This window comes from Schistocerca gregaria, chromosome 5 (genome assembly GCF_023897955.1).
Source record: "Schistocerca gregaria isolate iqSchGreg1 chromosome 5, iqSchGreg1.2, whole genome shotgun sequence".
NCBI lineage: Eukaryota > Metazoa > Arthropoda > Insecta > Orthoptera > Acrididae > Schistocerca > Schistocerca gregaria.
In genome coordinates, this window is record NC_064924.1 from 257,525,183 (window position 1) to 257,597,271 (window position 72,089).

At 40.9% G+C, this 72,089-nt stretch overlaps 1 protein-coding gene across 1 annotated transcript; it reads right to left on the reverse strand.

The window, feature by feature from the left end:
- Nucleotides 1–17,261: 17,261 nt before the first annotated feature.
- LOC126273066 (ejaculatory bulb-specific protein 3-like) lies at nucleotides 17,262–46,158 on the reverse strand. The gene is made up of 2 exons (XM_049976472.1): nucleotides 45,896–46,158; nucleotides 17,262–17,654 (listed from the first exon to the last, which is right to left on the reverse strand). Exons 1-2 carry the CDS (start codon nucleotides 46,086–46,088, stop codon nucleotides 17,458–17,460), a joined length of 390 nt encoding a protein of 129 aa, XP_049832429.1. The 5' UTR covers nucleotides 46,089–46,158; the 3' UTR covers nucleotides 17,262–17,457.
- Nucleotides 46,159–72,089: the final 25,931 nt, after the last annotated feature.

The following is a 72,089-nucleotide window of genomic DNA, read 5'->3' on the forward strand; positions in this document are numbered from 1 at the left end:
ATTGTTTGTTCTCTATTAAAATCTTTCATTTGCTAACTATGCCTATCAGTAGTTAGTGCCTTCAGTAGTTTGAATCTTTTACTTAGCTGGCACTAGTGGCGCTCGATGTATTGCAGTAGCTTGAGTAACGAAGATTTTTGTGAGGTAAATGATTTGTGAAACGTATAGGTTAATGTTAGTCAGGGCCATTCTTTCGTAGGGATTTTTGGAAGTCAGATTGCGTTGCGCTAAAAAATATTGTGTGTCAGTTTAAGCACAGTCGTGTATATAATTGTTCTTAGGGGACGTTTCATATGTCGACCCTTAGCCACGGATACCTCACTGGAATCTTCTGATTTTTTCTTGTAGTTTGTGTAGTTAGTGTAGCCTTTGTTTATTGCTAACGGGTAATCATAAAGAGAATTTCCTTTGTAGTTGCAGTCTTTCATTGTTGTACAGTAAAACAGTTGTGGCATGCATGTATATTTGCATCAAGTATTTCGCAGCTTCGCTTGCAATTAACTAGATATTAATTTCAGTGCTATGTTAATGTGTTCTCTTATTTTTGTTCTTCAAATTGTGTTTTTCTGTGTTGTCGTGTGAAAAATTGTGACAATAATTGCGTGTGAAAAACGTAACACTAGGCTCCAAAGTAAACTGAGAAATGACAGTGAAGACGAAAGCAGTGTGTTAGCGTCACCATGTAATGAATTCACTAACGTTCAAAGTAGTAATTTGGTAATAGCGAATAGGGAAATGGAGCGGGCTGCAAATAATGGTGTAGGCAGTGAAACAATTAGTGAACAGGGAAGAATTATCGATCGATCGGTCGGCAACAGCTCGCCTCAGGATTCCGAAATGACAGGACACAATCTTGCAAATACTGTAGGTTCAGATTTTGCGTCCTCACCGTTTTCTCAAATAAATCAAGACACATTTTCTGCTTTTCAAAATGCGAATATTGCCGGTTCAAATGCACTGCCGAAAAGCACTGAGGAACATGTTTCAGACACCAGTGCACTGTTATTACAGTTAATGCAACAAATGGGACAAAGGCTACAAAAGTTAGACACTACGCTTGAACAAAATCAGAAACAAATGGGAAAAAATCTTCAAAAGTTAGACACAATGGAACAAAATCAGAGACAAACACAGCAACAGTTGGACACAATGGAACATAATCTTCAAAAGTTAGAGACAATGGAACGAAATCAGAGACAAACACAGCAAAAGCTTCAAAAGTTAGACACAATGGAACATAATCTTCAAAAGTTAGACACAATGGAACAAAATCTTCGGAAGTTAGACACCACACTTGAACAAACACGTGAAGATTTAACTACTGAGTTACATAACATTGAATCGAAATGTCAAAAAAATCTGTAATGACGTAAAAACACAAATTTGTGAGCATTTTCAACCTATTTTTTCGCGGCATGAAAACGCATTACAGAATCACGAAGCAGCCATAAAAGAATTGCAGACTGTTGTTCGTGAAAATCACGACACCTTGGTAGCTAAAATGGACTCAGTTGCATCCACCGATTCGGTTACGCAACTTGCAAGAACTCAGGAATACTTAAAGGTCACAGTAGATTCGATTTCAACACAAATGGACACTCTGAAACTTGGTTCAGAAAAACACACTGAGGAAATGTGTTCACTATCGGAGAAAGTAGCCGAACTTTCAGATCAGTTCACTAACTTATCTACAAAGGTAGATGATGATCTGAATGATACAGAAGAGTGCGAACAAATTAGGAAATTCAAACAAAATCAGAATCAAATTAATACACAACACCAAAGAGAAATCCGGGAAGTGCAAGATCAGCTGACACAGGTAATACAAGAATTACGTATTTCAGAGGACAGTCGCGCTCCAACACGGGAAGAGGGACTTATAAATACGGAAAAGCCACAAAATAATAACACAGGGCATTTCGGAAATTGTGAAAGAAATTGGCAAGGTGCACCGAATTTTGAGATGGAACTGCCGACACGACGTAACAATGAACGATATGCTACCCGCCGACACGATGATTTTGACTATAAGCTGTTCATTACTGCACGTAAATTCAAAACATTTAAGAATTCTGGCAACGACATTCATCCACAAGCGTGGCTCCATCAATTCTCTCATTGTTTTCCTCCCAACTGGTCATTAGAGCACAGATTAGAATTTATGTGTGGCTGCTTGGAGAATGAATCAGCTGTAAGAATGCGATCGGTCATTCACGGTTGTCATAGTGAAGGAGAATTTTATCATGCCTTCCTCTCAGCATATTGGTCTCAAGCTACACAATACCGAGTAAAACATAGCATCATAATGATGAAACATTTCGAACAATCTGAATTTTGCAGTCTTGTCAAATATTTGGAAGACATGTTACATAAGAATCAGTATCTTTCAAACCCATACAGCCCCTCAGAACTCATCCGCATTTGCTTAATCAAATTACCTGAACATTTACGACAGATTATTTTAGCAGGACGATGCAAAGACGACATTGAAGCTTTTCAGGGACTGTTACAAGAACTGGAAATTTACACTGACAATCGCGGAACGCGAAAACAGGAGCACAACAATTACAGGTCACACCTGTCACAATTCCGCGATGACAGAAATAATACACGACAAGGCTATTCGTACAACGTAAATCGTGACCAAAACGGACACCACCCGTATGACAACCGTTGGCAGAGTAGTAATTATTACAGGGAAAGATCACCTCTCCGCGGTAATGACTATCACAGAGACAATCAGAGAAACAGACAATATGGAAACCGAAATAATTATTATCAAGGGAGACGGAATAACGTAAGACGCAACGGTCCAGCGCGCAGTTACGATTCAGGGAGAAATTCTCCACCACGTGACCGACAAGAAAGAAACTATGGAATCTACCGACATGCCGACACACGATATGATCGTAACGACAGACCTGAATTGCAGCAAAACTGGCGGGATTCAAACAGAGCAGGGCCCTCTCGACAAGGTGAATTTGTAGAAGTTAGGTCTCCAAATCCCATTAACGACTCGCGCCAACAAAGACACAATAGGCAATGACTCACACCGCTGGCAGCCACAAAACGTACGCATGAAACTGACGACGCAGCTCCCGTAGCTAGTAATTACGTAAAAATGGAAGACATTAGGGACATTTTACTCCAGGAACAGGACGTAAAACATAACAACATTGCATATCCTGTGATTCACATTACAGTAAATGACGTAAAATTTACGGCAGTACTTGACTCAGGCAGTCCCATTTCAGTAATTAGTGAAACAGCTTTTAGTAAATGCAGCAAATCGAAAGATTGCCCCACACTTCCGTTACGCAAGATTAAATTACAAGGTGCAGTCATTGGAAAAAGTGTAGATGTACGCCAACAAACCAACTTAGAATTCTTTTGCAAAGCCACAGCTTCTCTATGAATTTTCTTATTGTTCCATTATTGTGGACGGAAATTAAACTGGGAGTAGACTTTTTGAATGAAAACAAAGCAATCTTAAACTTTCACGATGCTGAAATAAGTTTAGAGAAAGAAGGTAAGTCAATAGCTTTGAAATTTGAAGATTGGCTCTCAAACCATGACGAGGAAATTAATCGGCTTTACTTTCTGTTAGACAACAGTTCGGAATTTGCTACGGAATTAGACACTAACAATCACTCTGCAAGTATTGACAGGGATGATATCGACAGCATATTTGAGTTAATTCAGAATAACATTCAAAAAATTGAGAATTGTAATGACACTGATAGGCAGGACCTTTTTGAGATTTTACAAGCACATTCCACAGTTTTTACTCACAAAACAGGAACAACCAACGGATTTCAATACCAATTTCGTGTTCGTGAGCATACTAAATTTTGTGTTAGACCATACGTAATTCCAGCACATTATAGGGACCGTGTTAGAACAGAAATACAATCTATCCTTGACGAGGGCATTATTGAGCCTGCAGTAAGCTCATACAACAATCCATTCCATGTTGTTGAGAAGAAAAATGGGTCGATCAGGCTTGTCTTAGATTCGAGACAAATCAATACTATCATTATTCCTGAAACAGACAGGCCGCAAACGTTGGAAGAACTTCTTCAAAATTTTAATGGTGTAAAAGTGTTGTCTTCCATTGATCTCAGATCCAGCTTTTATCAGATCGAACTTCATCCAGAATGTAGAAAATACACAGCTTTCCTTTGTTTCGGCGTTTGTTATCAGTTTCGGAAACTTCCTTTTGGCTTGAACATCTCTTCGGCGGCATTCATTCGCGGGCTAAATTCCATCTTACCTGAGTTCTTAAAACGTCACATCACCTTATATGTGGACGATATTCTGATAGCAGAAGCCTCATGGGAACAACATAATCACATCCACCACAGCGTGTTACGTATTTTTGCAGAATCTGGAATTACAGTTAACGTGGAAAAGTCTGAATTCGGTAGGACAAAGGTGAAGTTTTTGGGACATATTATTTCTTCTGAAGGCATTCAGCCGGATCCTGAAAAGTTAGAAGCAATCAGAGCCATTCCAGTTCCATCCACAAAAAAACAAGTCCGCAGTTTCCTAGGTCTCGTAAACTTTTACCGTCGTTTTCTGAATATTCAAATTCCAGTCACACCAAAACTTTGTTCTCTCACTGGAAAAAATACTATTTGGAACTGGGACGAACAAGCACAGTTGGAATTCAATTCTTTCAAAGAATCGCGCCAATACTAGCTCATCCACATCTGTCACAAGACTTCTGCCTTAGCACAGATTCTTCTAAAGTCGGTCTTGGTGCCCATTTATTTCAAGAAGCCATAGATAATGACACTACCATTCAGAAAAGCGTTGCTTTTGCTAGCCGAGTGCTGACAAAATCTGAAAAAAATTATTCCGTTACTGAATTAGAAGCTTTAGCTATCGTTTGGGCATTTAACAAATTCCATTTCTTTCTTTACGGTAAGCACGTAAAAGTATACAGTGATCATCGTGCATTACAATTTCTTATGTCTTCAAAATTAAATCATGACAGGTTAAAACGTTGGGCATTGTTTCTGCAAGAATTCCACTTCACAATAGTCTACATTTCCGGCAAGGAGAACATTGTTGCGGACGCACTGTCCCGTGCACCGGCTGGGCTTGAGAAAAGTAACACAGAAAGCAACCTCGAGAAAAATTTCAGTATTCTTTACATTCAGAAAGTCGCCTTTGAAAACTTCATCACCACATCTTTAAAGGACATTGCTCATGAACAAGATAAAGATCCGATTTGGAAAGACATCAAAAGTAAATGGCATGAAAAGACACACACAGATTCGGCATTATTATCTGGTTAGAAACAACATACTGTTCAAACGCTGCACTGTTGATGACAAGCTATGGGTACTGTGCATTCCAGACGATTTCGTTAATAAGCTCATTTGGTACATTCATTTCAGCTATGCACATTTTTGTCCACGAAAATGTTATCATATTCTTCGAACGACTTGTTATTTTAACAATATGGAAAAGAGAATTCGAAGAGTCTTGTCTATTTGTAAAGTTTGTCAAAAGGCGAAACCATCTACTGTCTCGCATCGTGCTCCATTGTTTCCTATCATTCCTTCTAAATTAAAAGAATTTGCTGCTGTTGATCTCTTGGGACCGCTTGTCAGAACATCTAATGGATTTTCGTACGTTCTAGTCGCTGTTGAACTTACTTCAAAATTTGTTTCTTTCACTCCGTTACGTAAAGCCACTGGACGGTCTGTATCCAACGCCTTTGTTAGAAATTTCTTACGTGAAGTTAGACACGTTAGTAAAGTAATTTCAGATAACGGACCGCAATTCAGATCTGCTGTTTGGTCACGCATGCTTCGTAACCATAAAATCAAATCTGTTTTTATTTCATTGTACTCACCACATTGTAACCCGTCTGAACGGATTATGAAAGAAATCAATAAGCCTTGCAGACTTTATTGTCACAGAAAGCATCAGCATTAGGACAGATATTTACACTTATTTCAAAACGTGCTGAATGAAATGCCTCATGACTCCACTGCTTTACCACCTGTTCTTGTACTGAAGAATAAAGAACCACCAAACAGAATCAGAGAGCTTGTACCTTTTCCGAATACACGTAAACTTCGACACAAAGACATAATTGATTTGGCTATTAAAAATATAAATTCTGCTGCAGACAAAAGGAAAAAAATTACACGGTAAAGCAAATGCAAAAAAATTATATATTGGTCAGAAAGTTCTCATTAAAGCTCATCCATTGTCACATAAGAAGAAACACTTGAGTCACAAATTCTTTCTAGTTTACAATGGACCTTACAGAATCCGACGTATACCACATGATAATTGCGTTGAACCTGAAACTCTGCATACTAGGAAGAGTAAAGGTTTACACCACATTTCACATGTAAAACCGTTTATTGAAAGATAATCTGCTTTTTAACTTTGTCTTTGCCATAAAACATTTCACTTCACATTTCTAGTATGCTTTGTCACACTGAGAAACTGTTAACATGCAACAATGTTTGAAGTTTACTATCCAGTCTAGAACCTACGGAACATATTTAGACAGTATTTACGAGTGCTTTGTTATAGCGAACAGACATCACTGTGTTATTGCGTGTGTACATTCTTGCTTGTTAGTTGCACGATTACGTAACGATTATAAGGCTCATATACTTAGAACATTTACCAGTATTGCTAATGAGATTTTAATGCAACATTTTGGTTTACTTGAAAATACATTCTGGATTTAAAGTACTTTCTGTGAGACACCAGATGACAGAGTGGTTAGTTTATGTGACAGCTACAAGATTTTATCACGACGCTACTAATGAGTGACAATTTACAATGTTGCTTTTGCGGTGTTTCTGTTTTATATCTGCACAGTTTTTCTAAATTTTTCTGGAAAGTAAAACATGTCTTAGTAGTAACGTTTGTGGTATAGCTACAATGAGACAGCCTTTTCTGTAGCACAACAATACGTACAGTACAGTACTTACTTCATCACGGGAATAAGCGTAATAATTAAGATATCTATACGCAAAGCATTTCAATTTCGTTTATCATGAGGTAAGTACATTGACTTCTGCAGAACTTAGCTTTCGGAGGACAATAACTACGACACTTCCACAGAGATTGTCTTACAGCAAGACGCACATTTAGCGCTACAGGACACACATTAAACTATTTATTTTTCAACATATTTGAATTACAAAGAAAGTTTTCCATGATACATTTCATTCCATTGCTGTAATCTGTAACACCTAAGGATATAATTACATTATTCCTCAGAGGGGTACACGCTTACTTTGTGTACCATGTGTTTGGCAAGCACAAGGAGCCCTAGCCAATATGGTATTTGTTTATACAACTTTACACATCGGTACCATATTTCTCTAACACATAAATTACACAGCTATCTGATCATTTAACTGAGAGAGACAAACATTTACTTTACTACATCAGTGACAGGATGTTTACGTAATTACACCATTGGATAACTTCACACTTACGAAGTTGTATTTTGTCTGTACTTTGTGAACTGTTCATATTTTTTCAGAACCATTGTGATACTATGAGAGCTTTGAATGATGTATTTGGTATGGGGTCATAATTTTTAAAGTACGTTTGAGGTAGATGACACTTTTGACATGAGCACAGATTTTTTTTTAGGTTTTGAAATAGGAAGCCACGACGATTTTGAGATTTGGCTGAGGATTTATGATGTTATGATGACGATGTGTATTACGCTGTTGTGGTATGTTTATGATCAATAGGCTGATGCTATGTGAGGAATTTGATTATGCTATGTATTTCTTATGATTAAATATTGAAGAAGTGTCGACAAATATGTATATGTGTAATAAAGCAAGGAATAATGAGTAGTGGTTAGGGACTCTGGTTTGTGCAAAAGGTTGTTGGAAACCAAGAATCGTACTTTAAGAGTTATGAAATGTATGTAAATGCGTGAATGTATTACAATGCTGATGAAAATTTTTTGGACACTATTATATTTAAAGGATTTTGTTTCTACAGATTTGTAACGCAAATTCTCTACCTGTGAAAATATTTTTATATGTGACTGTCACTGTAGCGGAAACTGATGTAAATTTTTCAGTAAGAAAGGTAAGTGACCACCTGCACGTAATGCGTCGTGGACACCCAGCTGCGCGACAATCGCCTCGAAAAAAAGCCATTAGGTTGGGCCTTTCAGAGGCACAGGTGGAGAAAGAAAAAGGCCATTATCCTCGCTATTGACATTCCTTTGTAGAAAGCATCGTAAATACGACACCCTCAAACTTGAAAACATGATTACACTGTAGAGTTCTTAATTTATGATATTTACTGAAATGAAATGATGAGAAACGTTTCATGTCTATTGTCTTGCTAGCTGGAAGATTGTTTCCTGCATTATAAAGTGCCTTATGGCTTATGAATGACGTTTCACGTCTTGCTTTGCCTATTTTGTTTAATATCTAGTTTCTTGTTGCAATGCAGCATTGTTTAAATTAAAATTTAATACATGTACTAATATAACTACTTTCTGTCTACAGACCCAGTAAAGAATCATTTTATGAAGTACTTCCTTAGAAAAGAGAGCACAAATAGACATTTCCCTTCACAGGACTTACAAAAATATATATATATATATTTTTTTTACGATTTGGTAACTTATCTGCTAGTGTATGTTCTAGTGATGCATCACTCTAGTGTTAAGATGTGAGATAGGTATTACACATTTTTACTGTAACATTTTTTCTGTTTCAGCTTTGTCATGTTTAGATATAAATTATTACATTTATTGCTGCTCGCTATGCTTACTTGCATTTTTTTGTCGTTGCTGTTTCTATTAATTGTTTTGTGCTGCTGCTGCTGCTGCTGCCTTGTCCCTTAGTTAAGCATCTGAGCTCAGTAGATTTAAGTTAGCTTAAGAGGGGGTAGACTATATAAGAAACTAACTATGATGAATTGGAAGAAAAGCATTGAGAAGCTTTAAGAAAATGGTTTGGCCAAAAAAGTAGTGTACAGTGGAGAAAAACTATTTTTGAAAGAGGATGTGAACAGAATACAGAAAGCAGGTTTAGATAGGACTTTTTGGGAATAATGATAAACTAAGGGACATCTCTATGCAAAATACTGCAGTAAAACAAACACTGCCCTTTCCTGTCGTATTATCCCTCTATGTGTTTATGTACCCTTGTGTATTTGTCTTTTTCCTGTCTTTATGTGTTTTGCTAATAAGATTTATGTTGTAGAATTTTTCAAATACTATGTTATTTTCTTTGTAAATATGTTCAGACATTATTTATTGTGTTTTGTTTTAATGCTCATGTGTGAAGTTGATGTTTCAAAAGTTATTCTGAACTTTATGTATGTACTTATGACGTAATTTTTGTAACACTGATGTATTTGCTATTTCGATTCTTTTGTAAAGCCTGTACTACTGCTAATGTTATTTGTATTGTTATGTTCTTTAATGATGTATTTTGTATCTTTGTTATTGTATTCTTATAAAATTGTAATTGACACCAGTTCATCAAATTAAGTAACTTGTAAATTACATTTCACTGCACACGTTTCTGTTGGTCATAGTATATGGACAATATGTGAGAAGTAGGGACTGATAGTGTTTGCACGTGTGTTAATAATTCAGTAAGGGACTGGATAACAGCATTGCTGGTTGTAAGGACATTTCAAAAACAATTTTTGTGAGTGCACATGTGGTGGTTATAGACTTGCTATATTATCCGCAAGACTCTTCAATGGTGATTGTGCACCTGCACAGTGAAACAGATGGCTGCTGGCCGTCTCTACAAGGACTACAGTGGGTCTACACCTTTGACAACCCACCAATACCATTATTTCTACAAGGACTGCAATGGGTCTGCACCTCTGGTGGCCCACCAATACCGTAATCTCCACCAGGACTACAATGGGCCTATTCTGTGACGACCTACCTACCAATATTCTTCAAAACTTGGACTGACTCTGCTGTGGGTTTGCTCTGTTGTGGCCCATTACCTGTCAGCATGTCAAGAGTCAGCACTGTCTTTCTGTCGGAAGGACAACACTACTTCTTCAAGACTACATGGAAATCCTCTACTTCCGTGTGCATTTTCTTTTACTACTCAGACTTTGAGAAAAACACTGCAATTTTACTTTGATGAATGATCAGAACTGTCTTTAAGGACTGTGAGAAAATTTTAACTTTTGACCAACATTGAATCGATAAGTGTGTGCATTTCATTTCTTTGTCATAGTAATTATGAAAAATTTTATCAAATCATTATTGGCCACTGCCCAAAACAATTTGTAAAAATTTTTTGTGGGGAGCGTGGGGGCTATGTAAGTAGGCTATTTAGGTTTTCTTATTGGTAACGCCGCTTAGCGCTCGGTATGAAAAATCACTGGCTGTACTGTCCGCAGTCTGTGTTTAGTTTGCATTGTTGTCTGCCATTGTAGTGTCGGGCAATGGCAGCTGGATGCTAACAGCGCGTAGCGTTGGCAGTTGGAGGTGAGCCGCCAGCAGTGGTGGATGTGGGGAGAGAGATGGCGGAGTTTTGAAATTTGTAGGAATTGGTGTTATGAACCGCTATATATATTATGACTAGTGAGGTAAATACATTGTTTGTTCTCTATTAAAATCTTTCATTTGCTAACTATGCCTATCAGTAGTTAGTGCCTTTAGTAGTTTGAATCTTTTATTTAGCTGGCAGTAGTGGCGCTCGATGTATTGCAGTAGCTTGAGTAACGAAGATTTTTGTGAGGTAAGTGATTTGTGAAACGTATAGGTTAATGTTAGTCAGGGCCATTCTTTCGTAGGGATTTTTGGAAGTCAGATTGCGTTGCGCTAAAAAATATTGTGTGTCAGTTTAAGCACAGTGTATAATTGTTCTTAGGGGACGTTTCAAAACGACTCAAAGAGATCTTCAGTTGCACGTAGCAGGCGTGTGTTCACCTTGTAGGCGTAATTTCAAAAGGAGTGATGGATTATTTAATCTCGCAACGTTTAATTTATTTTATCTTCCTCGTATAGTCTAATACCGTTGCCTTCGAAATTCTAACTTTTTCAAGCTATTCCACGGTGACGTTAAGAGTGAGGTATCTAGCTCCCTGCCTGTTTGAGGATCAGGTTTTGCTCTATGTGTGTGAGTCACTATTTATTTTAGTTAAGCCAGAGCCGATGACCCGTAATATCAGCAGATACGTCGTCCATTGAGTCAGATTCGGTGACAAATACCACAGTATTATTAATATCAAAACAGAAATACTGTAGTATTATGAATATCTAACCAGTTCCACAACAGTTATACTAATTTTCATATGAATATTGTGACAGCCTAGAGGCGACGTTTGTGTGAAACAACCAGGAAATATATTGCGGATAAAATGCACTCACTGCAAGAAGCTACATAGAAATCCTGTCCCAAGCTTATTTAGGCGAATTTCTTCCTGTTACTTTGGCTTCTGTCATTAGCTGCCTGAAAATCGAAAACCTCATTCGTTGTATGACCGGCGATTAACTTCCTGGAGTGTGATTCTTGAGTTTCTCCCAGCGTATTTGATAATCAAAATATCCACGGGTGTACTGCCGGTCTATAGTGTCCAACGGGCCAGTTGGACACTCTAGGCCGGCAGTACACCCGTGGATATTTTGATTAACTTCCTGGAGTGATTCAGAATTACCTGCGAATTTCATGTGATATTTCCTACTTATTTACAATGAATAGTTTGAAGGATTTCCACTTAAGGTCATACGTTGGGTTATGGAAGCTGTTTTGTTTCCAGAGTGGTAGTTCTCTGCAGAATATACAACTAATCTCATATTTTACAGTGCGAATTATCTGTATCATGAATCACTATGGCAATGATATAATACACGACGTAATATTTGCTCGCTGTCTCACCTCTTAGCGCATGACGAGCTTCCATATCGAAAATCGGGAAGGACATCTTAATAAATATTTAAGAAATTGCGATATTGCACCCTCTGTACAACATTTTTTGTGCCAATACAGACGTGATGTTTAGTGTTTTATGATATACTATTTGATTAACGAGTGCCATTGAATACTTTAAATGGATTTGGGCCTTTTCTCACTGACGGGTGTAAGCATTTTCGTCAGTGTCACGAAATGCTTCTTAGCCCTGTTACCTACATCTACAAGACAACACTGCAAATCACACTAAGCGCCCAGAAGTGGGTTATTCGAACGACATTCAGACTGTCTCACTATCCACTCTCTCATAACGTGTGAGAACAATGAACACTTGAATCGTTCCGTACGAGCTCCGTTTTCTCTTATTTTATTACGATGATCCTTTCTCTCTGTAACGATTGGCGACACTAAAATGTATTCGCATTCAGAGGAGAAAATAGGCGATTCAAATTTCATGAAAAGATTCGCCCCAACGAAATACGTAATTTTTTTAATGATTGCTACCCTAGCTCACTTGTTGTATCCATGACAGTCTCGCCCCTACTTCACGATAAACAAAACGAACTGCCCTTCCTTGAACTTTTTCGGTGTTCTCCGTCAATTATATCTGGGCAGGATCCCGTGCCGCACGGCAACACACTAGGAGATGGCGAGCAAGCGTAGTGTAGGCAGTCTCTTGAGTAGACTGTTGCTGCGTTTTGCCAATAAAACACCATCTTTGGTTTGCCTTCCCCACAACATTACCCCTGAGCTCGTTCCAGTTTGAAGTGTATGTAACTGCATTTCCTAGGTGTTTATTTGTAGTAACAGGCCTTAGATTTGTGTGATTTTCCGTATAAACTATATTTAACAGATTAGTTTCAATACTAGCGTGGATGATCTCACCCTTATCTTTATTCAGAGTCATTTGCCACTTTTCGCACAATGTAAGTTATTTTACAGTTGGTTTTGATATTCTGATGACTTTACTAGACGTCAAATGACGGTCACTTGCAAACAAACTAACAGAGCTTGTGTCCTAAATCATTTATACAGGGTGTTACAAAAAGGTACGGCCAAACTTTCAGGAAACATTCCTCACACACAAATAAAGAAAAGATGATATGTGGACATGTGTCCGGAAACGCTTAATTTCCATGTTAGAGCTCATTTTAGTTTCGTCCACCTACGCTCAATAGAGCACGTTATCATAATTTCATACGGGATAGTCTACGTGTGCTGCTAGAACATGTGCCTTTACGACGCAACATGTGGTTCATGCGCGATGGAGCTCCTGCACATTTCAGTCGAAGTGTTCGTACGGTTCTCAACAGCAGATTCACTGACCGATAGATCGGTTGAGGCGGACCAATTCCATGGCCTCCACGCTCTCCTGACCTCAACCCTCTTGACTTTCATTTATGGGGGCATTTGAAAGCTCTTGTCTACACAACCCCGGTACCAAATGTAGAGACTCTTCCTGATCGTACTGTGGACGGCTGAGATACAATACGCCTTTCTCCAGGGCTGCATCAGCGAATCAGGGACTCCATGCGACGGAGGGTGGATGCATGTATCCTCGCTAACGGAGGACATTTTGAACATTTCCTGCAACAAAGTGTTTGAAGTCACGCTGGTACGTTCTGTTGCTAAGTGTTTCCATTCCATGATTAATGTGATTTGAAGAGAAGTAATAAAATGAGCTCTAACATGGAAAGTAAGAGTTTCCGGACACATGCCTACATAACATATTTTCTTTCTTTGTGTGTGAGGAATGTTTCCTGAAAGTTTGGCCGTACCTTTTTGAAACACCCTGTATAGAGTAGGAATAACAGGATGCCTGTAACACTTCCTTGCCGTACGCTAGATATCACTTCTGCTTTATTCGCTGACTTTCCGTCGATTACTACATACTGAGACAGTTCTGAGAGGAAATTATGAATCCGGTCGCACAACTGGGCTAATACTTCATAGACACCGAATTTTATTTTAAGTCTCTTCAGAGGAACGGTGTCAGAAACATCCTGGAAATCTGGAAACTTGGAAACAATTTGAGATCCCCTGTCGATAACACTCATTACTTCCTTCGAATAAAGAGCTAAAAGTTTTTGGCAAGAACGGTATCTTCTGAATCCATCCTGACTTTTTCTATATAGATGGTTACCTTCAAGGTAATTCACAAGGTTCGAATTCATTATGTGTTCCGAAATACTACTGGAAATCCACGTCAGTGGTGTGGCTGTATAATTCATCCGATTACATCCATCACATTTCTTGTGTATTGGTGTGACCTATATAACTTTCCAATCTTTGAATTCGAGTCTTTCCTCGAGCGATCGGTTCTATATGGTTCGCCTGTTGTACCAGCTTACTCTCAAAGGAACCTAGTGGGTATAATATCTGGACCGGAATAATTGCCTCTATTAAGTTTTTCAGAATAAATTAGTGTTGACTGCGAAATTACTTTATGTTAATGACGTGTTTCACGATTTTGGTGCATCAGCAGATTGTGTAAAAGCAACTGGATATTTAACCCACTAGCGGTAAACCATATAAAATGGAAAATGGACGTAACAGTAAATGCACATGTCTTATACTTTATGACGAATGGGTTACGTATCGAGCTTCTTTCACCCAATCTGATAGTGTTCCTAAAGGGTGAAAGGTGTCATTGATATGAAATAATTTTGCAACCAAGACTGATATTATTCTGATATAATTTGAGACTGGTTGCTCAAGTACCTTGCCACAATAAAATGGAATAATCTTTATTAAGTGATTTAAGCCCTTTCGCTACACCGATGATGTCTACATCTAAGTTACTCATGTTGACAGCTGTTCTTCATTCGAATTATGAAATATTTACTTCGTTTTCTTTTGTAAAGCAATTTCAGGAAACTGTGTAAAGCAACTCTACAGTTGTGGCTCTGTCATTTGTAATATTGCCACTGGTATCATGAAGTTACTGATTGTGTCTTGCCGGTGGTGTACTTTATATATGACCAGACTCTATGACTTCAGTTGAAGAAAGACCTCATCGAAGTCAAAAGGGTGCAAAATGTTGCCAATGTTTGAAATTTTGCGAGGTTGGTATTATGGATACTCATTATTCGTGAAGGTCCTCCGTCACAAGGTTATCACAGTAAAAAGTAATTAATTTTTACAGACCAGTGCCATATTTTATAGCGTCTTCGCTGACATATTGAATATGAGTGATAAACACAAGAGAGAAATTAATAATCAACAGCATATTGTCACACATTACCTGAAACAATCTGTGATGATCAAGCAGTTTTTTGACTTCACGCCGGTAGAAAACTACTATTTCGGAGATAACTATGTCATGAATCCATGTTTAATGTGTACAGTAAGCCGTATTGCCCACTTGAAAACGACCAAAAGGGGGAAATTGCAATAACTTATATTTCATAAACAACAATCAGTGGTGAGCATTGAAGAATTTCACGAGTCTTTGAACCCACGGCAAATACAATAATGATTAAACACCTTCTTTGTGGCACCAGATGCATATCGATACGTGATGAAAACTCATTCCGATTTTTGATTCAAATATGATTGTTAAGTCTAATTTTTGGATAACACACAATGGCTCACATACCCACCTGAGCATTCTGGTTTTTCTTATTTTCTTTAATCGTTTGAGGCAATTAGAATTATTGCTTTGAAAGCACTCACGATTCCCTCCACATCTTTCCCATGCCTTGCTTCTGCTTTATCTCTAACGGCGTCGATGTTTAATACTAATCATGGTCCTACTTGAAAAGCTAAAACCATTTTCTGACGTTATTTCTTAGCTGTACTTTCTCTCATACTAAAAACACAGATGATTCCAGATGACTCTGTTACCTGCAACTCTCTATAAAATCGAACAAAATGCCACAATTGTTTGTGTTTTTTCTGTTTCACACTCTATTCTCTAACGCTTAAACAACGATCGTTACAATACTTACCATCGTCCAACGACTGTTCTTCCCTGTAGACATCATCATCATCACTGAACAATCAGGTGGTGGTGCTGCAGTCCCCAAGAGAGCAAATTTGTACGTCGTGAATATACAGCTTCATTCAAGAATTCATACAGAATAAACGACATACTATTTATCCTCCACCTATGTTAAGCCCGCAGAGATATACTGAGGAATCTGAAATTTCTTTATTTCTTTGAAAAATTCCAACTTACAAGGTATTTATTGTTTTAATGTGTGTTTCCTTGTTGGCGCTTTCCCTTCCCGTAAACTGTTTCTAGTTCTAACTCTATAAATGGCGTTGTTTTCGGTTCACTTGTAGCAGTCTGCCACACGCCACACGCCAACGATTAAAAATGTGGGATCCACATCGCGTTAAACAGTCTCTGTCGCTCCATTATGGCCACGGGACATCGGCTGGTACGTATTTCTGGATTCAAAAAACTTTACGAATAGCCGTATATTTTGGGTTATATTATTTTATAAATCAAATGTTACCAGTTTCGGCAACTCAATATTGCCATTTTCAGGCCCCATATGCTTTCTTCGTATTAACAAGCTTATCGTATGTTGCTATAAAACTGGAGCTATGGTCCCGGCGGAGGTTCGAGTCCTTCCTCGGGCATGGGGGCATGGATGTGTGTGTTTGTCCTTAGGATAATTTAGGTTAAGTAGTATGTAAGCTTAGGGACTGATGACCTTAGCAGGTAAGTCCCATAAGACTTCACACGCACAAAATAGGAGCTGTATATTGGATGTAAAACATGAATCAGTTGCATAACTGGAACCATAAATCCGAACCGCTATGCTACTCACTCATATGAAACACGAATCAGTTGCATAATGGTTCGCATTTACTGTTCCAGTTTTGTGGCACAATACGATAACCTTGTTAATACGAAAAAAGCATATGGGGCCTGAAGATGGCAATATTGAGTTGCCGCAACTGGTAGCATTTGATATATTAAATAAAATAACCCAAAATACACGTCTGTTGGTAAAGTTTTTTGAATCACGAAATGCCGTTAAACAGGTTGTCTAACTCTTGTTTGTATGTTATGATAGGCAATATTACCTACTAACTTCAGTACTTCTTATCGGAAAGCGTTCTTTATGTGAACTACAGTATTCATACTAACCGTATTTGTCTGATTCGGTAACATGATGACGAAGTGAGCGTTGTTCCCAGATTTCTGGAAACGTTCAGTCTTTATTTCACACTTCATAAGAAAAATACTCCCTCACCCCCCCCCCCCCCCCCCCCCCTTGCACTCCACCCCAAATTCTGTGAACGATTGTAAGGTAAGACAGATTATAAAATGTGTAAATGTGGATATTTTTTGGATTTTACTTTTCTCAAGACATGTGGGAAGAAAGAAAATTAACATTTGAAGGAAACCGATTTTATTAACAGTAAATTTTCAAACAATGTGATTTGTGTGTTTTAGAAAGTTACTGAAACCTAATCTTACAACAGATAGGAATTTTCACATTTTCTTCTGTGATGAGATGTTGAATATGACGTGGCCGGACAATCAGACACGCAGTCAGAGGTGAGTAGGGCTGCGGTGAAGAGGCTGCGCTCAGAAGGTGACGCCGCGCTGCTTCCAGGTGTCGGCGTGCTTCTTGGAGAACTCTCCAGTGGGGTCGTACTTGGCCTTCATCTGGGCCCACTCCTCGGGGTAGTTCTCCGTCATGTGCTTGATGACCTTGACGCCGTTCTCCACCTGCTTAGGCGAGCAGTCATTGCAACCCGTCTCCACCAACCTGGGCAGCACCTCTGCACAAAATGAATAAAAACGATTTTATCGTTAAGTTATTGTACAGATTAATTAGATGGGATGTGACCTACTTCCAGAGCACTGCAAGAGTGATCAATTGAAACAGGTATTCCGTAACGTACCTTCGAGGGAAAGATTTTCAAGGGCATACCGTCTAAGTTTCTATAAGCACAGTGATTTTCAACGTCCAAATCTCAGTTACATTTGTAGAGAAGAGCTGTACTGTTATCTATGCCTCGAAGCTCTCAGTTTCTTTCCAGAACTTACACAAAGAGAGTAAATGCACAGACATAAATAATTTTGGTAAAATGCTAATTCTTACTAAAATCGAGCTATTATATTCGCTGAGGTATCAGTCTAGAACCAAAGGAAATTAAATGTGCCAGGATAACAAATATACGAGAGTTATTCGGAAAGTATGGATCGATCGGTCGCGAAATGGAAACCACAGTGAATATCCGATGAATATTTGCACAGGTGTATTGGGCAGTGTCTCTAGTATACCCGTCGATCACATTACGTTGTGTTTCTAGTTCTGAGCACGCAGGGAGCACATAAAGATACCTAGAACAATAGTGTTTCCCGCCAAGTACTTGAGGCTGGTGAGAATTTTTGCCTGAAGCTATGCAACCAACATTTCATAACTATTATGCGTTTTCTTCTTCCAGACAATTTCAGCCACATTTTGCTGGGGCAACGAATATGCTCCTGCGTCGTTTTCAATTGGAAATATTTGATTACGCACAATACAGCCCGTAATGGTCTCCCTCTGAGTGTCATCTCTGCTCACATGAAGTGCTGGGTTTGAAGACAACATTTTGGCACAGACATCGAGCTGTAGGCCAGCGTAGAGAATTGGCGGAAAGCGCTGGGGGCTGCCTTCTATAACTACACTATTGCAAGTTGGTACAACGCTACGACAAACGTCTAACTCGGATCGGCGACTATGGAGATAAGTAGCTGGAAGGTGTAGCTAACTATTGCAAATAAACCAGTTTTGATTTTCACAGTGGTTTCCATTTCACGAGACAGGAAATAACTGTCTGCTGTGTATATCTTCCTCCAGATGGTGCAGTATCCCTGAAATACAAAATTGTAGGATGTAAGATCCGCCAGTTATGCAGAACACCGTTTTTCCGAAATCCCAAACGTGTTTCAACACCACAGTGCCATCGTCAGTGGGTTTCCGTTTTATTTAATCTGTAATATGAACAGAGTGAATCCATGTATGGAAGTGAAACATGGACGATAAATAGTTTGGACAAGAAGAGAATAGAAGCTTTCGAAATGTGGTGCTACAGAAGAATGCTGAAGATTAGATGGGTAGATCACACAACTAATGAGGAGATATTGAATAGAATTGGGGAGAAGAGGTGTATGTGGCACCACTTGACAAGAAGAAGGGACCGGTTGGCAGGACATGTTCTGAGGCATCAAGGTATCATAAATTCAGGATCTTAGGGCAGCGTGGAGTGTAAAAATCGTAGAGGGAGAGCAAGAGATGAATACACTAAGCAGATTCAGAAGGATGTAGGTAGCAGTACGTACTGGGAGATGAAGAAGCTTGCACAGGTTAGAGTAGCATTGAGAGCTGCAACAAACCAGTCTCAGGACTGAAGACCACAACAACAACAGACATGAACAGATTTACTAAATGATTACAAAATTATATGGATATCTAGTTCAAACAATAATTCGTTTCTGTTTGTTAATACCTTTACCCTTGGTGTGCGTGACCTATCAAAACCAATTGTTTATTATTTATTACAGGTAGCTTGTCATCTGCAATAAAACGATGCAGATGAGAAATTTTGTTGGGAGTTAACCTATCATCTAAACGAAAAATATTTAGCGCCTATATTCGTATTTACTTACGATTTCGTGTGGCAAGCCCTCGGTCGTAAACGCACTTTGCACATCACCAAAACACAGTGTAATTGTGTTTGTTGTGTGTCCCAGCCCAGTCAGTGTTCATTTGTTCACCAGTGAGTTCGGCGCCAGCACACACACACACACACACACACACACACACACACAAGGACACACACATAAAGATAAAATGTAAACAAAATTCAAATTTGGCGTCGATCTCACTGGTGAACAAATGAACACAAGTAGTGTTGAAAAATCATGCACACCAAGTGTAAAGTTATTAACAAAAAGGAACCAAGTCTTGTTTGAACCAAATATCTACATAATTTGGTCATCATTTACTAAAAATGTTCACATAACACATTAAATAAACCGGAAACCCACTGATGATGGAATAGTAGTGCTGAAACATGTTTGGAAAGTTGGAAAAAACGGTGTTTGCATAACTGGCCGTCCTTACATCGTACAATTTTAACTGCAAACACGGTAAACACTTGGAGAAACAAATCCAAATATAATACATATGAAGAGGTTAACACAAAGTACACTCGTTTATTGTCTGGCTCCTGGCTCAATTCATGAACTTTAAGTGATAGCTCGTCACTTCTTCCGGTAAAGTCTCAATGTCTTGTATTTTCCAGCACCATGCACTCGATACCTACCAGACGCTGTTCAGTCTCGCGGTGTGCAATGGTCATTTTTTGTCTGGAAATCAACAAGAAGTTGAGTTCCAACAAACTGTGAGGGTGGGAGAGAAGGTGTAGCTCTGGTAGGAAGTAAGAACGACATACAGCCAGCAACAGCCTCTGTCATTTGCATAAAAAGTTAATGCTTACAGTTCGCAGCTCGTGGTCGTGCGGTAGCGTTCTCGCTTCCCGGGCCCGGGTTCCCGGGTTCGATTCCCGACGGGGTCAGGTATTTTCTCTGCCGCGTGATGACTGGGTGTTGTGTGATGTCCTTACGTTAGTTAGGTTTAAGTAGTTCTATATTCTAGGGGACTGATGACGATAGATATTAAGTCCCATAGTGCTCAAAGCCATTTGAACCACTTAATTCTTATAAACAAATGCACACAATAAACTGACGCAGCTCTATCTGATGCTACTGAAGAGCGAAGACTATACGAATAGAGAGGGCTAGAGACATCAGGATCAATGTGATTATCTTTCTTACGCCGCTCTTCAATGTTGGTTCGGCTCTTCTGTCGATGGCATTTCCCGTGGAAACAGGTATCTGCGTGGTGTGATTCCTTAGGATTGGTGCTGCGACGTAAGTAATTGGGTAGAGGTCCTCGCGGGATGAGCGGCTCACATTCCTCCAATCCCACAGTATCTCAGCAAGCACGTACAGTTATAAACCCTCAGTTTATCACTGAAAACTTCCGTTTTATCAAGGCTGCAATTTCAGACAGCTTATCTTCGTGTACGATCTTTCGTTGCACGTTGCGGTTTTGTTTGTTTTCGTTTTATGGTTGCAGGAATCATGTTAGTCGTTGGTAGTTTTTTTTTTTTTTTTTAATTCTGTGATACTGGCATTTCCTTACGAGGTCAATCGATAGAATGATAATGTGTCTACTTAGAGACTGGGAAACGTAATTGTAGTATGTTGCTCTCCGTTAATATGGTAACTGATAAAAATACTACATCTTTAAATACGACAAAAACACAATTTTGAAAAATTTGAAAAGAAAAGGGGGCAAAACTGGAAAGTACTGAAGCTTGTAACTCAGGGGAAAATGTATGGATTAACAGATTAATAAATACACACTACTGGCCATTAAAATTGCTACACCACGAAGATGACGTGCTACAGACGCGAAATTTAACCGACAGGAAGAAGATGCTGTTATATGCAAATGATTAGCTTTTCAGAGCATTCACACAAGGTTGGCGCCGTGGTGACACCTTCAACGTGCAGGCATGACGAAAGTTTCCAACCGATTTCTCACACACAAACAGCAGGTGACCGGCGTTGCCTGCTGAAACGTTATTGTGATGCCTCGGGTAAGGAGAAGAAATACGTACCACCACGTTTCCGACTTTGACAAAGGTCGGATTGTAGCCTATCGCGATACCGGTTTATCGCGTTGGTCGAGATCCAAGGATTGTTAACAGAATATGGAATCGCTTGGTTCAGTAGGGTAATATGGAACGCCGTGTTGGATCCCAACGGCATTGTATCACTAACAGTGGAGATGACAGGCATCTTATCCTCACTGCTGTAACGGATTGTGCAGCCACGTCTCGATCCCTGAGTCAAGAGATGGGGACGTTTGCAAGACAACAACCATCTGCACGAACAGTTCGACGACGCTTGTAGCAGCATGGACTATCAGCTCGGAGACCATGGCTGCGGTTACCCTTTACATTGAATCACTGTCAGGAGCGCCTGCGATGGAGTACTCAACGACGTTCCTGGGTGCACAAATGGCAAAACGTCATTTTCTCAGATGAATCCAGGTTTTGTTTAAAGCATCATGATGGTCTCATCCATGTTTGGCGACACATTGCAAGCGTATATTCGTCATCGCCATACTGCCGTATCACGCTGTGCGACGGTATGGGGTGCCATTGGTTACACGTCATGGCCCCTCTTGTTCACATTGACGGCACTTTGAACAATGTACATTACATTTAAGATGTGTTACGACCTGTGGCTCTACCCTTCATTCGATCCCTGCGAAACCCTACATTTCAGCAGGATAATGCATGACCAAATGTTGCAGGTCCTGTACGGGCGTTTTTGGGTACAGAAAATGTTCGACTGCAGCCCTGGCCAGCACGATCTTCAGCTCTTTCACCAATTGAAAACGTCTGGTCAATGGTGGCCGAGCAAGTGGCTCGTCACAATTCGCCAGTCACTACTCTTGATGAACTGTGGTATCTTGTTGAAGCTGCATGTTCAGCTGTACCTGTACACGCCATCCAAGTTCTGTTTGACTCAATGCCCAGGCGTATAATCGTCGTTATTACGGCCAGAGGTGGTTGTTGTGGGTACTGATTTCTCAGGATCTGTGCACCCAAACTGCGTGAAAATGTAATCACATGTCATTTCTAGTGTAACAATTTTTGTCCAATGAATACCCGTTTATGATCTGCATTTCTTTTTGGTGTAGCAATTTTAATGGCCAGTAGTGTACATGGTCCAGTCAACAGTAATGACATCACCACCTTTATTTAGCGTCATCGAGCAGTAATTATTCACATACATCAAGTGACAGCACAAGCAGTGGAGGCTGTATAAGGCGTGTTGGGAGAACGTGGAAAAATGGCGCAATACAAAACCGGAGCCGAAGCAACTGTGGTGCACCCAGAGCCTTAGATCTCAAGGGTGAATGACGGTGGCGGAGATGTCTACTTACGAGAAGAATTACGACTCAACTCAGTTACTCAACTGACAGCCCAGATGAACCAAGGGGCTACCAACAGTCTCCTCAACTACCGTTCAGCAGGGCAGGACAGGGTAGATACGTGGTTCATGTATCCACGTTGATTGCTATTCATCAGCGACATGAGCTGGAATTTGCACGTCACTACGCAATGGACGTTAACGGTGTGGTGACAGGTGGCATTTAGGGAATAATCACGTTTAATGATGCATCTGACTGATAGCCGTTGGCGTGAACGTCAATACTTGGGGACCACGTTCACGCAGTTCTCTACTCGATGGTATCTACCATGAGGACAGTGCAACGTGCCGCACAGCTGACAGTGTGTCTGGTCTGAAGGGCGCCAGGATTTAAATCCAATCGAGAATCTGTGGGACCACCTCGATCGAGCTGTTTGCATCACGTAGCCTCAACCGAAAATACTAGCGCAGCTGGTCACTGAAGTTAGTAGTTGGCATGGCTCCACATGCCTCTGTACCTTCCAGAACTCACTGCTCTCTTCCTGCACGTCTCCGCTGCAAAAGGTGGTTATTCAGGCTTTTGACAAACCGTGACATTAATCTGATTGGATACTCACGTGTTAAAGCGTTACGTATTCGTGTTTAAGATAATTATATGAGGACTGTGTGATTTATTGGTACCCACAAGGAATGAGGTCTTGCTCAAGACAGCAGCATATCGTTATTTTTCCACAAACTGCGATTGCGCTATGGATATTTTCGTGGCCGTAAGTATTTGAGAGAGTGAGGATGACGTCGGTTTTCAAGGCCAATCCGTGGCACGAATATCGGCAAGGTGGGGTGGCTTGATGACACATCCATCAAGTAGTGAAGCAGTGTTGGACAGATGACAGAACCAAAGGAGCAACGATAATGCCTTTCGGCAAGGAGGGAAGGGTGGTGGGGTGCAGCAGACGAATTCAGCTTAATGTTTGGAGCGCGTGGGAAGTAGTTACATAACATGTAAGTTGTGACATCTAAATAAGAAAGGCATTATCAGCAACAAATTCTCAACGAAGTTCTCAGGAATTCAACACGTATTGCACAAAAATAAATGTCTTCAACTTTTGTAGTCCTGTCTTCCTCAGTTGCGTGTAATTTACGGTATGTTGATAATTTTTACTTATTAACCGTCTGGCCGCTGATGATGCCTTGCAGAAAATAAAGGCGAAACGCGTATGGCACTAAAATTGTGTTTTATTCAGTTGCTGTCAGACGGTCCTTAAGTAAAAATTATCAACCTACCGTAAAAAATAAATATCTCTCTTTTGGAATATAACCGCTTCGGTACCGAGATACTGTTTTTGTGTTGCTTTTGTTCTTTCTCCCAGCACCTTGTGGTCAATTTAAGATACGTATTCTCTCCTTCAGAACCACTAATAAATATGTTTTTGTTATAAGTAAGTCGTATGATCAGGAAGCTTACCAAACCGTTAATTATAAATCTAGAGATCTGTTTCTCGTCACGAAACCATAAGAGCGACTGATTTGTACGCGAGCTGCGAACTTATAATTTCTCGTTACATACAACTGAAATGACCTCGTATTAGACTGACAGAGTATCGTTTCGGAGCAAATGAGAATATGGTGTATTGTTAATATTTTGTTCGTGTAAAGTGTTCAGCGTAGTTCAATAACAAAAACTTCGCCGAACATCGAAAATTTGGTGACGTGCGCAGGAAATGTATTTTCATAAACTGTGCGTTCATCACCTCAATAATTTGTTGCCGCAAATAAAAATTACGAAAAAACATAGTGCATCTCCCCCATAGGACACTAATGCCACATACGCATATGCAATAAATAATTTGTGAGTTTGTTGCTGATACTACACGTTTTTCTGCTTTGCTATGTTTGTTATAAGAATTATGTTGTATTTAACCACATTTAAAGGGAGCTGCCAATCTTTCAACAAAGTTTAAATTTTAGTCGTTTAACCCTGAACTTACTTACCATCGTCCAACGACGGCACTTCTCTGCACACATCATCATCACTGAACAATCAGGTGCTGGAGCTGCTGTCCCCAACAGAACAGATTTGTTCGTAGTGAACATACAACTTCTTTCAAGCATTCATTCGGAATAAATGGTGTCTTATTTATCTTCCACCAATGTTAAGCACTCTGAGATATACTGAGGAATCTGAAATTTCGTTGTTTCTTTGAAAAATTCCAACTTATAATGTATTTATTGTTTTATGTGTTTCCTTGTTGGCACTTTCCCTTCCCGTAAACTGTTTCTAACTCTAACTCTATAAATGGCGTTGTTTTTGGTTCACTTGTAGCAGTCTGGCACACGCCACACGCCAATGATTACGAACAGCTGTATATTTTGGGTTCTTTTATTTTATAAATCAAATGTTATCATTTTCGGCAACTCAATATTGCTATCTTCAGGCCTCATACGCTTTCTTCGTATTAACAAGCTTATCGTATGGTGCTTTAAAACTGGAGCTGTGGTCCCAGCGGTGGTTCGAGTCCTCCCTCGGGATGGGTGTGTGTGTATGTCTTTAGTATAATTTAGGTTAAGTAGTGTGCAAGCTTAGGGACTGATGACCTTACCAGCTAGGTCCCATAAGATATCACACACACAAAACTGGAGCTGTAAACCAAAACCGTTATGCAACTGATTCATGTGAAACATGAATCAGTTGCATAATTTAGACGGCATAACTGGAACCTTAAATCCGAACCGTTATGCTACTAATTCATATGAAACACGGATAAGTTGCATAATGGTTCGGATTTACGCTTCCAGTTTTATGGCACCATACGATAAGCTTGTTAGTACGATAAAAGTGTATGGGGCCTGAAGATGGTAATATTTAGTTGCCTAAACTGGCAGCATTTGATATATAAAATAAAATAACCCAAAATACACGGCTGTTGGTAAGGTTTTTTGAGTCGTGAAATGCCCTTAAACTGGTCAACTCTTGTTTGTACCTACTAAGTTCAGTACTTCTTATCGGAAAGCGTTCTTTATCTGAACTAGAGTATTCATACTAACCGTATTTGTCTGATTCGGTAACATGATGACGAAGTGAGCGTTGTTCCAACATGTCTGGAAACGTTCAGTCTTTGTTTCACACTTCATAAGAAAAATTCTCCCCTCCCCTCCCCTGCCCACCACCCCAAATTTTGTGAAAGATTGTAAGGTTAGTTTCTACAAGTACAGTGATTTTCAACGTACAAATCTCAGTTACATTTTTAGAGAAGAGCTGTACTGCTATCTGTGTCTCCCAACTCTCAGAATTTACAGAAAGAGAGTAAATGTAGAGACAGAAAATCATTTTGGTAAAATGCTAATTCTTACAAAAATCGAGCTCTTACATTCGTTGACGTATCATTCTAGAACCAAAGGAAAATAAAAGTGTCAGGATAACAAATATACGACGATTGTTCGGAAAGCTAGGAACGATCGGTCCCGAAATGGAAACCACAGTGAAAATCCAATGAAGTTTTGCACGGGTGTGTTGGGCAGTGTCTCTAGTACGCATTACGTTGTTTTTTTTAGTTCTGAGCACACAGGGAGCACATATAAATACCTAGAAAAACAGTGTCTCCCGCCAAGTACGAAGGGCTGGTGAGAAATTTCGTCTGAAGCTATGCAACCAACATTTCATAACTGTTATGCGTTTTCTTCTTCCAGAAAATTTCAGCCGCATTTTGCTGGGGCAACGAATATGCTCCTGCGTCGTTTTCAATTGGAAATGTTTGATAAACCACAATACAGCCCGTAATGGTGTCCCTCAGAGTTTCATCTCTGCTCACATGAACTGCTGGCTTTGAAGACAACATTTTGGCACAGACATCGAGTTGTAGGCCAGCGTAGATAATTGGCGGAAAGCGCTGGGGGCTGCCTTCTATAACGATGGTATTGCAAGTTGGTACAACGCTACGACAATCGTCTAACTCGGATCGGTGACTATGGAGATAAGTAGCTGGAAGTTGTAGCTAACTATTTCAAATAAACCAGTTTTGATTTTCACTGTGGTTTCCATTTCCCGACCCAGGAAATAACTGTCTGCGGTGTGTATCTTCCTCCAGATGGTGCAGTATCCCTGACATACAGAATTGTCGGATGAAAGGTCCGCCAGTTATGCAAAACACCGGTTTTTCCAAATTCCCAAACGTGTTTCATCACCACAACGCCATCATCAGTGGGTTTCCATTTTATTTAATCTGCAATGCTAACATTTTTACTAAATGATTACAAAATTATATGGATATTTAGTTCAAACTTTTTTTTAAATACCCTTACACTTGGAATCACTTCCGTTGCAAAGACTCCCCATTTCACTCACAAAAGGTACGCCACGTAAAAGACAACACAAACAGCTAAGAACCGTACAGAAAACACACAGACACACACACATACACACACACACAGAGAGAGAGAGAGAGAGAGAGAGAGAGAGAGAGAGAGAGATGAAATATAAAAAAATTCAAATTTGGAGTCGAACTCGCTGGTGAACAAATGAACACAAGTGGTGTTGAAAAATCATGCACACCAAGTGTAAAGGTATTAACAAAAAGGAACAAATTATTGTTTGAATAAATATACATATAATTTTGTCATCATTTGGTGAAAATGTTCACATTACAGCTTAAATAAACAGGAAACCCACTGATGATGGCACAGTGGTGCTGAAACATGTTTGGGAACTTGGAAAAAAACTGTGTTTTGCACAACTGGCCGACCTTACATGCTACAGTTTTAACTGCCAACACGGTAAATACATGGAGCTGCAAATTGAAATATAATACATATGAAGAGGTTAACATAAAGAATACTCGTTTATTGTCTGGCTCCTCTCTCAATTCATAAACTTTGAGTGATAGCTCGTCTCGTCTTCCCGTAAAGTCAGAGTGTCTTGTATTTTCTTGCATAAGTGATCGGTCTATTCGACTAAATGAAAGATTGTCTGCTTTCTGCCTTATTTAAGAAGCATATTTAGTGTTCTGTAATGCATGTTTGTTTTGTGAACATTGCGTTATCTATTGATTCCAGACAGGTTAATACACTCCTGGAAATTGAAATAAGAACACCGTGAATTCATTGTCCCAGGAAGGGGAAACTTTATTGACACATTCCTGGGGTCAGATACATCACATGATCACACTGACAGAACCACAGGCACATAGACACAGGCATCAGAGCATGCACAATGTCGGCACTAGTACAGTGTATATCCACCTTTCGCAGCAATGTAGGCTGCTATTCTCCCATGGAGACGATCGTAGAGATGCTGGATGTAGTCCTGTGGAACGGCTTGCCATGCCATTTCCACCTGGCGCCTCAGTTGGACCAGCGTTCGTGCTGGACGTGCAGACCCCGTGAGACGACGCTTCATCCAGTCCCAAACATGCTCAATGGCGGACAGATCCGGAGATCTTGCTGGCCAGGGTAGTTGACTTACACCTTCTAGAGCAAGTTGGGTAGCACGGGATACATGCGGACGTACACTGTCCTGTTGGAACAGCAAGTTCCCTTGCCGGTCTAGGAATGGTAGAACGATGGGTTCGATGACGTTTTGGATGTACCGTGCACTATTCAGTGTCCCCTCGACGATCACCAGAGGTGTACGGCCAGTGTAGGAGATGGCTCCCCACACCATGATGCCGGGTGTTGGCCCTGTGTGCCTCGGTCGTATGCAGTCCTGATTGTGGCGCTCACCTGCACGGCGCCAAACACGCATACGACCATCATTGGCACCAAGGCAGAAGCGACTCTCATCGCTGAAGACGACACGTCTCCATTCGTCCCTCCATTCACGCCTGTCGCGACACCACTGGAGGCGGGCTGCACGATGTTGGGGCGTGAGCGGAAGACGGCCTAACGGTGTGCGGGACCGTAGCCCAGCTTCATGGAGACGGTTGCGACTGGTCCTCGTCGATACCCCAGGAGCAACAGTGTCCCTAATTTGCTGGGAAGTGGCGGTGCGGTCCCCTACGGCACTGAGTAGGATCCTACGGTCTTGGCGTGCATCCGTGCGTCGCTGCGGTCCGGTCCCAGGTCGACGGGCACGTGCACCTTCCGCCGACCACTGGCGACAACATCGATGTACTGTGGAGACCTCACGCCCCACGTGTTGAGCAATTCGGCGGTACGTCCACCCGGCCTCCCGCATGCCCACTATACGCCCTCGCTCAAAGTCCGTCAACTTCACATACGGTTCACGTCCACGCTGTCGCGGCATGCTACCAGTGTTAAAGACTGCGATGGAGCTCCGTATGCCACGGCAAACTGGCTGACACTGACGGCGGCGGCGCACAAATGCTGCAGAGCTAGCGCCATTCGACGGCCAACACCGCGGTTCCTGGTGTGTCCGCTGTGCCGTGCGTGTGATCATTGCTTGAACAGCCCTCTCGCAGTGTCCGGAGCAAGTATGGTGGGTCTGACACACCGGTGTCAATGTGTTCTTTTTTCCATTTCCAGGAGTGTATTTCGTTCTTTCTTATTCTCTTCCTCTTAGATAAGAACAAATTTTTAGAGTCCAAGTTTCGTAACGCTAAAGTACTGTTCGGTTCTACATACAATTATGCGATTTTATTTATCCAACTTGTGACGTCCTGGAGTTGTCCTTAGTTGGCTGCGCACACCAGTTTGTCCGATTATCGGCGTTTCAGAGTACATTACAATCGAGCAGTTCACTTTCACTCTTTCACTTCTGTATTTAATTATGCTTTTCTGTTTGTGTTGTGGGGTCAGCAAGTAGACAGAAAAGACCTCCAGTATTTGGAGAGACCACTGTGTGACTTGTGGAGTTACTGATTTGGAGGAGATATTGATCGAGCTCCTGCCACTTCCAGCAGACGCAATGACTTTAATTTTTCGAAGAAGGTATTCTAACAACAATGATTAATTTAAATACCTACTAACACATAAAAGAGATCTAACTTAGATAAGTTTGTTCGGAACCATTAGAGGGTGAAGCCTGGTTACAACAAGACGATGCTACAACTTACACCTCTTAACGTTCTCAAGAGATTTTCAGAGACTTATTTCCTGGACTTCTTCTCTCTTCGTGAGCATACATCACCTGGCCCTTAAGGTCATCCGATGCGACTTTTCTCCTTTGAGAACAGTTAAATGCTCAATGTACAAACACCGCCCCACAACACGGCTAACAAGTAAAGAGATAATTACCTAATACGTGGCTACCATTCTATCGAAAACGACACGAAGAACTACGGACACCTTCCTATAAAGGCTTCGTGGATGCATCAACAATGGAGGACGCCACTTACTGGATATAATTTTTAAAATTAACGAACGCAAAATGGCATAGTATTTGTGATTCACAAACAAAAGTATTTGCTCTGTATTATCCCATTTAAAAAATGGGATATCTTTTTGATGGACCATGTTGTTTGATATTCGTACGTGGGTACGTCTGTTATTGTGTGTGGTGGGGACTGTGCAGTGACAAAGGGGAATTTTTTGAGGAGGGAATCTGAAATATTGAATTTTTTTTTTCTCATTTTAAGTGTCTGTAGTGGGGGACGGGGTTATCGTTTGGTCTGGCTATGGCCTACATATTTACTTTTTTTTATTGTTTTTCGTTGCTAAACAGATAAGTGACTTGTTACTTTGACTGATTTAGTCAGTTATTTCTTCCACGTTCATTGCATCTTCTTTCTGTATGTGAACGTTCCCTTCTAATATTAGCAGAATCCAGTTGTGATTGTTTATTCAAATTTTAAAAAATAAAAAAAGGAAACAGTGTTTACTATTCCCTCTTATCAAAATTCCCCTTGTTCCCAGAGCACGCTCTCGTACGCGCAATAAACACATGCACAATTAAACGAATTGCAAAACGTACAGCTACACGTGGAAACACTATGTACAGTCAACACATCCAGTCTACAGTGAAACAGCGAAGACGGAGTGTTCGAGTCTCAAGTCTTCGGAAGCGCAAAAATCGGACTTTCTGGTGTACGCAGCGCAACAATTCGAGGACGACACATTTGAGATATTAAAATCACAAAATCGTAAGGAAGCAAATAACGTTCGAAACTTGCACTGCGAAACGTTGTTCCTTACATAAAAATAAGAGAACAAGAAAGAAACTGTCTATAACAAAATATTTTGAATCTTTACACAGTGTGGTCAGAACAGTCTAAAAAGCTTGTAAGGGCGTTCCAGTGGAGGTTGTTCTAAGAAATACCAGTTAAGAAAAAAAATTCGATACGTTGCGCAGTTTCCGAGTTATTCAGGATTTGATGTTAGCCTATCCTGTCACTGAGGCTCAAGGTCATGCACTCGCGAGAGATAAAATGCAGTACTTACACTGTCATCTCTGGGTCAGTGACTTACCAATTGTTTAAATGCTCACTACCAGTTAAAATGTACCTTTCTCGGAAGCGATAAGTGTAAGTCAGTTGAGCAAATGCTACGTCACTTCAAAAATGATTCAAATGGCTCTAAGCACTATGGGACTCTGAGGTCATCAGTCCCCTAGGCTTAGAATTACTTAAACCTAACTAACCTAAGAACATCACACACATCCATGCCCGAGGCAAGATTCCAACCTGCGAACGTAGCTGCAGCGCGGTTCCGGACTGAAGCGCTGACGGCTACGTTTCTTCGATTTGAAGAAATCAAACGAAGAACACAGTCTCTGGGAGGCTCTTTGAATTTCCTCGCGAGATGACCTGATTGGCTAACTTCGAAGCTAAGTAACGTAGAAACCGCGCAAGGTATAGAAATTTTTTCTTTGAGATTATTCCTCTACAGAAGCTCTCCTGTATGACCTCAGCAAGCTTTTCAGACTGTTTCTGAAGACCCTGTTTAACGAAATTGTTATATACGGAATACAAACATGCATGCAGGCCACTGAAGACCACGGTAGATGTTTCATAAATAAAAAGAAGCGAAACACATATGGCGCAAAACAAAAAACCTTTCGTTTAGTTGCACTAGACGGATCACGTCTCCAGGCGCATACAAGCAACTAAGGAACGACGAAATACATAAAAATTACTGTCTTCAATTTTATTTCAACAAAATGTGACTAAAACTGCTGGACTATAATTGTCAAGTTTTAATGCCTGGCATGTGAGCAACCCACAAGAGCGCCTTATGTATGGAATACACTGTGCGTCTGGGACAAGTAAGTATAGTAAACGATTCGTAACTGCGTCTTGGGAATGACAGTTCATATGGGCTATGATAAAAGTCGTAGCATAACTAGTTCTCGGAAACACGCAGTATTATTTGAACATCAGCCTACACCGTACACACCACTATTACAGTGTTAAAAATAGGATCCTAAATACTAGGAGAACGCCAATTAAACGTTTGTTAATACAATACAAATGTATCCTTTATTTCACTGTTTCAACTGCACGTTTTACGAGACTCAGAAATAAATATGCAACTGACACGATAGACCAAAGGAGAAGGTTAAATTTTGTACACACGAAACCACTAGTGGAGAATTTATTTGGTAATAATCTGTCAGTGCATTGATTCTCATAGGGTGTGTCGCCATTGTAGCTCACCATATCAGCATGATACGGCCTTAGTTGCTGGAATTATTGGCAGTGAACGGGCAGCTTTATGGGCGCTGTAGTAGCTCCCTTCCTTCTGTCCTTTCCAAAGTAACGCTGATAATTTTCACCCAGTACGTGACTAACCTTGTGAAAGCTATTTGACGGCAACATATGTCTACTCAAGCCGAGGAACTCACAGACAAAACCTCCACAACTAGCCATTCCAGTGAGTTGTGAACCAACACTTTGTCATTTTTATGCTATTAACTAATATCAGTGCATCGTTGTACGTACTAATCAAATGGATCTTAGAAAGCCAGATAAGCCAACAGAGATATTTAAAAAAAACACTGAAATGGTAAAATCTTCTGTTTATGTGAACCTCCGGATGTATAAACAATCCCTTTGAAGCCAAACAAACAGTTGTTATCCCATGCAGTACATTGGGACATCAGACCGTGAGGACAAGAGCGTTTAGTCAAAGTACCTGTCTTGCACAGACTACTAAAATGTATTATTATACACGTTTGTGAGCAACTAAATCCAGTATCTAGATACTATAAATTATTGTGATTGGGTAACAACTTCATGTGCACAAGCCACATTTCTGATAAAGAAAGCGTTCTTTAAAACGATTCGTTAGTACAGCTATTCAGAATAGGGCCCATTCCAGGTGTGAATAATAGAGGTATAGAAGATAAGAAAACAGCGTCTTCCGCCAAGGGTTAGTTTGGTAGTGGAGAGAGCGTCACCGATACTCATCCAAATCTGGTGTATGATTCAAGAAATATTTGTCGTCCACCCGTATATTCCTCGTTAAGTCATTATAGCGAGAAAAATCAGGTAAATGTATACGGAAGCTTATCAAAAGTCATTGTTAATTGTTAGCAGTGGGGAACGAACAAGGAAATTTATGAGCGAAATCGATACCCAGTGCACCCTCCACCAAAAGTGGTATTTTTACTTTCTATCCATAGAGTTATTGGTTGTTATGTGTTATATAATGCTTCTTTATTTATTAGAGATACAAGCAAAGCTCAGGGAAAACCATGTCGTGAACCCTTCTGTCGTCTTGTACCGCCTACGTATGGATTCATATGATGGCAATGCTAGGCTGATATCAGCTACCACTAAATGAATGCTGAAAATGTGTATAACAGAAATAAAAGAAAATGTTTCGTTGTACTGCCTACACTAGCTGGTTTGAAGAACTGGAAATAAAATCTGCTGGCGCCCTTTTAAAGCAACCACCCCTTCATCCACTCTGAGTGTTAATATGGATAGTATGAGAATCCTTAAACACGGTGGAAGCTGGAATAGTTTACTACCGCCCTCACAACTGTGATATCACTTTCTTAAGTCCAGTGTCAAGTCTCTCAGTACGCTTCCGACCGCTGCCACATGGATGAGCTATAAGGAAAGTTGAGGTCAGCTCTAGCAATTGAACTTGACATAGTTCTTTCGCTGTGGCTACAGTAATTATGCCGAACTGGAATGTTTTTGCAGTTTTCATGTACGTGTGAATGTAGACTAGTCTACGATACAAAAAGTTAATCGCACATGTTACTTCTTGAGCACTTGTAGTGACTGAAATTTTGGTGCCGCTCGATTTTTTTCTTTCTTGTAGCTTAGAACCGGTTACGTGATTACGAAGAATATTGTAAGAAGGGTGCAATGGTGGAGATAGTAAAGGGATATGACTGGGTAAGATCTGTCTAGCCATTGCCTAAACAAGCACGGTTTTAGTAAAGCGTCTCAGTCTCACTCTGATACCGATGTATTTTAGTACGTACTCCCTGACAAGCAGATTTACATTAAGGATATTCCTTATCTGGAGGAGTGTTAGTTGTTACGATGCGTTGGTTGTTCACCGCATTCTGCCGCCAGATGATCGTAATCTGAAACATCAACCCTCACAAGCACATATACGGATCCATGTTCTTTATAAGAAGCAGATATATCTCTGGGTCATTTTCATTCCTTCTCTAGCAACCCGTATGACATACGCAAGTGTTCCCCAAACACGTAACGTATGCAATTTCGTATAATACCTTGCCATAGTAATAAAAGGTCATAATGTGACAAATGAAAGAAGCCAGAGTGTAACTCTACCTGCAGAGAACTAGAGAAACAAATGCTCTAGAACAAGAAAAACAAATTTGTTACCGAAGAAGACAAGTGTTGTACACACGTCGTTATTCTTTTAGGAGCAATGCACTAACCAAATGAGGCACCCGAGCTCATTTCGCAACCTGGAAAAAAAATTTCATCTGAGAGAAAAGGAAGTTCTTATAGCTACTTATTGTATGCACTGCGGAGAGGTAAGCGGCTTTATACTGAATTAATATGTAAATTCCAATTCAGGGATATAACTAGATTATTCTGTTGTATCGATGCATTGTACAACCCCAGTTATTAGTTGCAAGGAGGATACATACACATTAACATATTTTGTAACCTTTTCGCCTTTCGTTAAATTTTACTTTCCATCCGCAGTCGCGCATTCACAAGGCCGTGATCCTCATTTTTTTTACATTGTTCTCCGTCTCTGCCGCAGCGTAGACAGCTTCAGGCCTCTCTCTCTCATGTTACTTGGATCTTCCCCTAGCTGTCTGGTGAGATGCTCTTGCTTCTGCCTCTATTAACCAGCATTCATCCAGAAATATCACTGTAGCCTTCAAATAACATTTAACTTTAGGAGCCGACCCTTTCTCCCCTAGTACATGCGTATGATAGAAGTCTATCCTCCCAATAGAAACCCATTATAAACCGTAACTGTAATATACGCAGCATTAATTTCATTGTATTTATAAATTTCATTCGGCCCTAACCACCATCTCATTCATCCCTCCCACATCCCATTCGCCGTCGTACACGGCGTACACTGACGGCTTTCAATGCGAGTACTTCTTTCGGCTTTTATGTTCTGTGTAAACATGTGATGATGTATTCTCTGCGCTATAAACCACGCTAGAAAACAGTCACCAGTCTCTGAGCCCATAACTGAATGCTACTTGATGATGCCTCGCTAAAGTAAGGAGACGTTTGTATAGGTTGCGAAATTACTGGAACACTCAGTGCTGTAATTCAAAGTCTTTACTGGTCGTAAGCTAGTCATTCTACTCATCGTCTAGTACGTTACGCTAGTAATACTCATTAGACCTATGAAGGCTACATGCTGTAAGGAAACTCAGAGACTAGTTACACATTGCGTCTCTTAGAAACAACAAAAAGTTGCTGTTTCGACCTCGGTCCTAACTTTTGGCAACAAATTACCGTTTCCGGCGATACGTGCAATATGAGTATTGACTGTGTTTTCATCTCAACACACGGCTTACTGCGCGCTAGTTTTTGCTGTTTGGAGACGGGTCATCCTCGATCGGTGCTCCACTCGCTCTGCGCATATAATCTACATCGTTGGTTTTCTTGCTGTGTTTCCGTCACAGCAGCAACAAAGTTCCTATTCCGTATGATATCTCTAGGATATCGAGTAGGATGTCGACAGTTGCTGGTCATTACGTACATCTGTAGAGACATTTAAAATTATAGTTTTATTCATCGTAGTAATCATTACGTACATCTGTAGAGACATTTAAAATTATAGTTTTATTCATCGTAGTAATCAGCAGACTTAGCTTCACAGGTTTGCGTCTGCAGCAGAGCTGAAGAGTGACAGGCTGCTCTCCAAACGAGGTTACGCCATCTACTAAGCTCCTTTGTACAAACCACCACTTCGTACCATGTAACATACGAAGGATACTGTACGGCACATACTTTTTTTAATTTATGCCTTTTTGCTACTAAAATTTCGGGGTATATGGTAATTCCCAATCTTGGTTAGTCACCCTTCCTCACTGTACATTATCTGCATAGCTTCTTTCTATCTTTGTCTTGACGAACCGGTGTACAACTTCAATTAGTTTTCCCTGTTGTTTCCTGTTTTTCCAAGTACTGCATCTTTTCCCCACATATTTCCCCTTTCTTCTGTCCATGTTTGCATGATTTATCATCATCTTCTCGATTTTGTAATTTCTCTTGAAAAGTTATGTATGTTACTTAAAGTTGCTTCTTATTTCTGTAACCCATGCTACTGTTGACTTCTTTTATCGGAAATAGAAGAATATCTATTCGTTAGCTGGTTCTCATTTATTCGGTAGAATAATCAAAACAAGATTAACCTTCGGTTTCTCCGTAACATCCGGTATTATCTGTGTATATAGGCAGATCTGCTCACAATTTTTAGACATATGCAGTTTGTATTGCACCCATTATTTCTCTAATAATTCTTCTATCAAGTGTGTGTATTCTGTCCAGCTTACAGCACATCTTCAAACATTGACATGCGTGTAAACATTATAGCATTACTACTCTAGTAGACTCTAGACTTTTAGCTTCGTATTCATAGGTATGCATTCGTTGTTGTAAACCACATGCCGTTTCCAATTTATTAACGATTAACATTTATCGCTAGTTATTATAATCGATTCTGCTCCCTGAAAGACTGTTAAATTTACTAACTCGCTCTATTTGTAATTATATGTGTTTCTATGTATTTTGGGGCGTATTTTATATTTATCATGAATTTTGCTTTCTTCACTGAATTTCAGAAACCACTTGAATTGCCTATTCTTTGCACAAGGTGTATTTCAGTAACTGCTTCTCTCAGATTTTCTAAAGTAATCAAAACTCACTTGCAACAACCATGCAGTTTACTTTGATTCCTGCTCATCTCATTCACAGATTCTTATAATTTTTCTAGTGTTTAATTAAAAGTTCTGTGAGAAATCATTCATAAATTTCACTTAATAAGAAAATATCTAATGACGCCATGTATTGATTATATGTCTACATAGCCAAATGCTTTCTTGACATCAATACGAGGAGGTGACAGAGTTGTAGCATATTTCCTTATATCGTGTCGGACCTCATTTCACCCGGCGTAGCGCAGCAGCTCGGCGTGTTATGGACTCAACAAGTACCCTGCAGAAATACCGAGCCATGCTATCACTCTAGCAGTCCCTAATTGCAAAAGTTTTGCTGGTGCACTATTTTGTGCACGAATTGACCTCTCATTTATGTCCCAAAAATTGTCGATGAGTTAAATGTCGAGCGATTTCGCTGACCGTCGTCTAGAAGGTTCTTCAAACCAATCGCCAACACTTGGTGCCTAGTGCTATGGAGCGTTGTTATCATAAAGGCTCTCCCGTTGTTTAGGAACATGAATGGCTGCAAATGGTCTGTAAGTATCCAAAAATATCCATTTCCAGTCAACAGCGGTCCAGCTGGACTAGAGGACCCAGTCCATTCCATGTAAACACAGCCCACACCAGCATGGAGCCGTCACCACCTTGCACAGTGCCTTGTTGGCAACTTGTGGTCAAGGCTTTGTGGGGTCTGCGCCACACTCGAACCCTACCATCAGCCCTTACCAGCTGAAATCGGGACTCATCTGACCAGGCCACAGTTTTTCAGTCATCTAAGACCAAACGGCTCTGAGCACTATGGGACTTAACATCTGTGGTCATCAGTCCCCTAGAACTTAGAATTACTTAAACCTAACCAACCTAAGGACATCACACGCATCCATTCCCGAGACAGGAATTCGAACCTACGACCGTAATGCTCGCGCAGTTCCGGACTGAAGCGCCTAGAGCCGCTCGGCTACATCGGTCGGCAGTCATCAATACTCTTACCGATATGGTCACGAGCCCAGGAGAGGCGCTGCAGGCAATGTCGTGCTGTTAGCAAAGACACTCGCGTCGGCCGTCTGCTATCATAGCTCAGAAACACCAGATATCGCCGCACTCTCCTAAAGGATATGTTCGTCGTACCTCCAGCACTGATAACTGCGTTTTTGTCACGCATAGTTGCTTGTTTTTAGCACTGTCAACTCTACGCAAACGCCACTTGTCTCGTACATTAAGTGCAATTCGTCGTCCATTACCTTGTCCCTGTTGAGAAGTAATGTCTGAAATTTGGTATTCTCGGGACGCACTTCACACTGTGAATCGCGAAATATCAAATTACCTAACGATTTCCGAAACAGAATGTCGGATGCGCCTAACTACAACTAACATTCCGAGTTCAAAGTCTGTTAAATCCAGTTGTGCTGTCATAATCACGCTGGATACCTTTTCAAATGAACCACCTGAGTAAAAATGACAGTTCGGTCAATGTACTGCTCTTATATATCCTTCGTACGCGATACGACCGACACCTGCATATGGGCATATGGCTAACCCATGACTTTTCTCACGTCAATGTACTTGTTACTGTTACAGGTTTGTTTGTAACAGCCTGTATGGCTGTGTTATAAATAATACGGTTCTGAAATACGTAGCTCAATCTGACCTCGTCTTATTATCGCATGGAGTCGGCAGTCCAGGATCATGTACATCACGTCGTGGAGTTTTCGTACCACGTAGCCGTCTAAAACGAGAATCAGTGTAAATGCCACTTTAAGATAGTTGCGACAGCTAAACAAAGTTCAAGATCATCCAGCAAGAAAACGTTTTTTTCTGCTGTTGTGCGCGCGTTACGAGGTGCGCTGGAAGAGGGCTGGATTTAGTTTCCTGCGTCAAGGACTGCGACAGGAAGCGGGCGGTGGGGGGCGGAGCCTCCAGCGGGCGTAACTGAGCGCCTGTAGACCCTGGCCACCACCGTCGCGTTTCTTTTCTCCAGGCCTTCCAGCCTAGCCCAGCACAACTGTTAAGCAAGCCACCCACATACACCACAGAAAAAACTGCTTGCGACTACTAAGATTGTCAAATACATTCCAACAATAGAAGTTGTTCGGAAATGCCCGTTACAAACTTCTAGGACTTGTAGAGGGAAGTGATGAGTACATAATATTTTGATTATGAATCCATAACCGGAAATGTACCTTTTCCACGCTATAGCCGTTTGGAAACGTGTTTGCAAGATAGGTATGCATCAGAGTAAACATTGTAGTGGATGGTTAAGTTGGATCGGCTGATGTCATTTGAGGTCTATCCTACCTCTGTGACCCGGTTCGAGGCTTATTCAAGTGTCTGTGAGAGTTCTAGCAACATGGCTCAGTACAGTTTTGCAGAATACGCCGATATGATAATCTCATCTACTTCTACATCATACTCCGCAAGCCACCTAATGGTGTGTGGCGGAGGGTACTTTCGGTGTCACTATCTTATCCCTTCAACTCTGTTCCACTGGCGAATAGTGCGTGGGAAGAATGATTGTCCGTAAGCCTCTGTATTGGCTCTATTTTCTCGAATTTTCTCCTCGTGTTCAATGCGCGAGATGCATGTGGTGTGAAGTAATACGCTATCTGACTCCTCCTGAAAAGTGCTGTCTCGAAATTTAAGTAGTAAATCTCTCCGTGATGCACAACGCTTCCCTTATAACGTCTGCCAAGGGAATTTGTTTAGCTTCTCCGTAACGCTTTCTCGCCAGCTAAACAATGTCGTGACGAAACGCGCCGCTCTTCGCTGGATCTTCTCCTCTATCAGTCCTACCTGATACGTATACCAGATAGATGAACAACACTCAAGAGTCGGTCAAACAAGCGCCTTATATATGGATGAGTTACATTTCCTTAAGACACTTCCGCTGAATCTGAGTCTGGTGTCTGCTTCTCCCACTATCTGATTTATATGGTCATTACATTTAACGTTGTTTTTGAGAGTTACGCCTAGGTATTTTACAGCAGACGCTGTCTCTAGTTGTTTGTAATCAATAGTGTAGCTGAACAGTTCTTCTGTATGGCAAAGCTGAAGGTAACGGAAGAGCTGTCCGTCGCCCTTATTGCGGTCGTTCTCCACAACGTACCCTTTTCATCACAGTTACCTAACGGCTGCGGGAAATGGTGCCTTCACTGTCTGCAGACGTAACTGCAGTGCTGCAAGGAGACGCAGCACACCTGAATTGGACAAGGCCGTACTGCATCACATTTAAGAAAACCTGTGAACGACTACATGAGTAATTTCTTTGACCAGTAATGAGTGGAACTGTACGAAACTTTATATACAGGCTCACGACTAATCAATTACTTGTAAAAGTGATTGCGTTACTGTTTCCAATTGGTTGTAGCTCGGAAACTGTACGTAGAATATCATCTACGCACTCCCCTCCTCTACGACTCCAAGTCTTAGATGTTTGTTACGGAAATTTTTGAACTCTCTATAGTAATGTCTCATCGAGCGTGTCGTGAGCAAGCGTAATAGGGTCTCTATCCCTCAGCACAGGAAAACAATTTATCAGATAGCATGAGAGAAACTATTTTATGGTTTGCCGATTTACGTAATGCGAAGCGAACATCTAGGACACATCAGTTTGTCTAAAGTTTAAAGTATAATGATGAGATGGCTGTGATACGGGACAAACACATACGATTTGTGTTACATTAAATGGAGTTTATAGATTTTTGCAACGCCCTTGGAAAGTGCAGTAATTAAGTAATGAAAGTAGCATAGCAGATGTCAATGCGATGAACACTAAAGTAATCTCCAGCGCTTGGTGTACCTGTCAGGTAACACATCGAAAGAATTCAAACACGCAATGCTAAGATCGAATAGATCGGCGTAGCCCATTCCACGTTAGTTGAATTTTCTCATGTTGAGAAATTAGAAGGACCAATCTATATTTTTCCTAGTAAAAAAAACTTCCAATATCCAAGATCGCATAAATTTGTCTTTATTTTTGACAACCGATCTCGAAGAAGGAAAGAAGATTGGGTTTAACGTGCCGACGACGCCGAGGTCACTAGAGACGGAACTTAAGCTCGAATTGTGTCAAGGGTGGGAAAAGAAATTGGGTGTACCCTCTTAAAGGAACCATCCCGGAATTTGATTGAAGCAATTTTTGGAGATCACGAAAAATCAAAATCTGGATGGCCGGAAGCGTGTTTGAACCGTTGACCTCCAGAATGAGATTTCAGTGTGCAAAACACTGCAGAACTTGATAACCGGTTTCGACAGATATAACCGTCATCTTCTGGTATTCAAACAATTATTGTTGTAAAACGTTTTCATTATAAGTTAGAACATCATACCAAGTTGTCATTATTGTGGATAAATTATAGCACATAATACAAATGTTAGTCTGAAATAAAACAGAATCAAAAAGCAACTTGTGCACATGGACATGTCTGTATACCGAGCGCTCAAGGATTCTTGATGTTGCCAGAAATTCGCTGTACACAGTAAAATGCACATCCGTGCATACATTTACGTTTGCGAGACGTGTTCCATATATTGGGGATCATCTTAGACGAGGTATACGATGCACCATTGTCATCTATTCATACACTCAGCTGTAATAGCCTTGGAGCAGAGGGTGAGAGTGACAATCTAGATACGAAATATACACATCAAAAAAAGTTTTGCATCACCCCGGTTCCCAGAACTCCTGAAGATAGACATTGACTACTGATGTTGTATCACAGACACAGTCCCTCTGACTCTTCAGAGGTGTCACTAAACCAATCCGAAGATGTAAACAACCAAGCATGAGCAGCGCCTATTAGACGGAGGGGGTCCGACAGCCGATCAGTTCCAGTTATTCTACCAGGAAGGAAGTACACGGCTCGTTTTGTCTGTAGTTCAGCCATGTCTAGACGGTCAATACCGCGGTTCCATCGCGTCCGCATTGTTACTTTGTTCGAGGAGGGCTCTCAACAACGGAAGTGTCCAGGCGTCTCGGAGTGAACCAAAGCGATGTTGTTCGGACATGGAAGAGATACAGAGAGAGAGGAACTGTCGATGACATGCCTCGTTCAGTCCGCCCATGGGCTACTACTACAGTGGATGACCGCCACCTACGGATTATGGCTAGGAGGAGCTCTGACAGCAACGCCACCATGTTGAATAATGCTTTCCGAGCTGGCACAAGACGTCGTGTTACTACTCAAATTGTGCGCAATAGGCTGCGTGATGCGCTTTTTCACTCCCAACGTCCATGCCGAGGTCCATCTTTGCAACCACGACACCATACAGCGCGGTACAAATGGGACCAACAAAAGGCCGAATGGACCGCTTAGGACTGGAATCGCGTTCTCTTAACCGATGAGTGTCGCATATGTCTTCAACCAGACAATCGTCGGAGACCTGTTTGGAGGCAACCCGGTCAGGCTGAACGCCTTAGACACACTGCCCAGCGAGTGCAGGAAGGTGGAGGTTCCCTGCTGTTTTGAGGTGGCATTAAGTGGGGCCGACGTATGCCGCTGCTGGTTATAGAAGGCGCCGTAACGGCTGTACGATACGTGAATTCCATCCTCCGACCAATTTCGCATCCATATCGGCAGCATATTCGCGAGGCATTTGTCTTCATGGGCGACAATTCACTCCCATATTGCGTTCATCTTGAAAACGACTTCCTTCAGGATAACGACATCGCTCGACTAGAGTGGCCAGCATGCCTGCAATAGACGTAAATAGGCTGTTTATGGACGACGTGACCCACCGCCGACTCTGAGGGTCTACGCCGAATCACCGTTGAGGAGTGGAACAATGTGGACCAACTATGCCTTGATGAATTTATGGCTAGTATGCCACAACGAATACAGGCGTGCATCATTGCAAGAGGACGTGCTATTGGGAATTAGAAATACCGATGTATACAGCAATCTGGACCACCACCTCTGGAGGTCTCTCTGTGTGGTGGCACAACATGCAATGTGTGGTTTTCATTAGCAATACATATGATCGGAAATGATGTTTATGTTGATCTCTATTCCGATTTCCTGTACTCTCGGGAGCCAGGTGATACAAAACTTTTTTGGATGTGTGTACATCTAGTCAAAATACGTGGAAGCATGGGTAGAGATCGTACTGCGGTTGTTCCTTTCAGTGGTCTCACGAACGCCGGAGACTCTCTTCGAGCCGGCCCCTGTGGCCGAGCGGTTCTAGGCGCTTCAGTTCGGAACAGTACTACCGCTACGGTCTCAGGTTCGAATCCTGCCTCGGGCATGGATGCGTGAGATGTCCTTAGGTTAGTTGGATTTAAGTAGTTCTAAGTTCTAGAGTATTGATTACCTCAGATGTTAAGTCCCATAGTGCTCAGAGCCATTTTTGAAGTCTCTTCGAAATAAGTTACTGCGACATCGAAAAGCAACTGAATCGGTGAACGAAGTGAAGGTGACTTGATATGGCATACGTATCAGACACTTTTGAGAGTACGCGAAAGTACTTGCTCCCATTGTAGCAGCAGACAATCGATATTCGCTTGAGGAACGAAGCACACAGCTGTTCTAGAATCTCGTTGACGTCGGTATGTCATAAAAATTTGGAATACCAGTTTTTCTCTCGTAGTATGAGCCTTCTGGAGACCGAAATTCCAAACAACGTCCGAAATCAGGAGATTCAGGCGGCAGTAAATACCGGCGCATAGGCTGTTGCGTGTTCCTTGTGTTTCAGAGGTTGTTTGACACCGTTCAGCATTGTCGCATAGTGAAAAATAAGAATATAACAGAATGCTATACCAGTTTTGAAACTGGACTGAAAACTTCCTAACAAATACTACAAGACTTGCAATTCTTAACATGCAGAAATCTTCAGACGTGAAAGCAACTTCGGGCGTACCCCAAGAGTATGTAATACGACCATTATAGTTCACAGTGTACAGACGGAACCAGAAGTCCACCGACTAAGATTCAGAATTGGTAAAATGGATAAAAACATGCAGAATGAACCAAAATAAGGAAGAAAAATCTGTTTTTATGGGCTCTAAAATGTGTAACATAAGAGCATTGAACACTTATTCATTTTAGACAGTGTGAAACAAATTTCTTCTACGGCAAGCTTTTCCTTTCCTTATTTTATGACGAGGTGATATCGACCAAAACAATAAAAATGTCGTGTTGACATGGCCACTAAAATACGTACCTTATGAGCTGAGAGCATTTGTTCAGTAGAAGAAATGTTTTTTATAACAGCAAAGGTGAGTAAGTGCTCATCTCTTTCAAGGTACCCGCCTTAGATCCATACTTACTGGACTTTCCTTGTTTTTATCCCCACCACCACCTCCCAAAATATAAAAAAAGAACTTTAAGACAAAGAACTTTCAGTAGCACTGGATTGTTTCCCAATAAAGACAATCAAGTGCTCATAGCTCTTAAGGTAAGCATCTACAGCCCATTTTCACTAGATATTTGTTTCTTGTTAATGACCATAGTACAACGTCTGAAAGTTTGTCGGTGAAGTTCTGGTTCACGCTGTATCCAAGTGACCTAGCGGATAATGCCTGAAGACCCACGAGGCTCTCCGCAGATGTTGCTGATGTATTTGGAGAAGTCAAAATGTCGGAAAATTGTGGCCAAATACATAAAGACTTGCAGGGGATCGAAGTTTGGCGCATGGTTTGCCAATCGATCATAATGAACTAGACCGATAATTGCTTGAGTACACCACTGACGAACAATCACTGAAACAGTCCCATACATTAAATATCTGGAAGAACGCTTACAGAAAATTTAATGTAGAATTTCCACATGAAGCTAACTGTAGGAAATGTAAATGACGGACTCAGATTCACTCGAAGAATCTTCAAACACCGTACTTCATCCACGAAGGACCGATCGTCAGTTGACTGTTTCTCATCATTCTGAAACTCTTACCAGGTACGATTTTATTCATACGCTATTCAACCATCATTTCTGGATGGATGGAAACATAGCGAATAAGATAGTTATTGTATCTCTAATCCTTTACTGCATGGGGATTGTTTCATTCATTATATTTTATCATTTATCATCTTGGATTCCATATTTTATCTTATATCTATCGCATACAACTTCCTTATGTAGTTGAAAACCTCTGCACACTGTGATCCTGTTACCAATTCTGGCTATAATTTTCATCTGTTTGAAGTATAAAATCAGGCTTTACTTTTAATGTGACACTCCTGTTTGCCTAAGCAAGTTTGACAACTTCGCGTCAGCGGCTGCCTGTATTTTAAGGCTGTACTTCGTGCCATCTGTTAGCCATCACAGAGAAAAATATCTCGTTCTTTGTAAAGAACATAGTAAGGTACTAATGGGTTTTGCCGTTGCCTTCCTCCGATCGTAATGGATACGACTGATGATGATGAAGACGATACAACAGCACCCAGTCATCTCGGGGCAGGTGAAAATCCCTAACCAGGAACCCCTTCCTCGGGAGACGAGAAAGCTACCGGGAGACCACGAGCATCGAACCAGTAATCATTATATCTCCTAAAAGTACGAAAATAGAACAAAGGAAATAATTTTTCCTTACTCTGTTTGTCTCTGTTCCAACAGCCAGTATGACGGGAATGTGTGAGAGTTACAGATATTCGAGCTCACACGGGGGCATACCAACAGTCTACCACGCATCATTCGTCAGTGAATAGTGGAAGGGGTTTTGTGTGCAGCAAGTTCCCTTTGCCACAACACATAATATTGCTTCCGGAGTATAGATGTATCCAACATATTAGGCCAGAAATAAAACGGCTGGGATGTCGAGGACTGTAAGAGAGGAGACGATACTCACTCTTGAGCTCCTTGCCCTCCTTGGTGCAGCGGCCGTCGCCGTCGTCCAGGATGCACTGGACGTAGGTCCTGAGCAGGCGGCGGTTGCTGAGCACCTCGTCCACGTTGATGTTTTCCAGCCTGTCCTGCGGGGCCGCGTCCGCCGCCAGGGCGACCACAGCCAGCAGGCAGCAGAGGATGAGCACTCGGGCCATGGCTAGCGGCTACCGTCTACTGGCTACTGTGCAGAGCAGTGGCGGGGAGCGTGCGCCTTATGATCGCGAGGCAGCTCACGGCCTCTTATACCGCGCGCGACGCAGACGCTCTGACGTCAGCGGATACGCTCGATGCAGCGCTGATTTCTCAGAAATGAGTTTGGGGAGTGCCGCTTCTCCCACTGTGGCTCTACCGCTAGGACCGCCGGCTCAAACTGACACCTGTACCAAGTTTCTCTAAGGTACTCAGGAGCTCACGCACAATGAAACACCGTCTGCGTGACGGTTCTGGCAACAAGCGGAGCGGATGAAAACCTCATCATTACAGGAAGCGAACAAATGCGAATGAGCATCCTTAGCTCTTCAGTGTTCAGTACAATTTGCTTTACCTTACGAATTTACGTTTTCACTGGACGGAACAGAAGAACACGAGAGAACGAGCATCACGTGCTAACTATGCAAACGCTGCTAAATAGTTTTTGGGAGTTAATAAGCGCCACACAGGTTTCGCTCGATAACAACAATAGCTACAGGCAAGATTAAAAACCTTTATACTCAGACACGATTATTTTGTGTGATGAGTGCGCAGTTCTTAACGAAGTAAGTAAAATGGTGTAGAAAAGGAAGAATAAAAGTGTAAAGGTAGAATGTCAGTTGATATCTTTCACTGCCGTCACATTACAGTTGAGGAAAAAGTTAAAAGTATACCACTATTAACCCACTATCAGCAAAATATGGATATTAGCAATCGAAGACAGTTACGTTATTCAAAAAATGGTTCAAATGGCTCTAAGCACTATGGGACTTTACATTTGAGGTCATCATTCCCCTAGACTCTTCTAAGTAACCTAAGGACATCACACACATCCATGCCCAAGGCAGGATTAAAACCTGCGACGTTAGCGGCAGTGCGGTTCCGGACTGAAGCGCCTAGAACAGCTCGGCCACAACGGCCGGCCAGTTGCGTTATTAATTGTTTTATCATTTCAGTACCTGCTGTACCAGTACCTGAAACATTTACTGATATTCTACGGTTACATGTGGGTGGTATTTCAATGGATTAATAAAATAAGGAAGATAATGTCAATAAAGTATGATTTACGAAATGTGAAATATATCTAAAACCTGCCACAGAGGCTTGTTGATAAAATGTGGTATATAGTTTGTTAGAGGAAACATAGCGTTATTACTGAAAAATGATTTTTGTTCTGCCGGCCATTCTATCAAAACTTTTTATAACAGTGATGATCAGGCATATGACTACGGCTACCACGGATAAACTAGAATGATAAAATTTCATGTACTTTTAATCGACGTAACAGAAATATGTTGTGCTCCTCCTTTTTATAAAAATTAACGCAAAGGTTGTGCTTAGCCAGTCCGTCCCCGTCTGATGGTATCATCTGCTGAATCTACCCTGTTTCTCACATCTACGTTAGGACCTCTGATTCCCTCGGGCAATTTTCTACGAAACATATTGCATGCTCAATGCAACATACTCGAAAACGCCGCGCATAAAAAAGAAAAACGGTTTCTTCAGATGCTCATGCCTCGGGTTCTGTTGGTGATAGAAAGATACGGGTAAGCGTTTTAGATAATTCTTTGGGTAGGAACCGTTTGTACATTCAACAGAAGAATGATCATCTTACTGTCAACATCCTACAATATAGTGTTAAGCCTCGAATGTTGTACACTTTCTCCTGCTTAGGGAAATGGAGCAAATCGGTAGCTTCCTGTTTCATTTCATGTGGCGTACATTGGGTCTGAAGGAGCATATGGACGTGTGTAGTTACAAAACATACAAAAAATGTTTCGGCATTTTTCTTTGGTACCAATCCAGAGCCGCAGGTTCCGAGAAGACTATGCAAAGCAAATGGCTGAAAGTTTACTATATATTCCTAAGATCGCGATCTGGGAATAACGTTCAAATTTTCTTGATATTTTTACCCATTTCCGTCCTACGAATGTTCAAAGTTACCCTACCGCTACACAGGCACATAACATCCAGCATGAGGCTCAATCTTAAATACTAGCAGAAACTATTGAAATTTTAATGGTATAAAATCTTGGGATTCCTCTAAAAGTGCGTTCTTCCCGTTTTCAAATATCTTTGTTCGTTCATGGACGGTTCCTTAGAAAACCCCCAAAAAAGCGTTTATTTATCAGTTTTTCGTACCAAAACCGTGCTCCGGTGTCCTAAACAATTATGCACAGAATATGGCTGAAGTTCTTACGACATATTCCGAAGCACCCAATTTGGAGCAGCCATTAAAATATTCTCAGTATTTTTATCAGCTTCCAAGATACATAGATTCAAATTAAACCTGTCCGTACACGTTTAATGCAGACGCAATTACCAGTGCGTGAATAAAATGTAGTTTATAAAGTGACGTAGCACGGAGAAGTATGCTGTAAAGAGTCTACGTTATAATCAGAGGGATTCTGTAAACCATGCGTTGTAGTACTGAAGCACATGCAATATTTTTGTGCACGAAAAATACAGTCTGACATACAAGTTTAGTCTTGAGTTACTTCAGTTTTAAATAAATATGCTATAAAAATTTTACTGACCCATAAAGTTCTTTTCATATGAGTGACAGGCCCTGCTGTTATAAGTAAAAGAAGGGACCGGCGGAAAAATTCTCCTGTCGGATCTCAGAAGGCGAATATGCTCCTTTTTAAAGGACACTGAATCTAGGTAAGGGTACCAGTTGCCCCCCTCTACCTTCCTCGACACATTTTAAATTTCATGCTTTTTATAGTGAGAGAGAAGGAGACAGTGTCAGTGGGAAGGGGACGGAAGAGAAGTAAATGCTGGAAGATAGTAAAGGGTAGTCGTGGTATAGAAACAGTGAAGGAGACAATGGCAGTGTGAGAGAAACAAAAGGCCGCGGTGGCTGAGGTACATAGTTGACAGAGAGATAACTATGTCAGGAAAAGAGTGAAGGAGACACTGCCAGTGGGAGAGGAATAAAGAGAATTAGAACGTGGACTTGGCTGAGAGGCAGTGATAATGAGAGATTCTCTGACAATGACCACGAGGAAGAGAGAGATAGTGACAGTGCAGTAGTGGGAGAGCATGAATGAAATAAACTGAAACCCCAAAGAAACTGGTACAGGCATGAGTATTCAAATACAAAGATATGTAAAGAAGCAGAATACGGTACTGCGGTCGGCAACGACTATAAACGACAACAGGTGTCCGGCGCAGTTGTTAGATCGGGTACTGCTGCTACGTTGGCAGGTAATCAAGATTTAAGTGAGTTTGAACGTGGTGTTATAACCACACAAGAGCGATGGGACACAGCTTCTCCGAGATAGTGATGAAGTGGGGAGTTTCCCGTACGACCTATTTGCGAGTTTACCATGAATATCGGAATCCGGCAAAACATCAAATTTCCAACATCAATGACACCGGAAAAAGATACCGCAAGAACGGGACATATGGTGACCGAAGAGAATAGTGCAACGTTACAGAGATACAAGCCTTCCGAAAATTGCTGCAGATTTCTATGCTGGGCCATCGGCGAGTGTCAGCGTGCGATCCATTCAACGAAACATCGTAGATATGGGCTTTCGGGGCCGAAGGCCAACTCGCGTACCCTTGATGACTGCACAACACCAAGCTTTGCGCCTCGCCTGGGCCTCTCAACACCCACATTGGACTGTTGATGACTGGAAATATGTTGTCTGGTTTCAAATTGTATAGAGCAGATGGACGTGTACAGATATGGAAACAACATCACGAATCCATGGTCCCTGCGTGTCCATGGAATGGGGTGCGTGCAGTTGAAATGATATGGTATCTCTGATACCTCTAGATACGACTCTGATAGGTGACACGTACCTTAACATCCTGTCTGATCACCTGCACCCATTCATATCCATTGTGCATTCCGATGGACTTGGCCAATTCCAGCAGGATACTTCGACACCCCATACGCCCAGAATTGCTACAGAGTGCCTCCAGCAACACTCTTGTGAGTTTAACCACTACCACTGACCACAAAACTTTCCAGACATGAAAGTTATTGGGCATAAATGGGATGCCTTGCAACGTGCTGTTCAGAAGAGATCTCCAGCCCCTCGTACTCTTACGGATTCATGGCCATCCCTGCACGATTCATGGTGGCAGTTCCCTCCAGCACTACCTTACACATTATTCAAGTCCAGGGCACGTCGTGTTTGCGGTAGTTCTACGTGCCTGTGGGGCCCCTAAGCCTGTGTACCACATATTTTATCTGTTCAGTGTAGCAGCAGTGAGACAGAGGAAGAAAGATACAGTGACAGTGAAGGAAGACAGTAGTCGTAGGACAGAACGAAGAAGGCTGTGAGTGTGAGACAGGAGAAAGTGACAGATGTATACAAAAAGGTAACGACAGTGAGTTGGACGGAATGAATGAGAGAGAATGGGCAGTCGGGAGTGGATGGGAGTGAGCGATCTACAGTGAAGGTCAAGTGGGTGTGAGCGAATTATTCATTTTTGGGCGTGATCAGTAAGTTGAAAGTTAAAAAGAGGTCTAATAAATTACATTTCAAAACTTTTAGGAAAACTTTTAAAGCTGGTGAGGAAGGTAGAATGAGGCTTCTGGTACCATGCCCTCCAGAGTCTTTTATGCAGGAGCATATTGACCATGTGTGTGTATTCCGACAGCATTTTTCCACTGATTTTATTTTACCTCAGCATTTGTGCTGTATATCTCTTGGATCCCACAGCTAGTTATGATATCCAAATTCATATATCACCAAAATTTCAGTCTCTTCTACCCACTCTACTTCGCACTCAAACTTAAGCTATAAACAGAAGTAGTTCGCACATCACACGGAAAACAGCAGACACGTGCTCTCTGTGCTTCTAGTAGAGCAGAAAAGGAAAATCCAACTTCCTCTGATGGTTCGCTGAAAGACCGCCAACCAGTGGAAGACGAGAGAACACCACTGAAAGCTAACGAATCTTTTTCGGTGTGCTAGTCTGCAGTTTGCAGCAATGAGAATTTTCGTTTTGTTGTGTTCGATCAGGTGAAAACCAGGCTTAAGACACGTATGTTTTGTAATCAGTTAGTAGGAAAATTACCAATGCCCCATCCGTATTTACCGTGGGCCATGGGTAAAAACTGATCCTCATTAGAAGGGGTCTTAATCGAGAGTTTATTCTTCAAATAAACTTGTGCTGACCAGCATAATACTTCGCACTGAAGTCCCTAGTGGCTCGTAGCCACACATATAAATTTCTATCACAACTGTGTATTTGGCCAGCCATTGATGACAAATGGTTCAAATGGCTCTGAGCACTATGGGACTTAACATCTGAGGTCATCAGTCTCCTAGAACTTAGAACTACTGAAACCTAACTAACCTAAGGACATCACACACATCCATGCCCGCGGCAGGTTTCGAACCTGCGACCGTAGCGGTAGCGCGGCATTGATGACAGGAACGTTTTTTTTCCTGTTATCGTACGCCATCGGTCGTTCCCAATTTGGCTATGAATTATGACGCAATAGGTGTGTGGTATGAGTCCTATATGAGACAGTGAACTGTAATAACACTGCTTAGACCACAGTCATGCTATTAGTACACATAGTTAATTTATCCCGCTTTGTTAACAAACATATCAGCTACAAGATTCATTTCTTAGATACTTTACCAATCATTTGGTTACAGTTTGAAACTACGTCCCAGATCGTATAACAGCATTCTATAAACAATGATTATGACACTAGTTGACGCTGCCAAAACTTATCTGCCGAGACATTCTCTCTATCGGGGGAGGTGGAGCAGTGGTTAGCAGAGGGAACTTGCATTCTGGAGGACAACGTATCAAACCTGTGTCCGGCTATCCTGATGTAGATTTTCAATAAATTCTGATAAATAGCTTCACGCACAAGCTGAGATGGTTTCATTGAAATGTCATGGCCGACCACCTTCTCCATCCTTCCCAATCCGATGGGAGCGATGACCTAGCTGTTCGCTCCCCTTCCGCAAATCAATAAACCAAGCAATATCCTCACTACTTCGTCGACAATAAACTGTCCCTGTTCGTTGTCTAAAACAATAGTTACATATATCCAAGATACAAAAATTCCCGTGCTGCTGCCTAGCACGCTTTTTAAACGATTACAATTTAAGATCCCAATTTACCGTCCTTTTTTGTCAAATTCTGTGTCGTCTACCGCTAAAAGGTCTTGAACAAAAGTTCGTCGTTGCTGACACTGGGTTTTGCTTATTTGTTAACAGGCAACGTTGTGATTAATATTTGCTGATGTAAACACTGTACACGTAGTAAATGAAACGTTTCGCTGCAAAGAAAGCAGACAATGTTTCAGGCACTAAGAAGTGTTTAACAGAGCAAAAAAAACTGGTCTCCGTCTATGAATGTATTTTAAAACCCACTGTACAGTGCGTGGCGACTGGTGCATCGTGCCAATAGTAGCGAATAAGCATTCTTTGCTATTCACATCGTGAACGAGGGAAAGCGGCTAATTGTAAGTCTCTGTAGCTGCCCTCACCTTTATTATGTTATTCTCATGATCCCTGTGTTCACATTTCTTCGAAAGATTCCCGTTTAAGTCCCCGACGGTTCTTGTTGCACATTCGTATGGACATTACCATTAACTACTCTAGCAGCACGTCCCTAAATTCATTCATTATCTATCCTATTGCTTACAAGGACTCCGAATAGTCAAGCCATTGTTTAGAACTGATGGTACTGTCATCTTACATGAGTTTGCTTTACAAAATCACTGCAGTTTCCCAAAACCGTTCCGATAAACCTAAATTTTGCATTTACTTCACTTAATACTGATTTGATGAGTTCGTTCCATTTCATGTTGCTTCTTGGTACTATCCTTAAATACGGGTCCTTAATAAATGATTCATTCATTTTCAAAGTTCGATATTTTCCAAAGTATTAACTGCGAAGTATGAGTGATGCATGAATAGAACCGTAAACTCAACAAGTTTGTACGGTTTGTGTCTGATCAACAACTGTGTAAGCTGTAAATATCTTTGGTTTAAGAAGTGGAATAATCCTAAACACAACAATAGTAAATTTTAACTAGAAGTTTCTTTACAAAATTATTCTTAAGACTACGTCATAATGTGCCCAGTACTACAACAAATCATCCGATTCTGATTCAAAGTTCGGTACTATTTGGGAAGACAAGCAAGATTACGCAGGATGGTTAGTTTTGTGACAAGTTGAGCAAAATTTACCCAATGTCGCTCGAGTTTACAGTAGACACAAGCTGGTGAAGCAACAAATTTGCGCCTCTGCACACGGTATTTACCTTAGCTGCGATGAGCTGTCACTGCATGGCTGCTCTCGCCCACTGAAATTCCTATAAAATCTAATTAAGTCTTTTCTGATTTTTTTCAGAAGAAATTCTCCCTATGTCTGTTGTGATGCCAACTCATACACTCATCCCTAGTCTTGGAATATGGCGATGTGCACGCACATGGCTGGACCAGCCTGCATATTAAAATGCCCTCTCAGCCCTCGCAAGGACAATTAAATAACTGGCTGGTTCGTTTCTGCACAGTTGAAGCTCAACGACGCTACAGCTAATATCTAGCTGAATGTTAGCTGCAGTGAACGCAATGTTCACTGAAATGTCTCCACTGCACTGTCCATAGCGTTAGGCGCTCCATTGTGCACTTGACGCCACTTCAGAGAAGAGTTCCAGAAAATTTCGCTCTCGTCTTTCTCGTAGCAAAACTCTCTCCCCACCTGGGATCTTTCGTTCTCCACGTCACGGATTTCTTCGACCAATAGGAGCGTTCCTCTTACTTTGTGGAAACTCTCTCTACCAATCGGAAGGGCCCTACCACTGAATAGCGTCGAAATCTCAGCACTTTACTATTTCCTATTTCGTTTCCGCCAATCGTACGTTTCGTGCCCACTCACATGTGTACCATTCGCTGTTCAGATGATCAGCTGCATCACTGGTTCTGTTCGAATCCGAAATTCCGAAACGCAGTTTTCTAAAGCTTCATTCTGTCCTACTTCTGGTGGCCCATTAGCTCTGCAGTATGTGTCACCTGTTCGGTCACTGACACCCCCTGCGGGACGCCCCCTGAAGAGCTTTCTGAAGTGCCTCGCAGGGTGTGGCCTCTGCGTCTGCCCACACTCGCTTCCACACAAAACGTTTCCTCTAGCTGCTTGTTTCACCTTCTGCTCACTGACATGGATTATATAAGAGTTGTGTGTTAATACCGTCGATTGAGTGTCATCCCTTTTGTATTACATACTTATAGGCAAATCTGCTCATTGTCACCGAATAAAGTTAGGTGTCATATTCACTTTCCCGTTACGATGTATAAAACTTTTATGTAAGGTGTTAAATTGACCGTCATTTATTCCGACACCTTATAAGTTCAAAGCGCTACAGATTGTCTGACGGCCGGTGTGGCCGTGCGGTTCTAGGCGCTTCAGTCTGGAACCACGTGACCGCTACGGTCGCAGGTTCGAATCCTGCCTCGGGAATGGATGTGTGTGATGTCCTTAGGTTAATTAGGTTTAAGTATTTCTAAGTTCTAGGGGACTGATGACCACAGATGTTAAGTCCCACATTGCTCAGAGCCATTTGAACCATTTTGAACAAATTGTCTATAAATGCCCCTCTGCAAACACGACACACATGTAAGTTACAGTAAAGTTCGTTCCATACCATTTGCAGCGACATCCTGTTACTGGTAATCACAGCTGCACTACTGTGTTTTCTATTCCAAAGCTGCAACGAAGAATGGTGATCCATATACTGCGTCTGCGGTAGTGAAAGGTGCTTCTCAATAGCCATATGCTTGAAGTATTGTGAAATATTGCGGATACACAGTCTTAAAGGTTCCTCCAGGAAAATGTCAGAACCGTTATGTTACGCAATCTGGGGCCAAGTGAACAGAGCCTTACCAGCTTCACGGATACGCCCAATCCAGAGATGGGGATTCGTAGTTTACGAATAGAGGATTAATGTTGATCCAGTGATGGGATGCCACGTCTTGTTGGAAGATGAAATGCTCCGAATCAACAATCAGTTGTGGAAATACCACGCCTGCAACACACAGTATCAAGGTAAAATGTACCCGCCATATTCTTCTTACAGGCTATAAATTTTCCAATTACATGAAGGACTCGTGAACTAAGAGTTTTTCCAAACTTCATTATGTATGTTGACAGTTATGTAGACAGTTCATCCACTCCGATAGTCGAGAATCTCGACCATAATCGCCTGTTATCAACATTGCTAATGGCTTTATACCGGTCCCAGGACTTGCAATATTTTCGAGAATGTTTTAATTTCACTAATATAAATGTGACTAAACTCACTCAGGGGGCAGGCGATCATCATTATAATAATTCGGAGTATGTCATTCAGGCTGTCTAGTCAGCAATTACATTACATAAGTCAAATATCAGGCAAGAAATGACTGTTGCTCGCATGGTGCATTTCGAAATTTATTCATCATGAAACGTCCAAGAGCGGGTAGTGCAAGTAGATATGGCGTTTCATACTGCATGTGAAAGAAACATCAACGGACTGCTTGAAAGCAAAACTACTGATTGTCTTAATTTCATGTCTGATACTGCATAATAAATAACAAAAGACAAAAATGGTTCGAATGGCTCTGAGCATTATGGGACTTAACATCTAAGGTCATCAGCCCCCTAGAACTTAGAACTACTTAAACCTAACAAACCTAAGGACATCACACACATCCATGTCCGAGGCAGGATTCGAACCTGCGACCGTAGCAGTCGCGCGGTTCCGGATTGAGCGCCTGAACCGCTAGAACACCGTGGCCGGCTAACAAAAGACACTTTTCCGTCTGATATAATTATAAATTAACAATTTTCGGATTTTTTTCCATTTACTCGAATTGTGAAGCCCTGCTTCCTGCCGAATTTCATGATCCTAGATCAACGTGAAGTTCCCTATAGATTTAGATGAACGAGTTTGCTAGTGTTAAAACGCGTTTCCGCAAATGGTAATATCTATTAATTGCACTCACATATAAGCTTCAGTAATTTTAGAAGGCCCTGTACCACTCTGAAATTCGTGTAATAGCTAAGGACAACAGTTTTTTTATTGAAGAAATGCGTAAATGATTTAATTCAAATCTTTGGTTTTAAATACAACCCGCCACTTACCGTACCAATGTAATGCAAAATGGCCACTTCACGACTTTATAAAAATTGAACAGCATATAATATTTAATTTGAACCTAAGGTGAATAAAGTAGTCTACATTATACTTCAGAAACTCTATATTCTAATCATTCATTTCTATTCATTTCCATCGATTGCTACTCATCTTAGAAAAATCGAAATGTCTTAAGATACAAAGGAATTATAGAGATAGCTGCCAGTGGACAGTGATTTATATCAGTGGGGCTAGTTGAACATTTGTTCGAGACCGTGATTCGAAGCAGGGTCTCCTCATTCCTAGGCAGCTGCGCTGACTCCTGTGCCACCCAAACACAGTGGTTACTACAGTTGCACAGGCTACCGTAGCACAATTCCAGTGAGATCCCAATTCTCAACTGATACCACACGCTATTGATGTAGTGGCCCTGGTCGTTAGCCTCATTACCCACGGCATCTCGCCAATTTTCGTAAGAGTTCGAGCTTACTGTGCATCTGCACCGAAGGGATCATTGGCTGTCATCGTCTTAATTAGCATAATTCCGGGAGAGATGGGCGACATTTCTTGTAATGTGATTTCGGGACACCCCAGCCATTTTATAACAGTTAAAAAGACACACTGTTATCAACACTGAAACTCCAAAGAAACGGGTACAGGCAAGCGTATTTACGTACACAGATATGTAAACAGGCAGAATACGGTGCATTTTCAACTTCTCGCAGAGTATTGAATAATCCGCTAAATTTCGGGCTTGCAGCCGCGCCAATAAAATTTCCTCTACTGATATTTCGGCCGCGTATCGTCCGGCCATCTTCAGAGCAAGTCTTGCGACTCCTCCAATCAGATCCCAATTCTCAACTAATACCACACGCTATTGATATAGTGGCCCTGGTCATTAGTCTCGTTACCCAAGGCATCTCGCCAATCCCCGAGTCACAAGACTCGCTCCGAAGATGGCCGGATGATACGCGGCCGAAATATCAGTAGAGCAAATTTTATATGCGCGGCTGCATGCCCGAAATTTAATGGATTAGGCAGAATACGGCTCTGCTGTCGGCAACGCCTACTGTATAAAAGACAACAAGCGTCTGGCACCGTTGTTAGACCGGTTACTGCTGCTACAATGGCAGGTTATAAAGATTTAAGTTATCCTGAACGTTGTGTTATAATCGGCGCAGGAGCGACTGGAGACAGCACCTTCGAGGTAGTGATGAAGTGGGGATGTCCACTGCACTACAGAACTGTTTGTGATCATGTTTCCAAGTTACTGCTATATTAGTGATAATTTGTGAACAGTGACAAGACAGCCACGGAAATGTATACACCGCAACACATCACAACGAGACTGTCATGCCAGAAGAACAAAGACGACCAAAGTATTTACGAAAAGACTATGTAATGTCACTATGACCTTATTGTTAAATCGTCTTTGAAGTGCCATGTAACCTGAAGATGATGTTTAACCCTCGAAACATGTCGCTAAATAAATGATACAACAGTAGAAAAGGTTTGTGACTGGTAGCGCTAATTTAAAAAAAAAGAAAACCTTTACCTATTTCTTGAGATAGTTACCGTCGAAAAATAGCCAAAATGCCTTCTAAATCTTTTATAAAAATTATATTAACTTTATAATTTCAAGAATAAAAGATTATTTAAGACAATTCAACTGAAAACATAACTTAAAATGAGACTGATTTCAAATAGAAACTATTAACAACACAAAGAACGATAAAGAGCTAATTTTAGGCATGTTTTGTTGTTGTATGTTTGAAATTAGGCTAGATAAAGGTGGTGCTCAAAACCACAGTTTTGCAAAACAGCACTCATAATCTTGGTCAGTCTAGTGGTCCATCTTTTCGTGTCTGTCAAAGATGGACCAGGTCGTCATGTTAGTAGGAGACCCTTGTAACCTCACAACACCTGGTCGTAAGATAAGAGACTGAACGAATGCAGGACGCTAGTGAGGTTACGCAACATAAAACTGGTATGAAAAACATTTATTGGCAGTGTAAAGAAAACTTTCATGTATCTGACTTCACATTTACGCAGTTTATCGATGGAAAACTTGTTGAAACCACTTTAAAAACACAAGGCGCTTTTACCAGTCACGTTTCTAGAAAACAGATTAGTTGGCTACTTACGGTCTGATCTATCTGCCCAGTGGTCTATCTTTCCTGGAATTACCCTACATAAGCGGTATCTTTTCTTTCTGACATGTCACTGAGAATAGACACCACGTACAGAAATATCTTTGCTCGGCTCTCCTCTATCTCGAAGATACTCCTTATGGTCGTACTTTGTATATGTTTCGATGATGTAAAGTGTGTAACTCCTTTCAGAAATCTAGCTTAAGAGGATCTGTCTACCCTGCATATACAGTTTTGTAGGATACAGTGGGACAGTGGACTTTCTTTAATTTGTGCTGATATTTAGCGAGAAGCTTGTTTTCTTGCAGGAACGTCATAATGTTTGAGCTTAGAAAAGTATCCGTTCTTACGAGAGCGCAGGTTAGCGGTCACAAATGTCGGTTGCTCACTTTGTAGTGATTTGACGTGGTTGAGATTCCATGGGCTGTGACAGTCGCACACCGTCCATTGTTGGGTGTTATTATTAATTGGTGCCCGGTGAAAGTGGCTACTTTAATTTCGAAGTATGTCACTGACAGGATTCAGGGAGCGATCCTGTCGTTACTTCATATGATTCAGACCTTGCTCCCTTATGTGTGTTAAGTAAAGCCTACTTTGTTGCTCAAATTTTTTCTCTTATTGTGATGATGTCCCGAACGTTACAACGATTATGAACAAAATTATCTATTTTTGGGATGCGCTATGAGGTTATAACGGGAGCCCGGCTGACCGGAGGTTTGGATCCCCTGATTTTCGGGCCAAGACTTCAGATTTATTTCTTCGAGGCACTATCTTAACGTGTCTACGCGTTCCCAGTAACTTAAAAGTCGCCTGTTTTGCTTGTCTTCGACTTGCGAGTTTAACCCCTCCCGTAGATGCTGGTAGGATATATAATAAATTAGGGCATATTTGTGATTTTTCAATTCCTGTCAGTTATTAGGGGTTTGATCTCCTTTCCCAGTCGCATCTGTTTGTGAAAATATGTCACTGGACGTTTCCAAATCGCGTTTCCTCTGTGGAGTCCCTGTATCTCCAGAAATGGATTGGAAGGTTGTTTGGTCCAGCGTCAGCCTATCTGTTTTTCCGATAGAAATGGCGTCCTCATGGTACCAAGTCGTTCACAATCTTTTCCTCAACAACTCTTTCATAGCCCTAGTGAGGCAGATCATTGCACTCGATGCCACAAAACGGATAAATTATGTCATCGATTGTGCTCCTGTTAACGCAGACATTTGAATTGTGCCTCCCCACCCCCCCCCCCCCCCCCCACCCCCGCCCCACCGCCGACAATTGGCTTTTCTTGCCAGGACGTCGGAAGCACCAAACTTCCGGGAGGTTCTCCTGCATCCCTGAACGAAGGACATAAGAATTATTTTTCTTGTCGGACATTATGTTCATTACATGCTCGGGAGAAGGTATGACCCGGACCTTTATGTCTTTCACCAGTATATAGTTACGGTCCATTTAACACGGCAAAGCCGGCCGGAGTGGCCGTGCGGTTCTAGGCGCTACGGTCGCAGGTTAGAATCCTGCCTCGGGCATGCATGTATATGATGACCTTAGGTTAGGTTTAAGTAGTTCTAAGTTCTAGGGGACTGATGACCACAGTAGGTAAGTCCCATAGTGCTCAGAGCCATTTGCACCATTTTCTTCGTTAAGTAGTAAGTATAACCATTTAGGTTTTTAGGCTGTTGCTTCAGTCTCATGAGTTACCACTGTGTGCAGACACAAACATTATACTCAAGTACAGGGTATTTCAGAGAGGTGTTACAAACTTTCAGGGATGATGGAGAAGTATAAGTGTATCAATTTCAGGTTGCTGACACTGGTCCGGAAACAACCGAGCCATACGTTACAAACGAAAATCGTTCTAAAATGTGGAATACTGGGACTGTAGGGTAACTAGGTTTCAGAGGTGGTAGTATGGACCAATTCAAGAAAGAAATTTTTTTGTAAACAACTCTATACTGCACACCTTAAGAGCCATGATCACTGGTTGCTTTCGATATTGTGAGACACAGCTCTTCTACTGCAAGCTTTTTAGCTTCCTTATTTTTGGAGGAGGTAGTATGGACTAAAACAAGGAAAAAATCCATATTATATGGGCTGTAAATGCATACATTAAGAGCTGTGAACACTTATTCAATGGAAGTGATGTGTTTTACATGAGTAAAAATCAGCAAATGGTCACAGCTCCTAAGGTATGGAGTTAACAGTTGTTTACTAAACCTTTTTTTTTTGTTTTGATCCATAGATTATAAAACTCATGTTTACATGATATTTTTTCTTGTTTTGGTCAGTACTATATCCGCTGAAAGTTGACTAACCTACAATCCTAGCAACAAAAGTCCTAGTAGATGTATTCCAGTGTCACAAGTATGAGAACGATTTTCACTCATAGCATCCGACTAATCATTTATGGACCAGCGTCCGTTACCACAAATTTATACATTTCCTTTACTACATCTTCCCTGTAAATGTGTAACATCATCACTAAATGATACTGTCTATGAGAAATGTAAGAGGTGACAACTAGTGAACTGTGCTCTCATATTTTATAGTAGGATTACTTTGTTCAAGCTATTGGGCCATATTTCGACCACTTCCTTACATTTTTTTCTTCTATTAGCCACGTTGATTGGATCATGAGATCCATGACGGGACATTTTCAAACTTTCCGATTATTTTCTGCAGGCACTTTGCCGTAGCTACTTACTTGTTTTGTTTCGCTTGTGACAGTCCCTCATAACTTGATTCACGATATGACGAGCGCGTAATACGAGAGTGGTTGGAAAGGCTCTCGGAATCACCGCGAAAGGTCAGCGCTAACGCAACGAGTTGTTCACGAGATATTCATTGGACTATTGCCTGTAAATGTGTGCCACGTCCGTGCTCTTGGAAGAGAGCCGTGGCGGTGATGTGGCTCTGTTGTTCCAGCGTAGTGTTTTGCGAAGATGGAAAACACCTAGATTCTAGCAGTAAAGGTATGAAAGCAAAGGACAGTCAAGCCGGTTTCCAGACTACACTGCGGTACTCTGCTCCTTCATATTCAAATGTTGCCAAGTGGACAAATGAATTTAAATTTGGTCTGGGAAGCTTAGATGATGATCCGCGCAGTGGTCGGCCAAGATAAGTAACTACTTCAGTAGTCATTGCAAAAGTGCACAAAACAGTCATGAAGGATCGCCGATTGAAAATGCGTGAAATTGCTCACACTTTCGAGATGCCATCTGAAAGGCTAAATGATAAAAATATCTTCAAGATGGGTGCCACGACTCTTGACAATGGATCAAAAATGCATGAAAATGGACATATCGGAATAATGTTTGGTCCATTTTAGGAGAAACAAACAAAATTTTTTGCTCCGGTTTGTGACCACAGACGAAACTTGAGTGCACTACTATACCCCAGAACTACTACTTGTATACCTCAGAGACAAAGCAACAGCCAAAGCCGCAGAAAAATGCTGATTCTGGACAAATTGCAACAAAAGATACAAAGAAAGGCCAGGTTTAGCAAGGAAAAAAGTCATCTTCCATCAGGACAATGCGGTTGCACACATGTGCCGTCGCCATGGCAAAATTACACAAACTAAGGTATGAATTGTTGCCACACCCACCCTATTCACTTGATACGGCTTCTTCAGACCTCCATCTGTTCCCAAAACTGAAATTTTTCTTAGTGGACGAACATTCACTTCAAACTGAGAGCTGGTAGCTGGAGTTGACAACTATTTTCTAGGCCTCGAGGAAAATTTTCTAACTGGGATCAAGAAACTGGAACATCGTTCAACAAAAAGCATTAATCTACAAAGCGTCTTTACGTTCTGAGAACTTTTTAAACCACCCTCGTATATCATTGAAAAGTCCTTCCCAGGAACTAACCAGTTAGCTTTTGTAGCAGGCCATTTTCTATGATATACGCATAAACAAACATTAAATTTTCAAAAACAAATGCAGATAAGTGCGACAGCTACCGTATAATCTGCTTAACAACACATTCATTCAAATTGCTGACGCGAATAATACATAGATAAACAGAAAAGAGAAATCTGTATCAATTAGATAACGATTCTTCCGTATGTCCTTTTAAACAGAGCAGAGCCACAATTGGATACCACAATTATATCCTAAAAAAACATTGGGGGTACCAAAAATCAAGCATGAAGACATATATAATCTTCTTCATTGATTTCAAGAAGACATACGATTGAACTGTTGGAGAATCACTTACATCAGCAATAGCAGTGCTAGGCTTGGAAAAGAAACCAACTAACATAATTAAATACAGTATTATAAATACGTTTTCGGAAGTTAAATTCATTTGTGAAGAATCAGAGCCATTTAAAATAAAAACGGAAGCAGTCAAGCAGATAGTCTGTCCCGTTATTATTTAATTGTGCACTTGGAAAAGCAATCAAAGAATGGAACAAAAATATGAAGAGTAGAATAACACTGGGCTACAGAAAGACAAATCTCAAAATCAACTTCATTGCATTTGTAGATGACCTGGTCGAGTTTGCTGAAACTATGGAAGCAAAGGAACAAATCCTTGAACTAAAGAAACAAGCTCAAAAGTAGATGTTAAAATTTTCTTTGAAACAACTAAAATCATGGCACAGAACAAAAAACTAACTAAATAACTAAAAGTCTAAGGAAAAAATATTCCAATATCTGGGGGAATGAATTAGTTGGAATGCAACAGAACATAAGACAATAGCATCAAGGAAAAACAAACTTGAATGACCTTCCATTTGAGAAAAAGAGACATACAACTATGAAGCAATTATTAGGTAGTGGAAGTCTCAAAAAGTACAACAAGAAATCCCTTTCATGGGAGTCCAATTACGCATTACAAAACAGGGATCAAGCTAGAAGTATTCTATACAGCACAGACCCTAGCCAAGAATCGCATGGGGCAGATAGAACAATTAAAAATAAAAGGAAGAAAATTTTTAAGAAAATTGATGGGAATAAAGTTTCAGGATAAGAAAATAGTATATGTGTAGAATGAAAGAACCTACAAAAAAATCTGAAAAATTCTCAGATACTATGCTAGAAAGAAGACTAAATTTTTACGGACATCTTCTCACAATGAACTCTGATAGATTAATCAATTTTTTTATTTCTTCCATAATCGCATAACGAAACGGAACTACGTTTGTTTGTGTGACCATCTTCCGCAGCAGCTGTTAACATCTGTTATTATAGGTTATCTGTCTTGAGCTGACTGCAATCTTCTTAAAAATAATTACAACAGATGCGTTTCGCTTTTATTTACAAATCATCTTCTGTGGTATTCTGTAAATTGGATACCCACGTTAATAATTTTTTTGTTAGTGGTTAAAAAGAGCGTTTTCTTTATAAAGTTGATCTGCAAGCTACTTACGGTAATTCTTTACATAATCTGCTAGCAGTGGTTGCTATCAATGGGCTTCATTTCACATCTGCACTTGGTAGTTTTGGGCATTTTGCGTTATTTCCTGCACTCCACTATGTAGAAATGACTTTGTTAACTGTTTTTCATGCATCAGTGCCACAGTGTTTATGCCTATTCGTTTGTTTTCGTTCATGTTGTGAGTGTTGACAACCTATGAAGCGATTTGGTGTGTTTGTGTGTGTGTGTGTGTGTGTGTGTGTGTGTGTGTGTGTGTGTGGTGTGCGTGTGTGTGCGTGTGTGTGTGTGTGTGTGTGTGGGAGAGAGAGAGAGAGAGAGACAGAGAGAGAGAGAGAGAGAGAGAGAGAGAGGGAGAGAGAGAGAGAGAGAGAGAGAGAGAGAGAGAGAGAGAGAGAGAGAAAGAATAAGAGAGAGATTTAGTCAATTTGTAGGTGGAGACGTGAGAGGAGAGGGTTTCCTTTTGACTAGAGGGGAGTGGTGGAGGGGGAGGGATGGAGAAAAGACAGGAATGGCGTGAACAGTCATTATGGGACAGATCAGGAAGGAAATGGTAGTGTTAAATGGAGCCTGTGGTTATATGTGTACTTTTAATATTGTATTAAGTGTCAGTCAGTTTAAATACTGTGCGGTTTGCCAAGTTGATCTGATTGTTTATGAGTTATTTCTTTCCTGTTATGGTTTTTCACCTTCTTACAAGGTGAGGCGGTATTTTGTTGTTGTTGTTTTTCGTTATCATTTCCACACCTGTGTCTCTGGTTGTAATTTTATGTTGGTATTGGTGTAAGTCTTATACAAAAGTTGAATTATTTGTCCTATACTTCCCTTGCCTCACAATATCTTTGTATCTGATGTCAAATGTCTTCCTGGTTTGACTTAGGATAGCATTTCAGTTGGTCTATTCCTGATTTCTAACACATATCATTTTTGCCTATTGTTTTTGCGAAGTTTTTCGGAATTGAGTTGGTGTGCTATTTTTATGCCTTATTTTTTGAAAATATTGGTTACTCTGTGTGTGTAGTTATGGTTTTATGTCAGTGTGTACCATATTTTACTTTTTGTTTCTTTCCAACTTTGTGTTGTTTCTATACTTGAATTTTGTGCATCTGTTTGTGCGTGATTTTCTCCTTGTTATGGTGACAGTTGGGTATTGGTTCTTATCTGTTTCTTGATTTTCTTGTTCAGCTTTTGTTACTAAGTTTTATTTGTATCTATCGTTTATGGCTATTTGTATTCTGCTATTCACCACTTTTTTGTAATTTTCAGTATCTAATGGCACTGTGTTTAGTCTGTGTAACATGTATCTAAATGCTGCCTGCTTTTGAGAAATGGGGTGTTGTGATGTCTCATAAATAATTGTGTCTGTTGTTGTCGGTTTTTGGTATATGGCTAATGTGTGTTGGTTCTTTTGAATCTTTATGGCGATGTCCAATAAATTTAACTGTATATTTTGCTCTTTCTCGATTGTAAATGTATCTTATCATGAACAGAGTTTATATCTGTGTGTAACTGATCAATTTTACTGTTTGGTTCATCTATCAGTCGCAAGATATCAGCCATATATCTAATACAGCATAGGATGTTGTACCCATTTGGCACTATTTTGTTAAAAATAATCTGTTCTAGATGGTTCATAAATATGTTTGGAATGATTCCAGACACTGGAGATCCCATTGGTAATCCTTCACGTAAATAGAATTCATTATTGAACTGAAAACAATTCTGTTCTCTTATTACCTCTAGAAGCCTGACTGTTTCTTTGATGTATTCATGTGGAAGTCCACCGTGTGTCTTAAGGTTTCCTTCTATAATGTTTACTGTTTCAGTTGTTGGTATATTGGAATACTTATTCTGTACATCAAATGACAGGAGGTTGTAGTTTTCTGATAGGTTTTGACAACATGTATGTTGCAAATGGGTAACTGGGATGGAGAGACCTTCTTGTGTTCTTTTGATTGGTATCGGAGGGAAGGTGCAATGGGATTTGTTTGTATCAGTTTTGATTTTTCATTGTTTTCCGTAATATGTACAATGTCTTTCAGAGTGTTTCTCAACTTCGTTTGGAATCTGTTTGTTGGATCTGGTTTAAATTTTATTTTTTTGTGATGAACTCCTGTGTCTCAGAGAAGTATTACTATTTGTCCATGAGAGCTACTGCGTTTCCTTTATCTGTCTTTGTGATGATGGTATTGTATTCCTGTAGTTTCTTTCCAAGTTTTGTCATTGTTATAGAATATGTATTGTTTGAGCTTCTTCTGTTTTCTCTCATCTGTGTTATTATTTTTTGATGTAAACTTGTGCAAGATGCTCGATAATCTAAGAAAAATATGTATAAGCACAAGATATATACACTACACACTATGAACAAGAACCAGTATGAATAATGATGGAAAACCAATAACAATTTAACATGATACAATATATGGATGCAGTCTATCGTCAGTATTCTTAAATTTTAACATCGAAAGCGAATAACGGAAATAAAAGAAAAGTTCAGGCGTGGAAGTAAAATTAAAGGTTAAAGCACATTAATAACAAGATTCAATAATGAAACCTCAATGAAAGTAAGGACTTGCCAGCTGGAACGAACAGTCTACTGAACATACACTATGGACTGAGAATGAGCCGAAAAGAACGAAAGTAATGAGGAGTAGTAGAAATGAACTCATCAATAAACGTGTTGAGAAAGATGAAATAGACGAAGTAAGGGAATTCTGATTCATTGGAAGTGAAATACTACATGGTAAACAAACCAAGAGGGGCATAAAAAGCAGACGGCACCGGTTAAGAGGGCATTTCTGTTCGAAGAAAGTCAACTGGCATTAAACAACAATGGCATTTATTTCACTACGAAATTTCTGAGAACCTGCATTTGGAGCGCAGCATTGTACGGAACCGACCCATTGACTGTTGGAAAACCAAAAAGGAAGAGAATCAAAAAGCCTAAGATGTTATGCTGTAGAATGATTTTAAAACTTAGGTGAATCGATAAGGAGGTTCTATATGTAATCGTCGAGGAGAGAAATGTTGACGAGAAAAGGGACCGGAAGATAGGAAACGTGTAAATATGTCAGCGTACACGTTCCATCGTACTAGAGGATGCGGTAGAGAGTAAAAGGTGTTGGCAAAGATACAGATTGGAAAATATCAAACAAATGGGGATGAAGATGTTGATACAAGGAACAGTTCATGGCGGGAGGCATTAAACCATTCAGAAGATTGACGGAGACATTAAGAGGATTAAATTACGTTTTTATAAGAGTTAATCGTGCAAGAGCTAATACAGACACTGGGTAAATAACTTTCCTTTGGTATTATATATAATCGCCATTTATTAGTGGCAATTTTGAAGTATATACAGCGTCTCTCTCGCCCTCTTTCTCACTCTGCATACTGATGCTATTCTTAATAGCTCTTGGCTACCATTAGATGTGCTTTCCTTGATTTCCCATTCGTCTAATTTAATTTTGTGATTATAAATGTCTTTGTTGGCTGGGATAGGACACGGGTGGTTGCAGAGGCCTGTTGGAAAGGTTGTCTTACCTCAGTGCACATTGGCCCATTTTCTTGCGGATATGTGAGAGTTGCCCCATATGTGTAGCTGTAGAATGTAATGTATGTAGCGTGATGTTGTATTTGTGTTTTATAATGACAGGATTTGTCGACCTAGGAAAAGCGTTGAACAATATAAAAAGGTGCAATACGTTTGAAATAATGAGAAAAACAGGGGTAATCTATAGGGAGAGACGGGTAATATGTAACAGAACCAAGAGGGAATAATAAGAGTCGACGACGAAGAACGACATGTTTGGATTAAAAAAGGTTTAAGACAGAGGTGTAGCCTTTCGGCCCTACTGTTCAAGCTGTACATCAAAGAGGCATTGATGAAAAGAAAAGAGAGGTTCAGAGGAGCGTAAATAAAATTGAAAGTGAAATGGTATCGATGATAAGATACGCTGATGACGTTGCTATCCCGAGTATAGGTGAAGAAGAATTACATTATCTCCTGAATAAAATGGACTGTCCAATGAGTACAAAATATGGAGTTAGAGTAAATTGAAGAAAGATGAGAGTTACGAGAAGTAGCAGAAATGAGAAAGCGAGAAACTTACAATCAGGATTGATGGTCACGAAGTAGATGAAGTTATGGAGTTCTGCTACCTAGGCCGCAAAATAACGAATGACGACCAGGAGCAAGGCCACATCAAAAGCAGACTAGCACTGGCAAAGAGGGCAGTCCTGTCTAAGAGACGTCTACCAGAAAGAATAAGGGCCATAATTTTAGGAAGAAATTTATGAGAATAAACGTTAGGAGTACAGCATTGTACGGTAGTGAAACATAGACTGTGATAAAACGGGACAAAAGAGAATCAAAGCATTTGAGATGTGGTGCTACAGACGAATGTTGAAAATTAGGTGGACTGATAAGGTAAGGAATGATGAGGATAAGCTCAAAATCGGAGAGGGAAGGATTATGTGGAGATCACTGACAAGGTGGTCCGCCCCCCGGTAGCTGAATGATCAGCGTGACAGAATGTCAATCCTAAGGGCCCGGGTTAGATTCCCAGCTGGATCGGATATTTTCGTTACTCAGGAACTGGGTGTCGTGTTGTCCTAATCATTTTCATTTCGTCCCCATCGACGCGCAAGAATCCGAAGTGAAGTCAAATCGAAAGACTTGCACCGGGCGAACGGTCTACGCGACAGGAGGCCTTAGTCACACGACATTCATATTCACTGACAAGGAGAAGGGACAGGATGATAGGGAATCTTTTAAGACATCAGGTACTGACTTCCATGGTACCAGAGGGAGCTGTAGAGGGCAAAAACTGTAGAGGTAGACATAAACTGGAATACGTCTGGCAGATACTCGTAACTGAGGACATAGGTTGGAAGTGCTGCTCTGAGATGAAGATGGTGACACAGGACAGGAATTCATGTCGGGCCGCGTCAAACCAGTCAGTCAGAAAAACCATCACCAACAGTGTCCCATGCTTTTCCTTCAAGAGGCCATTGGCGCTACGACTTATAGTGAAGAACTTCACAGCACCGCTTCTCATTCCCCTATGGCTGAATACGGGCAGTGCAAATTTCAATGACCATCTGTATTCGAAGTGAAGTACCACCGAGTCGAGCGCCACAGCACAGGCATGCGTCAGCGAGCTTTGCTGTGGAAGCAGTTTTTGTGTGGAGTGATGCATTTTAACCTATATTCCAATAGCTATTGCGCTGGCGAAGTGTTAAGCAGCAATTTGGAGTTGGAGATGTAAAGCATTGCGTCAGGTAATATGTGGTTCATTTCGAGGGAACCTTGTCTCAGACTACACATAGACTGTTACAACAAGTAAATGTGATAGGGCTGTCTAGAGTCGAGTATGTCAAAAATATGGCAGAACCTCCATTATCACACAATCAATTTCGAATATGTTGCTCTCATTACTGTATATTTTTACGGTTCTTTAACGTGGTGCTATACTTGTATTGCCCATGATGTCGTTGCAGAGTCGTTTGTAGCCACTTTTGGTTGAGAAGGAAAGTCGGCAGAGTTTCAGTGACGACCTTAAAGTTGATATGTCTTCGTCATTGGTAATTTCGTTCTCACGACCTACACATTGTTACCATAGTCGGAGTCAAATACAATTTCTTAAACAAACGTTCCTCTTTCAGTGAAATGAAGTAACATAAACCTGTTAATAGTAACATTTAAAACTGATCCTGCAGATGTAATGACTTTTCTGAAAATAAAATGTCTTATTATGTTATTCATCATGAATAAATACATTCTAAGAAATAATGACGCACCACGAAAGAATAACCTGAGTGGGACGGAAACAGCTAGATGTTATAACATGGACAAACAAAGAAATGATTACAATTTAAAAAAAAGTGGATAGTTTATTCAAGACAAAGGTATTCACACACTAAGCGAGTCAATAACACCTTGGAGCACTTCCGGCCCTTATGCGAGCCGTTATTCTGCTTGGAATTGATTGACAGCGTTGATGAATGTCATCCTGAGGGAAATCCTGCCAAATTATCTCCAAGTGGCACGCTAATCGTAGAAAGTGTTGGTCCTCGGGGTATAGATCAAAGCGGTTGAGTCATCACTGAAGACAATTCTGTTCCAGTCCAGAGTCCAGGACGAAGACGTATCTGGAGACGCTCTGGACAGCGGTGGGACACCACGAGGCTGTCGCCTGCCATACAGCCTGGCAACCGCAAGTGAAGACATGGGATGTCATCTCTCTTCATTGCTACAGTGCTATGTCGAGTGTATTCTACGTCGCGGTTTGTTGACCTTCACCGCAAGGCATGCTGGGCTCACATTTCAGCAAGATAATGCGAGGCCTTACACGACGACAGTTTATACTGCTTATCTGCGCGCTTCCCAAACCCTACCTCGACCAGCAAGTTCGCTGGATCTGTCCTCAGTTGAGAACATTTGGGGCATAATGGGCAGGGCCCTCCAACAGATCGGGACTATTACTATCTAACACACCAACTGGACAGAATTTGACATAATATCCCTCACGAGGACATTCAAAAACTCTGTCAATCAATGCCAAGCCAAATAGCTGCTCGCATAAGGACCAGAGGTGGACCCACACGTTACTGACTTGTCCAATTTTTTTAAGTTCTTTCTCTTGAATATATCACCCAATTTTTCTGAAATCGTGATCATTTATTTATTTATCTGTATATGTACACCACATCTATCTTTCTCCGTCCTGCTCGGATAATTCCTTTGTGGTGCGCCTCTTCTTTTGTCTTAGATTATTTATACTTCTTATATTTCTTTATATTCGAAAAACACATCTGCAATCATATCGGTGTTTGGTTGAAAGTAACACGTGGAACGTAGCCTGTACAGACACTAACGGCCAGGATGCAGTCTCTCACGAGCGGCCTCCGACGTAAAGAAGAATTTTATGATGTGTGAAACTGTTTAGGTCACCCAATGTCACTACGCGGGTAACCACAAGCGACCATAAGCCAGTGCTGATGCAACACTAGGCTGTATTTACACTCAGGAGAACACCATTGCTAAATAAAATTCCACGAACGAGCTCGTAAATTCCAAAGGCGCTGTAAAAAATAATTTACGGATATTCAGGAAACGTGTGTAATGATAAATGAGAGACATAAAGAATGTAAAAGAGTCCGCGATCTATTTGGAACTCTATTCATAAAATTTGAGTTATTTTGCAAAATGCAATCAAGCTTGAAGCTTACGAATAAAGTGCCTAACAATTTTCTACAGGTATGTTGCCTTATTTAAGGAACTAGCTAATTACGTCGCCACAGTATGGGAGAAACGGTTAGATCGTTGTTTCAAGCTTTAACAGCAGCTTGGTTTCAAGATTAAGTAATGGCAACTCAGGCCCACCTATTATGCAAACAAAGATTCTTATTACAGCCTAAACATGTTTCGCCACATTTGTCAATATTTTAGGTAATATTTGTGGGTTCGACAATTAGGCATACAATATTTTATGTCTCTCGTGATTAATGTCTTATTGTCTACAATGTTAAGTTCTGTAGGGTAGTCTTCAGTGCGTATTGTAGCTTGCCATCGCTAAAAAATTATGTTTGTTTGAGGTTGATTGACGACTTAACACGCAGCTCTTTATGCACGTAACTAATTTTGTTGCGCTAAAACATTTCGCACCTATATTACTTCTTCAAAAAAAATGGTTTAAATAGATCTTAGCACTATGGGACTTAACTTCTGGTGTCATCAGTCCCCTAGAACTTAGAACTACTTAAACCTAACTAACCTACGGACATCACACACATCCATGCCCGAGGCAGGATTCGAACTTAAGACCGTAGCGGTAGCGCAGTTCCAGACTGTAGCGCCTAGAACCGCTCGTTCACTCCGGCCGGCTCTTCTTCTTCGCTTCATGTATTAGGGAATGTGTCTATTACGGTACTCCATCGCTTGTATGATCTTCCTACATTTCCTCTTCCCGTGCATTTATAACTGTGAAAGCCATTCCCTCTGCTCATACAGCCTACATGTTCCAGTCTCTCCTACTTTCCTTTATTTTTCCATTTAGATGATGTATTCCTAAATTTCTCCTCGTTTCCTCATTTGTTTTACGATCTACGCTTGGATATGCTTCTACTCCTCTTAGAAACTACATTACTTGATTCTGTATTCTACTTTATTGGCGCCTGAATTTAGTGAATACGTTCAGTTATTTACTTGGTATCTGCCTTCATCTGCATGCTCATCTGTTATGGAAATGTACACGTTCTTACATAAGCTCATTCGCAAACTGAAATTACTGACTCCACGAAAATCCAGTGATTATGTAGAATTTTGTGAAGTTAGA

Excerpts from the sequence above, each read along its gene's own strand:
- LOC126273066 (XM_049976472.1), bottom strand. The coding sequence starts at position 46,088 with ATGGCCCGAGTGCTCATCCTCTGCTGCCTGCTGGCTGTGGTCGCCCTG. Across the intron at positions 17,655-45,895 it reads GGAGGGCAAGGAGCTCAAGA|AGGTGCTGCCCAGGTTGGTG; the intron begins GTGAGTATCGTC and ends CATTTTGTGCAG.